Here is a 72,089-nt window from a genome sequence, read left to right as displayed (position 1 = left end):
CACAGCTACTCATTGATGGAGTAAGTAGATAAGTCTCTTCAAAAAGGAGCTACTCAATCTAGACTTATCTGGCTCCTTTAAAGTAAACGTTGCAGTCATTATCTGAATATTCCCAAATGATGTATAACACTAGAAATGCAGAATAAGGACAAAGATATTTTCAAAGTGCCATGGGAGCTGCCTGCTTTGAGGGCTTGGAGACCTGGTTCCTTTGTATTCATTACAGTATGTAAACTAAAGGCTGTTCTACATTCTATACCATTGAACATTAGGATTATTAACTGAGTATGGAAAACAATCTGCTAAAGCTCATTTCAATGAGCGTCCAGAAGGGGGATCATAGGCCACAGGGGATGCACTGTAACCAAATAAATTTGAGCTCTGAGAATCCAAAGAGCATTGGATTCCACATAATTTGTTGTGGAGGCATATTGAGTATCCACACATTCTGTGAATCAAACACAAGTGTATGTGCATTTAATTTTTTTTCTTTCTGTAACTCATTTTGCATTTTATCATGACAGAAAAACCTTGACAGCCATCACTAAAATAAATTCTACAAGTTGTGGAAATGATACTACTAATGTGACCAGTTCACTGGTGTCTTTGTAAGGTTTCAGGACAATCTGGTCTACAATATCAAATAGAAAAATATAGTTACTGGGAAAGATTCTAAATGCATACGTAATAGTAATACTTTTCTCAGGAAGCCTAAGGGCATCCAACTCCTTGGGAAAGTTCCTATATGGAGTCAAGTGAAAATATGGATACTCATCTTGACTAAATATCAAAAGAATGGGACCTCCTCTAAACCATGTAAGTTCCACCACATACCTCCCATGTCCTGGGTTTGACTCCTAGTACAGTGGAAGCATGGGGAATAGAAAGGGGGTAAGAAAGAGAAGAGAGATGAGAAGGAAGGAAGGGACTAGAAGAGGGAAACAGGAGGTAGTTAGCACCACTGGTACCTGTGGTACCTGACATTGATCTATAAGAGTAGAATCTAATGCACTAGACTGAGTGTGTGATCAGACTTCCCTTCTCAGCAGAGGGAAAAAAACACCCCCTCCTGAACCTACTAGAGTTACTTTCTAAATGTTTCCCTGACCTTGTCTCCAATTCCTATCTCCTTTGCAGCCACATCTCTTGCCTAGCCATCACTACAGCCTGCACCTAAAGAGTAGGGTGCTCTTGGACCAACCTCTCATGTAAACCCTATCTTGGTCCAGGCAGATCCTCATGGCCTGTTCACCATGTATCTCAGGAAAGTGTACAGCTGCCGAAGACCCCAAGAAACAGGGACTCAAAGAATAAAGCAAGGTAAGATTTCTGACTATGAGCCAGTTCGAGCTCCACTTATAACACATGGGCAGAGTGTGAAATAACTGAACAGGAGCTCTGCAGCCCAGCTGCAATGGTTTGGGTCACAGGTCTACCTACATTCACATTAGTCCTTGGTGATTCTTTTCAGCCTCCTCACCCTTCGCTTTCCTTATGTAAGAATGAGATAACCAGAGTGTCTTTGGATTAAAAATAATGAACTCTTGCTTTTCTGTTTTTTTATTTTTATTTTTTTATTTTTTGTAGAATTGAAACCGAAGCCCCATACACATATATTCAAGGCAAGCGCTCTACCACCGAGCTACATTTCCCAGCCCTCTTTGCTTTCTATTTGAGACTAAGATTTATAAAATCTCCTAAGCTGATCTTCAACTCACTCTATGAGGCATCTTTGAGCTCTTCCTTCCTCAGCTTCCACATCTGAACTACTTAAGGTATACTAAATTGCCTGGCTTACAAGGCACTTAGGTTCACTCTTTTGATTAGGTCATTAGGCTTAGGATGACCTCAAAACCTTTTCAGCAATGATATCCATGTAAGGCATCTCAATGTCAAACATTTGCAAGAACCTCATGGCCAACTCCATTTAGAAACACGAGGATTGTCTGCTGTGCTATAATGTCAGTCCCAGTGGCTGCAGGCAGCATATGCCTAGGGAGTTCTATTTGTATCAACACTCTTTGGTGTTGGTGCTAGGAGAAGTTGGTAACTTGTGAACTAATTTCAAGATGTCTTGTAACATGCCCTTCACTCTTGAGGTACGGAACTAAAATACCTAAGGCTATAACCAAAAGTTGCCAGTTCCCTAAGTGGAAAGATCCCAGGACCAAGGGTGTCAGTTTAGCCTCTAGTGGATGTAGAGGAGATGTGTAACTTGAATGTGTGTTGAACTTAATCTCCTGTGTGATGGTATTGTGAGGTGAGACCTTTGGGGGGAGAAATTAAGTCATGAGGATAGATCCCACATTAATAGATTAAAGTCTTTTTGAGTGGACTTGAAGGGGTGAATGGTTAATGCGTTTTGCTCTTCCACCATTTGAGGACAGAGTATTCACCCCTTTCACTTTGTCTTTCAATCCCTTTCACCAAGCAAAGATACAGCCAAACACTCTCCAGATGTGCACCTTGCTTGGGCCCTTGATCTCTAACTTGCCTGCCTTTATAACTGTGATAAATAGATTCTGTTGTTTATAAATTACTCGCCTGTTTTCTGTTATAGCAGCATGAATGGGCTCAGATAGAAGGTCTATACAAAGAAGCAGGGCCAGAACAGGCACGGGGGGAAAAGACATACCATGTGGCTCCAAAAAGAGACAGAGAGCTAAAAGCAACTCAAAGAGAGTAAAGCAGACAGCAAGACCAGCTGTTGGGCTCCCTGATGGTTTCCTGGTTCCTAGACTTGACCCCCTCTGCCTCGGCAGCCTTCCTTGTGTTATCTTTCTAACCCTTCCATAAACTCAGCCTGATGCACGAGCATGTTTAAGACGGGTGTGCTCTTCCTTCAAACCAGGGATGCTAATAAGATCATATCCCCAGTACCAAGACTTGCCTCAGGACAGACATTCAGGAGTCAAAGCATCTGGGTAAATCATTCTAGACTGAGTGGACACAGCAACTCGTCCATACCTTGAGCTCAATAGGCTGCCTCAGGTTTACATCGCCCTAGATTATTTTCAGTCTTTTTCATTTGTTGACATCACAGTCACACTTCTGTGTGCTAGGATGAGAATGGGGCACTGAAATGTTAAAGGAAGCCACACTGGATCCAAATCCATAACTATGCATTGGGTAGAAGACTGACACACTGAGTTCACAGACCATCTTTATTGTCCTCTTGTTCCATTCTGGTGCAATTTTCTTTTGAGCCAACCTGCCAAATATTTGACTATGGTGCTATAAATAAAAACACATTGGCGATACCTTCAAAGCTAAGGAACTGTACCTCATCTTCCAGAAAATTCTCTTATGTATGATTATTACTTTTAGACCCTTTCAGAAAGCAGAGATTCTGTAAGGGCCTGATAAAAATAGAATCAACAACACAGCCATTTCTGGGAGGAATTTAGGCTATAAAATGGCTGCAAGACACCCGTAAACTCCAGTATGTTCCCTACATTAATGTATGTCCAACTGTGGTTGATAAAACAGGCTGAAAAATCTCATGACCAGGAGCCTGTGGGTTTCAGCTGCTTCCCAAGTTCCCCAGGTGAAAGGACTGGAATCTCAGGATAGATCTGAGAACTCACTGAAGAGCTTCGCTGTTGCCCCTTTGGGTTTTCTGCAAAGACTCTGCTTTCTGGAGGGGGGAAAATCAACCGTGAAAACATTTTAATGTGCATTAGCTATGACGGCAGCTGTGACACTAATAGCATTCTAAAGGTAGGTACAAGCACTTACTCATTAACTGTACCCCAAACTTCTCACATCGGTCTATACAATATCCACTTGACAAGCCACAAAATGATCCTGTTTTGTAAACTGTGAAGAAAGGCCTTGTTCTAAGGAATGGAAGAATCGCTAGGACTGGTTAAAGTTGCAGCTTGATATGCAAGATGGTACTTGTACTTCAAAACCGCTGCTACCAGTTTTAACCACTTCAGTTTTTCACTAACCTACTTCTTTGCTCTTTTCTATTTTTTTTCTCATGCTACCAATAATTAACTTTGCTGGTGTTTTGTTTTCTGATCACATTCCCCATGGAAGGCATCACTCAGGCACAGATTACTAGAGATAACTGGAGGACCCATTGAAGTTCCTAAACTGAACATGTCACAGAATGGATGTAAAGCCTGCTGAGCCTAGAAATACCTCCTTGGTAATTTCAGATCAGTTTTGGTTGAATATCTTCAATTATTGACAGAGGATTATACAATAATGAACCATTTAACCAGTGACCTAATGGTTGGTTGGGAGTAAGCCACCCCCTGGTGAGGAGCCCACTGAAGGCCACTCGAGCTTTCAGCCCAACATCTCAGTACCTGACTCCATTGTGGGTTCTCATCACATCCTACAGATGATTTCACTTTAAGGACCCAAAGATCATGTGCAGAGTGAGCAACAATCCATTGAATAAAGCACCGCAGCACAGACCCTAACTTCCTTGTGGGTCTGGGTCACTCATATTCCTCATCTTGCTTATCCTTGAATTTCTCTTTGTGCTCCCACTTGAACAAATGTGTAAGCTTAAGAAGAAAATCACCAGCACAGCAACATCAGTGAAACAGAGACAGACTGCCGTCACAGGAATCCTCAACACGGCAAGAGGTCAGAGATACAGCTGGTACTTGAGTTTCACTTTGAGCCTTCCAGTTTGAGGATGGATCATAACCAGAACAAGAAGGTACCCAGAACCTCCAAGTGGCTAGAGGTGAAAAGGTCCCCATGTCTGGAGCCATTTCTAGACTAATAAATCCTGGGCCCATAAGGATTTCTCGGTGCTGCTGAGTTCCTGGCTCCCTGTTCTATAATGTCCACTGCAACATCTGGCTCCTATAGTTTTCCTACCTAAAACAGTTGGTGTTCAAGATCCCAGCCAAGGCAGCTTTCTCCCTATTTAATGTTCCCTGTTGCTGCATTCCTTTTTTCTTTCCCAGCCTGTGGTATGCAGGCAGGAGAGGGGGTATTCAGCTTTCAAGAGACCCAAGTTAAGATGTATCCATTGGCCTCCAGTACCGGTAGGCACTGTGTAAGAGACAGGGGCTTTTTCCTCTTTCCAAACCCCTAAGCTAGACCCCAGTGCTCCATGGCACCCATCCGCTTTGTGTTTTCTCCTCCATGCTGCAGCAAGTCCTTTAAAATTCTCTTGTTATATATTCAGTCACTGCAGTTTGGCCCCAAATTCCTGTTGAAATTCTAAGTCCAGAACCTCATAATATAGCTATATTTGGAGATGAGGATCCTTAAAATGAATTAATCCAATGTAAGTGATATCATTTTGAGGAGATTTTAAAACATGCAACACAGAGACACACAAGTACACAGACACACAATCCTAACCTAATAGCTAATGATTTTCAGCTGAAATTCCAGAACTCAAGAAGAATCCTGTGCTCAAGACCAGCCTGCACTACATAATTAGAGCTTTTCTCAAAAACAATTTATTTTTTTAAAAAATATTTTTTGGTTTGGTTTTGTATTTTGAGACTGGGTTTCATGTGTCGCAGCCTGACCTTGAACTTAAGTTAAGGATGAGATTGACCTTGAACTCCTGACCCTCTTGCCTTCCCTCCTACCTCCCAGAAGCTGAGATTATGGTCCTGTGTCACCAGGCCTAGCTTAAATTTTTCATAGTTAAAAAACCAAGAGAGACAAAGCTATTATGTGCAGACATAAAGAGATAACAAGTAAAAATGACGTTTTCGAAGAAACCAATCTTGTCACCTTGATGGTGGACTTGTGATAAATGAACTATATAACTATAAATTTGTTTCCATTATAAACTACATCATCTGTGGTATTTTATCACTGTAGTCCAAGAAAATTAATAACTCAAACTATCACTTGTCAACACGGGAGCAACACAGAAAAAAGGTCATTCATGAAGCCAGCATGCCACAAAGCTGATTCTCAGCACCCTGTCCAAACTTAGAACTACAAACTCAGGGCACTAAACTCTTTAAGTGATGTTAATTTGTTCGTGACACACGCTGAGAGTACTAAGAGTCTAGTTTGGTGTTTCCTGCTGGTTTCATCTCTCTGGATTCAGCAAAAATCTGATTCCCCTAGATAAGCCTCTGTGCCCCAGAGAAAGTAATAGAAACTTGGACCCTGCCTGATTGTTGACTCCAAATAGATAAGAATAAGTAGCAAAATGCTCGCCCAAGTAAAACAGTCCACAAAACTGAAGAAGGAAAAAAACCCTGTTGAATAGGCAAAATGATTTGCATGTCTGTCATTTTCCCCAAAATGCATGGTAACCCTGCCTTCCTGCTGGCTGCCTTCTTTTCCCCATTCAGAGAAGAACCTGGAGTTTCTTGAATGCATCTGTGCCCTTCACCTCAGTCACTTTTCTCAGTAACTCGTTCCACATGGACTGTGCCCCGCGCAAGAAGAGCTCCACTGGAGCACTCTGTTTACTCTGAGCCTCCTAATTTGATGAACAATTTCCTAACAATAAAGCCAATTAGACCACGGCATCCAGCTCCAGGGACCGTGGCAGGGACCCACCGAGAATGCAGTCCAGCCCGGCCCAGACCAAGTGCTGCGGAGTCTAAAAGAAAGACTCGGAACAGGACGGTGGCTATGCAGGCTGCCTGATCTAATTCTGTAGTTGTTTTCCACTCCGGAGTGCTCAGTGGTGCCAAGCACTTTCTGTGACACAGAAGTGACTGCTCTGCCATCTTCAACAAAGGCAAATGAAGCTGCTGGCTTTTCCATCATGAGAACCTTAGGTAGGAACCAGTCAGGCTCATGTTAAGGAGTAGGAAGGCTCTTTTTGCATTACTGGAGTAATAACCTGCCAAGTACTGACTATATGCAACAAACTGATAGATTTTAGGAAAGGCCAGCATGGAGAATAAACCAATGCAATTCTACTGGATCAAATGTCATCTTTGGGAAAAAAAAAAAAAAAAAAAAAAAAAAAAACTCAATTCTCAGAGCCACATTTTTTTATTAAAGTAGGCTTTCATTTGGTGCTGCAGACTTTACCAAACCCCACAGTTTTGTAATCTTGTGACCAGCAAAAAATCCCTACAGATAATTTTCCAATCAGTTCCATTGCAGCAAACCCACACCATTGTGCTTACCTCCAAAATATACAATTACATGAATTAGCAGAGACCAATGAATTCTTAATTTTCTGCCTGTTAGTTCAAACCACATGAAATATTTCTGCAACCGGATATTTTTATTGAGACCAAAGCATACACATTCCAAACAATGCATTTCTGTTCGGTCTTCTAGAGCCTAATCAAGTCCGTACTATCTGTTATCAATATGTTGTTATTCAAACCATTCTTTTGCTTGACTCTGCTCATTCTCCTTTTGTGCATAGTTTTAGAGAACATCTACATTATAATGTGTACTTTTCTCTGCTGGGAACACAGAGAACAGCAAACACATACTATTGACATTGCTGTTTTATAGCTTGCAAAATGTGGAAATCACACAATTTTGAAGCTTTTGAAAAAACTCATTTATAAACTTTTATTTATTATGAGTTCTTAAATGTAAAATGTAACCATCTAGAGTGAGAGGACATTTCAGCATGTGAGGAGGTAGAAGAGCAATGGCCAGATCACTCTCTGAACCAGCTTCACTGATGGTTCAACTTTAACGGTCTCTCAGCTCTCCCTCAAACTAAAGCTCACTAGCACTGGTCTCAGGCGGGTGTGGTAGCATGAGCAAGTAGTCCCAGGAAGGTCAAGGAATTCTGTACTGGAGAGAAAGAGAGAGACCCTGTCTCAAAACAAGAAAAAGAGAAGAAGAAAGAGAAAAGGAGAAGAGGGTAAAGAAAAGAAGGAGAGAGAAAAGAGGGAGGGAGGGAAGAAAAGGAAGAAAGGAAGGAAGGGAGGGAGGAAGGGAAAGAGAGAGAGAGGGAAAAAGAAAAGAAGAGGAGGGAAGGAGGAAGAAAGGAAGAAGGAAAGAAAAAAGAAAAAAGGAAGAAAAGAGGAAAGAAAAAAAAGAAAAAGAAAAAAAGGAAGGAAGAAAGGAAGAAAGAAAGAAAAGAAAAGAAAGAAAGAAATCCTAGTTTTATTCTTCACCACCCCCCAAAAAAAGCATTCTTTTCAAATTCCCTGGATATGGGTAGATAAAGCCAAGGATTGATCTAATTCGAATTGATTTTTTTCTTTTCTTTTCTTTTCTTTTCTTTTTACTAAGAAACTTTGGAGATATTTTATTAAATCTTTAAGTGATTTTTTTAATTGAACAGCTTTATTTTAAAAAACAAAGATAAATTTACAGATTTTAAAAGCAATTTTGCATAAAAGTATATAAATACATTTTTGTCAGTTCTTGAGTTTTTTTAAAGATTTGATAGTATGCCTTAAAATCTTACAAGTTACAATGAGCATAAAGTACATGTAAAACAAGATGTAACCTGGAAATAGTCAAAGTTTTCTTGGTGTGTAAAGATTAAGCATAATGATTTTTCTTTTCTTTTTTCTTTTTTCTTTTTTTCTTTTTTTTTTTTTTTTTTTTTTTTTTTTGGCCTTTGTTTTTCTTGAACTTCACGCAGTCTGTAAATTGTTTCTGGGATGTTCGGAGCTTTCTGGGGTTAGTATCCAATTATAAGTGACTGCATATTATGTCTGTTCTTTTGTGACTGGGTTACCTCACTCAGAAGGATATTCTCTAGATGCATCCATTTTCTTAAGAATTTCATAAAATCATTGTTTCTGATAGCTGAGTTGTACTCCATTGTATAAATATACCACAATTTTTGTATCCATTCTTCTACTAAAGGACATCTGGGTTCTTTCCAGCTTCTGGCTATTATAAATAGGGCTGCTAAGAACATTGTGGTGCATGTGTCTTTGTTTTATGTTGGAGTGTCTCTGGGGTATATGCCCAGAAGTGGAATAACTGGGTCTTCAGGTAGTACTATGTCCAATTTTTTGAGGAACCACCAGACTGATTTCCAGAGTGGTTGGACCAGTTTACAACCCCACCAACAGTGGAGAAGTGTTCCTCTTTCTCCACACCTTCGCTAGCATGTGCTGTGATCTGAATTTTTTATCTTAGCCATTCTGACTGGTATGGGGTGGGATCTCAGGGTTGTTTTGATTTACATTTCCCTGATGGCAAATGATGTCCAGAATTTCCTTAGATGCTTCTCAGCCATTTGATATTCCTTACTTGAGAACTTTTTGTTTAGCTCTGTACCCCCATTTTTTAATAGGGTGTTTGATTCTCTGGTGTCTAACTTCTTGAGTTCTTTGTATACCTTGGATATTAGGCCTCTATCAGATGTGGGGTTGGTAAAGATCTTTTCCCACTCTGTTGGCTGCCATTTTGTTTTCTTGACAGTGTCCTTAGCCTTAAAAAAACTTTGCAATCTCATTAAGTCTCATTTGTCAATCTTTGACCTTAGAGCACAAGCCATTGGTGTTCTGTTCAGAAAATTTTCTCCTGTGCCTATGTGTTCTAAGGTTTTCCCTACTTTCTCTTCTAATAGTTTCAGTGTACCTGGTTTAATGTGGAGATCTTTGATCTACTTGCACTTGAGCTTTGTACAAGGAGATAAGAAAGGGTCTATTTTCATTTCTCTGCATGCTGAATGCCAGTTGGACCAACACCATTTGTTGAAGAGGCTGTCCTGTTTTTCCATGAATGTTTACAACTCCTTTGTCAAAAATCAAGTGACCATATATTTGAGGGCTCATTTCTGGATCTTTTATTCTATTGCATTGATCCTCGTTCCTATCTTTGTACTAGTACCATGTAGTTTTTAGCACAATTACCTTGTAATATAGCTTGAGGTCAGGGATGGTGATTCCCACAGATGTTTTCTTGTTGTTGAGGATGGATTTCGCTATTCTAGGTCTTTTGTTATTCCAGATGAAATTGCACATTGCTCTTTCCAATTGGGTTAGAATTTTGATGGGGATTGCATTGAATCTGTAGATTGCTTTTGGTAGGATGGCCATTTTTAAAATGTTGATCCTTCCAATCCATGAGCATGGGAAATCTTTCCATTTTCTGAGATCTTCCTCGATTTCCTTCTTTAGAGGTTTGAAGTTCTTGTCATACAGGTCCTTCACTTGCTTATTTAGAGTCACGCCAAGGTATTTTATAGTTTTTGTGACTATTGTGAAAGGTATCTTTTCCCTAATTTCTTTATCCACATGTTTGTGCTGAGAAGAAGGTGTATTCTTTTGTTTTAGAATGAAATGTTCTGTAGATGTCTATTAATTCCAATTGGTTCATAACCTCTGCTAGTTTCACTGCGTTCTTATTCAGTTTCTGTTTCCATGATCTGTCCATTGATGAGAGTGGGGTGTTGAGGTCTTTCACTATTATTGTGTGGGGTGCAATGTATTTTTTGAGCTTCAGTAGGGTTTCTTTTATGAATATAGGTGCTCTTGTGTTTTGGAGCATATAACTTAAGGAATTGAGAGTTCCTCCTGACAAATTTTCTCTGTAATGAGTAAAAAGTGTCCTTCCTTATCTTTTTGGATAACTTTTGGTTGAAAATCTACTTTATTCGATATTGGAATGGCCACTCCAGCTTGCTTCTTGGGGCTGTTTGCTTGGAAAGTTTTTTCCCAAACTTTTACTCTGAGATAGTGTCTGTCTTTGACACTGAGATGAGTTTCCTGTATGCAGCAAAATGCTGGGTTTTGTTTATGTATCCAGTCTGATAGCCTATGTCTTTTTATTGGGGAATTGAGTCCATTTATGTTAACAGATATTAAGAAATAGTGGTTGCTGTTTCCTGCTATTTTTGCTTTTAGAGGTAGAATTGTGCCTGTGTGTCTTTCTCCTTTGGTTTTCTGGTTTAGGTATTTTCTTGTTTTTACTGGGATGTAGTTTCCCTCCTTGTATTGGGTTTTTCACCTATAATTCATTGTAGTGCTGGGTTTGTGGTCAGATATTGTGTAAATTTAGTTTTGTCCTGGAATATCTTAGACTCTCCATCTATGGTGATTGAGAGTTTTGCTGGGTATAGCAGCTTGGGCTGACACTTGTATTCTCTTAGGATCTGCGTGATGTCTGTCCAGGATCTTCTAGCTTTCATAGTCTCTGTTGAGAAGTCGGGTGTGATTCTGATTGGTCTGCCTTTATATGTTACATGACCTTTTTGCCTTACTGCTTTTAGTATTTTTTTTTTTTTTTTTTTTTTTTTTTTTTTTTTGCTTTGGGCACTTGGCGTTTTGGCTATTATGTGTCAGGAGGAATCTCTTTTCTGGTCCAATCTATTTGGAGTTCTGTGGGCTTCTTTTATGCTCATGGTCATCTCATTCTTAAGGGTAGGGAGGTTTGCTTCCACAATTTTTTTGAAGATATTTACTGTGCTTCTTAGTTGATACTCTTCGCCCACTTCTATTCCTATTATCTTTATGTTTGGTCTTCTCATTTTGTCCTGGCTCTCCTGGATATTTTGGGTTAGGAGTTTTTTGGCTTTTGCATCTTCTCTGACTGTTTTGTCTATGTTTTCCATGTTGTCTTCGGCCCCTGAGATTCTCTCTTACATCTTTTTTAGTCTGTTGGAGATGCTTGCATCTGTGACTACTGATTTCTTTTTTAGGTTTTCTACCTCCAGGGTTGTCTCTTTTAGTGTTTTCTTTATTGTTTCCATTTCCATTTTAAATTCCTTCTTCAATTCCTTCATCTCTTTGGTTCTGTTTTCCTCTAGTTCTTTGATTTCTTTGAGTGTTTTTCTTGTTTCCTCTTAAAAGCTTCTATTTATTTATGCTTTTCTCCGTTCTTGTTTAAGAATCTCTATCATTATCTTGAGGTATGATTTTGGATCTGAGTCTTCTTTCTCTGGAGTGTTTGGCATTCTGCTGTTTGCTGTGATGGGAGAGCTGGGTTCTGGTGTTGCCAGGTTGTCTTGGTTTCCATTGGGTAAGTTCTTTCACTTTCATCTTGTCATCTTGTTGTCTGTGATTATAAGTGGTCTTGTCAGTGATTGGTTCCTGTCTTTCCCGTGTACCTTGCCTGTATCTCTGGATCTTCGCTGTTCCTGGTGGAAGATGGCCTGAGAATTTGGTCGGCACACATGGGCCCTCCGGGTAGAAACCGATTCCCTACAGCAGAGTTCCCGCTCCCCTGAACCAATGTGGGGGAGCGCTTTCTGCAAGCTCAGCCCACACCTCTCTGCCCCCCCATCCCCCCCACCCCCCCACCACCACCCCTCACCCCCGCTACTCTCAGTGCAGTCTCACCAGGCCTGCATCCCTGGATCTCCACTGTTCCTGGTCCAATTGATTTCTTGGATGACTAAGGATAATACCTAGAAGAGTCTCCTTTGATCTCCCAACTCTCAACTCTCCTCTACCTCCTGGCTGAGATAAGGGTCCCTGCACCCTTCCAGCAGTCATCCTTTGATCTCAGCTCTCAGTAGTTTCATCAAGAACTCAGCCCAGCTGGGAACATCAGCATTTCATCCAGAGCTATCCCCTTCCAAGTGAGCACCTGCAACCCAGAGCTGCCCTACTCTCTGCTCTCTACCGCCCTCCACAAATGGGACTAGAAAGGACTGTCTGAATTACCTCCTGATTAGTTTGGTGATGTTTGCTTTTCTGGTCCTTTCTGCTTCTTTCTTTAACTTCCTTTTCCTAGTTATCCATTAAGATTTACAGAAGCTAACCATAGATTTATTTTTAATTCTGAATGATTCCTGACCTTGGCCATGGTACTTCAGACAACAGAATCCTGGAGTTCCCAGAACTCCAAGATTTGCCTGGCTCCCTAAGCCTGCTCGTTGAAGGGTCCATTCCTAGGCTCTGCTGGTTCCTTCCCAGCTGACAGTCCTTAACTGTCCAGTCCCTCCCAACACTTCAGGATCCAAGTCACACCGGCAACACCCAGTCTAATTTAGAAGTTCTTTCCATGGCTCCTGCATATTTCCAGTTTACATTCTAAACAATTGTACTTGATATGTTTGATCTTTTCCATGGGTGCAAGATCATGTTCTAAGAGATTCAAACTGCAGTAATGGAGATTTCGGAGTCACTATTCTTACAGTATAGGAGGCAGCAATCCTCATCCATACACGGGCGTACCAGCAGCATCTTCGTTGGTTTCTTTCTAATCAGTCTGCCTTCTGTCGGTCTCCATCCCTTCTGACTGACAACACAATCTAAAGTTGTCTTCAGACGTCTCCAAGACCTACAAAAGGCTTTAGGAATTAAGCAGACCATATTCGGCCATCTTTGGTATTCTTCACAGGCAGCATGTGGCTTAAGCATGCATTGTCCCTGGGTCATGGCTCCTCAGATATGACCACATTGGATCACTCACCTTGGTACTTATTACTCTGATTCCCTGGAGAATTTCTCCTACCAAGAAATACCTTTCTGCAAAAGCATATAAAAATTAAAATATGCAAACAACATTAAATTAAAACTTAGCTAAAATTGGAAACCTCATTGACACTTGTATTTAAGGTACTTATAAATTTCATGCTTGGTTTATCCTATGTTTTGAACTTAACAATTAAAACTTTAAGTAACTCACTTTGTAATCCAAAACTATCTTTAAAAAGGAAAAGAAAAAGCTGCCTTTCTGGAGATGTGCAGACCACTCTCCTCAGACCTTCACATGGTATCACATCTGGATCAGAGATAAAGCCTTTCTCCAGTTAATGTCTTTTCTGAGGCTCTTAAAAACTAAACCAGAAGTCTTCAGATTGCTTCTGGCTTCTGCCCTGTGCTTCCCCCACCTACAGCCAGACCCTAGAGTGACTGCAAGTTTGAAAGACAAGAACAAAAGGCAGTCAGGGATTATTTATCAAGTCAATATACAACCTCTTTTAGCAATGTTCAACTGAATATTAGTGCATTGCAACACTCTGGTGCTTTTATAATAAATTTGGATATTCCTGGATCCATTTGACATATAGCCAAGCATTAAAAGGCAAAATTGGACTCCTTTCACATGAATGGGACACAACACTAGCCACACCCTATGATTGCTACTTTCCAGTCTAGAAATAAGAACAGATCTTCAGCTAAATAGAGCCATGCAGGCAAGAAAATGAACGATAGATTTCATTCTTTTTACCAATTGTCATCTTTTTCTGAAAGGATGAAAATGCTTTGTTCAAGAACCTTCCATATAGCTGGGCAGTGATGGCACATGCCTTTGATCCTAGTGCTTGGGAGGCAGAGGCAGGAGAATCGCTGTGAGTTTAGGGCCAACCTGGTGGTCTACAAAGCAAGCTCCAGGACAGCTAGGACTGTTACACGAAGAAATCCTGTCTTTAAAAAAAACAATGAAACAAAACAAACAAACACAAAAGAACCTTCCATAGTGTCCCAAAAGAACTTCACCTTCACAAAGATTGCTGAAAATCTGTTCTGGTGAGCCTTAATGAGGTAAAAGGGGAGCGTTCTATAGAGATTGTCAAGGATGTAACAAATCACCGGGAAGTGTTGGTAGGTGTTTTTATATATTTTGTTTCATAAAGACATGATGAATATGCAGCAATGATGTATATCTGAAATGCACAACTCACTAAGGCTTTACACTCCTCCACAACCTTCAATTGCCATCATGGTTAGGTGCAGGACTTTGGTCTTTCCTGGGGTCCAGCCAACCCCTTCTCCATTATCCTGCTGCCCATTGAAGCTGTGTAGTTTTGTCTTTAAATAGTTCTTTAATTTCAACTGGGTTGAATCACATTATATGTTCTTTCATTCTGTGGAGTCCTGCTTTGAAATACTGTACTTGGCTCCTTCACTTAATATTTAATCATTCTAAACATCGATTGTTCCCAGGCTTGCGGTTTTCATCATTTGTTAAGTTTGCAATTATTTTTACATGGCTGGCACTCTACTCCATAGTCTCTCACTCCTGTTCACAATGAACATCCAAAGCATCATTTGAAAGAGCTCTGTAAATGGACACTGAGTGTGCACATTTTCTCCCAAAGTAGAAGACTGAAATGAAAATGCTTTCCATGGTAAAACAAGCAGATGTAATTGCTACTTCAAGTCAGACTGGATACATAGTAGTAGACATGAAAAGTCATGCTCTTCATTGCAAGTTAGTATAAATGCACAAGAAATTCAACTTGCTTGTGCAAGGCCACACACACACACACACACACACACACACACACACACACACACATACACACATACACACACACACACACACACACACACACACACACATACACACACACACACACACACACACACACACATACACACATACACACACACACACACACACACACACACATACACACATACACACACACACACACACACACACACACACACACATTCGTGCTCGCACAGTGGACTGGTTAGAAGAGGCTAGGAATCAGCAAGAGAGGGAAAGGAACAAGAGAGGCAATGAAATGTCATCTTGAGCCCATTAGTGTGTGTAACTAGCATGTGTTAAAATGAAATATGTGTTAAAATAACAAGATGTGAAGTAAAATCAACAAAATAGAAGAGATAAACATTTATTTAGTAGGGCAAACAAACCTCCAACACATCAACATGCTTGGGCTGTCATGGACACAATGCTTAGGATAGGAGACACATGAGAAATGTTTGTACAATTAAAGGTGCTAGAGAAAGAACAAACTCAACTCACAGACCGAAATGAAAGATATAAAAGGTTAGAATACAAAAGCAGACAACAGAGACAACCAACAAAAACCTACATATTTAAGAAGGTCAACAAAAAATAATTAAGAATTTCATTTATAATAGGATTAAATAAATAACATATTTAAGAACTGCATGATGAAAAGCCCAAAGTATTATAATAAATTATGAAATAGTACAGAAATATTGTGTGTAAAGATATTCCATACTCTTAGGTTGAAAAGAAAATTCAATACTACCTAAAGTCCTCAAAGGAATTTCTATAACCACTACTACAGTCCTAATGATTATTTTTTCATATATATACATATACATATATATTCATGTATATATATATAAATCTATTCTCCTGGGAAACCACAGAAGCTACAGTAGTTCTGAAAAAGAACAAAACTAAGAGGCTCACACTTCCTGGAGCTGAAAACCTACTAGAAAAGCTATAGCAACTGAAGTGGTGTGGTGCTGGAAAACAAACACAAAAACAAACCAGGACCAGTGGGAAATAAAGGCAGCATTAGTTCTCTTGATTCATTGCTTTTGTGTCTTTGTATTTCTTAAAGGGAAAAATCAAACCAAGTTTCTTGAAAGTAGAAAAAGCAGACACCTAAAATAAAGCTAAGTTCCCAGCTCTTCTGTCCTGTGTCGTCCACAGCTGAGATTATCAGTGTCTCTGTGCCTGATCTCAGACTTATTACTATTGGTAGGCACTGATACTTGCAAACTTGCTGGAGAAATTTGATGATCAACCCACAGGTCTAGTTGTATTTTATTTAAATGATATTGCTCACAACTTCCATGTCATTTCATTTGCCTTTTGGTAGCCCTTTCCAGGAATATAGCCTGCAAGAGGACATGACTGGTGGAGCAGGAGAGACACTTAGACTTACCTGGAGTTGCCTGCACATAATGTAGACACCTACTGCTGAGGAGTTTCCCACTTTTGTTGACCTATGATGCAAACACTCGGTATTTATAATTGTTAAACCTTCTTGATGTCTCAAGCTCGTTATTAATATGCAGTACTGCTCACCCCCTTATCCCCGTTTCTTTCAGCCCTTTTAACTTAAAAGGCTATGCTGTTTGCTTTTCATGATCCCTGCTCTCTCTTGCTTACAATTTTCCTTTTCACAAAAAAAGACTTTATGCCCCCCTTTCCCCCTCTTGTTTACTCTATTTGTCTTTAGATCTAAAGCAAGACTCTTGAGGATAGCGTGAAGTTGCAGAGTGCTGTTTCAGCCATTTTACCAAACTCTGTTTTCTTACTAGATGGTTTAATTTAATTGAAATACTTAACATTTACAGTGAACAATAACAATGACGCATGTATGTAATGTGACAATGATTTCTAAAATTCTCACAGCTTTTATCTCACATTGTGTTTAAACTTATTTCTTAAGTGAAACATACTCCCCCCCTTTTTTTTTAGACCGAGTCTCACTAGATTACCTTAGCTGGCCAAGGACTCACTTTTTAGACCATACTGGCCTTGAACTCATAGAAATCCACCTGCATTTTCCTCCTAAATGCTGATATTTTAAACACATGCACTGTCATGCCTGGCTTAAAGCACACATTTTGAAAACACATGTGCACACACACACAGACACACACACATACACAGACACACACACACACACACACACACACACACTCATACTCACACACACAAAGATCCTGAGGAAGATTCGAGCTAGGATTACATGTGCCAAAGTTTTCAAGACATGAGCAAACCAAAGGTGGTCAAGTTCAGATCTCCGGGTGTGCCAAGTCATAAGCTTCATCAACTGAATCCAAACTCCAAACTGAAGAAATGAACCCCTGCCCATATTGCCAGGGGCTTCAGACTCAGCTAAAGGCCAAGGCTCAGGCTATAGCTTAGAATCCTGATATGCCCAGGTAGGCACCCATTAGGATCTAGTAGAGGGCTCTGCCTCAGCCTTATGAACAGTGCTGCTTGGATCACTAGGCTACCATGTGCTCGCTGTCCTCCTGTGATGTGTATATGATAAACCAGAAGAAGATTGATTCAGTCCTTGGTGAGTGTAGCACCACCTACAAACATTCCGTTCTGTGCAGTCCTGTGATCTTTGAAAGAAAATCCACCAAAGCAATGTGCAAACCAAAGAAGCTACCCTACCAGTTCACATTATTTGCTGGACTTTGTAACACAGTGAAGGGTAATATTTCTATGAAATTATCCGAAACCATCTAGAATAAAACGTTATGTCAATGGCCTTTCTGACTCTGTTTGGCCCTCTCATTCACCCTGGATCTTCATTCTGCAGAGTCGGTGACTGGTGTCTAACACTTGACTACGTGATCTATCTGGAAAGGGCTGGCCAAGCCCCAGCCTGCATTTCCTCTGATGCTCTACTGGATCCTGGATTAGAGAGAGCCTTAGCTCATCCACTTAGGTAAGGAATATTTTTTTAAAAATGCCCTGGCCTCGAACGCATGTGCTTTGAAGAATTTTTCACCCGGAAAAGCTGCTAGACTAGGGATGACAGCTCCAACAATGTGAATCTGCTGCCCAATTCCAGATGATAGCACTTCCTACATGTTTCTGCCAGCTGCTGATTGGCCAGTAGTTCTGAGTAACCCTGAAAGGCATCTCTCCACATGGTCTAAGAAATGTGTGCTGGGTTTTCCTAGGAAATATATGTCATACAGATGGGAAACACTCTTAAAAATATTGAAAATGGCTTCCAAACATCCGGAGCCAATTCCAAAGGCAAAAGTCCTGGTTCTGTGAAATAAAATTAGGAGGCACAATAAACCAACATGGGTGGTAAATTCAATACAATTCCCCTTGATATTTATAGGAACGGGAGGAAACAGCCTAGATAAATGGATGTTTCCCCTCATTTCTGGTTACATGGAAGGACTCAAGTCTAGAGGGATAGCGGTTTAGAAAGCACAGAGGAGAGCCCCCATCATTTCCCATGTTGCTTGTGAGATGAAATGAGTCTTCACTGCCATCTCTGGCCTCTTCCTGGCTGTGTTCCCTGACCTCAGCGCTAGTTCAACTTCATTGTTATTATTGGTTACATTTGTCTTTATTCCAATATGTTGTAAGGTGCATGAAAAAGAAGACTGACTTTGTTCCACACACTTCTTAATGCCAGGAGAAAAGTAGCTGACGTTCTCCCAAAACAGAGCTTGGAACAAGAACATGAATGTGACATGAATGTGAGGATTTGTTTAGGAGGTGGCCACACAGAACCCCAGGGTAAAAGAGGGAAGACAGACAAGAAGGGGAGGTTAGTGATCCAGGGTGAGGAAAAGCAGGTTATGACCCAGGACACTGGGATCTCAGCCCTCTGTATAGCTCCTTTTCCCTGGGCAACTCTTACACCCATCCAGACTGCCCTGCCAGAAGCAGGAGACAACACCTTGTGGCTCACCTCAGAAGGATGAGCCAGAGGAGGAGTGCGTAGCCCCACTACACACATGCTGAGAGAAGAAATGAATGAATGGTAGTGACTATTATCTCTGCTGCATTCCTCTTTATAGTGCCATCATTTGTTAGGTGCGTGGCTTTGATTGCTCTTCATTTTCTTTTTTTGAAGAGTATTAAATGCCTGGTCTCAAACATACTTCTGTGTAGCTCCATGCATTCCCAGAACCCAGGAAGGGTGTCATGTAGCCTTTCCTAGCCATGAAATAACCTACCAAATCTGTTTTGACTATTCAAAACATCCTTTTTCAATATTTATTTTTTAAAACAATTATGTGTCTATGCAATCTGTGGGGATGGTTATGTGCATGTGAGTGCGCATGCCTGCTGTGTCCAGAAGAGGGTGGTAGAACCCGTGAAGCAAGTTATGGGTGACTGTGAACAGCCTGACATAGGTATTGGACCAGCACTCATGTATGTGCAATAACAGCACATGCCATTACCTGATGAGTCATCCTCCATCCTTCCCTGTTCTAGACCTTTCTATAGAGGCCTTTACATGATAGTCTCATTCCTATTGGATTTCTGTCAGCAGCTCTGTCTTTAGCAACATCCACACTTCTGTAAATGTGTATCAGCATTTTTAAATTGCTATGCAGTGCTCCAATCTTGATTTTGCAGTCCACCTCTTCAGGACTGGCAGGTGTGACCTTGTTGGAGTATATGTGTCACTGAGGGGGGAGGGTGTTTTTTGAAGTTTCAAAAGCCCACGCCAGTCCCACCCCACCCCACCCCTGCATGCAGATCAGGATATAGCCCTCAGCTACTTCTCCAGCGCCTCCATGTTCTCTGCCATGATGAAAATGGACTAAGCCTCTGAAATTGTAGGCAAGCCCCAGTTAAATGCTTTCTTTCGTAAGTGTTGCCTCAGTCATGGTGTCTCCTCACAGCAACACAGCAGTGACTAAGGCAGCAGTCAAACTCTGATGAGCGAGTCTGGGGTTATCTCTCCCTCTCCTTTCGCAGTGTGGTATGGAGGAATCATCCTTTCCTTCTGGTCAAAGGCATCTTCTTCCTTCTCATAACCATGAATAAATGTTTTACATGGTCTCTCTGTGGGACCACTATGGAAGAACAAATAAATTTAAAACTAAACTCTCCCAAAGCTTGCCCTGAGTTACCACACCAGCCCACCATGCCTTTCCTCTCCAGGCACAGACATGGTCTGCTGTACTCTTCCGCATGCAGTGTCTGCCCCAAGCACAGAGACACTGCTTCCCACTTGACAGTTTGGCTCAGTAGGCTGTCTTTAGAGAGACCAGTGTTCTGTTCTCTCACCTGCAGTCAAGATCAGCCAAAGGTGTGACTCACAGTAGCAGAAGGCTAGACTGCACTCCTGCTTGCTGGACCCAACACAGAGGGCACAGGGAAGCGGGTCCTCTGGGAGCTAGTTGCCAACACACTGTCTATAGGTTTCTCGTGCTTTTTCTTTGACTCTTTCTTCTGTGTATGTGCATGCATGCATGCATGTATGTTTGGTACCATTCTGGGTTTTTTTGGGGGGGTTGCTTTATCTTATTTGATTTTATTATCATTCTGTAAACAAACATTCTTTTTGTTTTCTAACTAGTGATTTCAAAAAGGTTTGGATTCAGGTAGGACAGTTAATGGGGAAGATCTTAGAGGAGTTAGGATTTTTTAAAAAGAAAAGGAAAATGTTCTTATCATGTAAAATAGAATGGCTGGAACTGGGAGACTTTAAGAAAAACAAGTCAGACTCTGTAAAACAAATAGTACAAGGTTTCCTTCATATATGTGGTCATTTTAAAAAGTCAACTGGAATATACAGTATTCACTGCTGTGAATAAGATGGGGATTGGAGGAAGGAGAAGCTGAAATTTGAGACCTCAATCATAGTTTAAAAAAAGCAAATAAGTGTGGTGTTTCTCAGAATGAGGTGACTATAATTTACAATAAACTATATTTTTATGAAGATTCCAAAAGTGTGGCACTTGGAACTCAAACACAAAAACAATGTCAAGAAAACAGAAACACAATTTGCTTTTATTTGATCAGTTCATATTATGTCATGTCTTGAAATACCATCCTGTGTCCCCTACAAACATGTATGGCTATTACATTTATCCAAAAATATATTTAAAAAGAAAGAATGTTAGTCAATCTAATCAATGTATACTGGATACATGTTTCAAATTATCACATCCCAAAAGAGCAAGGGAATGCACACTTTTAATCCCAGAACTCAGTAGGCAGAAGCAAGTGGGTCTCTGTGAGTTCAAGGCCAGGCTAGTCTACCTAATTATTTCTTGGCCAGCAAAAGGCTATATGGTAAGACCCCGTCTAAAGGAAGAAGGGGTTACAGGTCAGTAGGGCACTCGCATAGCACATGCAAGATCCTGAGTTCAATCTTCAGCACTGTAGAAAGAAAGAAAGGAAAAAAGCAAGGAAGAGAGGGAAGAAGAGAGGGACGAAGGGATAGAGGGTTGGAGGGAAAGAAGGGAAGAAAGAAAAGAGGTCACAAAAAGAGAAAGAAATGGAGAGAGGGGATTTCATGTAAGACGTGTATGGGGTTGACCAGCAAGCAGTGCTGTTCCTGCTTCCCTGCTTAGCCAAAAGCCCCTACAGTTCCTCTCACTAGAAGGCAGGCAGGTTTGTCCCCACAGATGACACCACTTTTATCAGGAAGATATCCTTGTTGCTTTGTCCCTTCAGAGTAGGTAAACTGCCACTGTTTCCCAAGGCTTACCCCAGAAATAGCTGCAGACACTCACAGAGGTGTTGACAGCCACACATACCCAGAATCGGCTGCCTTCCCTTCCCAGCCCTACTCTACCCATCTTCTCCTCCACCACCACCCCCGGCATATTACCTTACACCTTGATGTCAGCTAAGGTAGTGTTTTCATACTAACAGGGCATACACCAACAGCTTTAGTGCATATTGGTGCATGCTCTGGAGATGTTCTGCCTCTAAAAATAAGGCATTCATGAGCAAGGAGTTCCAGAATTTTATTTTATAAAAGAAAAAAAAACCTAAACACTTCTCCCAGGGAGCTCCCACTTAGGTGCCAGTAGATAGGAAGCAACCTACCTTTCAAAGGCTACACTCATCAGCTCCTATTTGGGAGAGCGATCCAGTGACTTCTCTCAGCATTCCTGTCCTCAGCCTATGTCCAAGAGATGAGCCTCAAGTGCACACCGCTCAGGCCCCTCCTCAGAGTACTCAGTCTGGTGATCTTGTCCAGTAATGTGAGCCATGGTAGGGCTATCAAGACAGACGCGTCCCTGCACCTTCTAAGCTGCTACCCACTTACCTTGGTTCTTCATAAATTCTTTCTGGTGCAGGTTCTTTCTGTATAAGTGATACAGGGCACAACAGGATTGGGGGTAGGAAGATTGAGCTCATGAAGCGTGAGGTGATACACAGGACCACTACTAACCCACTTGTGCTTACAAAACCCTATGGGTATTTCAGACTTGTGTCCTTAGCTGTTTTACACAGTGAGAGGCATCGTGGGTAAGAAATGTTAGAACAGATTAGCCATCAGACTAAAAACCAGAGTTGTAAGGGAACAATGTAATCCAGTATCTTTTCCCCTTCTATCTCTCCTTTTCCAACCGAGCTGCACCTTGCTTGATCACCATTGTGGAGATGTGGGCAAGCCCCATCCTTCTGCAGAGCCAAATGCTCCAGCTTCACTGAGCCAGGCAGGCACTGATCATCTGGACTCAGTCACTTCGTGGTTTATTGTTTCCTTATGATGATTCCTCATTTCATTGTCCTTGAAAATATTAATGTTTTCTATTTTGCATGTATATTTTAATTCTTGTCTTTCATCTCTATATTTGGGTTTGTCTTAAAAGTGCAGTTTAAAAAAAAAATAAATCAACCAAAAATTTGCCAGACCTTTTAAATGTGGTCCCCACTACAGTTTTGAAGTTGCGACTCTAAGGCTGGGATTTTTTTTTCTAGGGAATGAGAGTTCATCTTGAAAGGGAGCAAGGTGAGGCTCCATATGGCAAGACTCCAGGCAGGGGGTGGGTGGAAGAATCCCCCATCTCCCTTTCAGAACAAGCTGCTCCCAGTTAACCCCTTAGACCCCAAGAGTACTTTGCAAGGTGCAATGTGGTCATGCTTGCATTTGTTTCTGTGTAGACAATCCCTGCAACCTGATGCCATGATCAGGAAGCTCTAGTTACCCATGTTTCACTGGACACAGCACCAAGACTAAGTAAGACGAGGTGTTTGAAGTCACACAGCAGAAAAATAAAGAGGAAAGGGCACATAACCAGGTCTCGAATCCAACAGCTTCTAACTCGATGAGTTGTGTGAGCTTTTCATGATGGGCTAGTCTGCTGGTCCCAAACAGTATTCATTCAGGGAAGTGGTTGTCTGTTCTTAGGACCTATATCACTAAATATGGACCACGTGGGAAGAAACCTGACACATACACTGGTGATGCTCCTTATACACAAATACCATGGTCAGTTTGTAGTGACCAACTCCTTGGAAGAACACCTACACGCTAGCTTCCTCAGCCACCTGGTGAACTTACTGTCCCTGGTGCTCAGTACTGAAAATACTCTTCATGCTAAAGCTGCACCCTCTTCTTTCAGAGTCCCTGTGCAATCCCTTCTGAGGAGCTCCAAACAGTCAGAATTCTTTACTTCCGTTTTTATCAAGACTGAACTTCTCTGTGCAGCCCTGGTTGGCCTGGAACTCACCCTATAAGCCAGGCTGACCACAAACTCAGAGATCCACCTGCTGTTGCTTCCCAAGTGCTGGGATTAAAGGCCACCAATGCAAATGGAATTTTTGTGACTTTCAACCACTGTAACTTTTATGTATTTACTTATTTATTTGGTAATGGTGGCAATGCTGAGGAGCAAACCCAGACTTCTCACATGTTAAGCACATGCAGGAATCACCCAGGGGGGAAAAACTGAGTTCTGGAGACAGAATGTGGGAGAGCAAGATTATAAACAGCAGGTGAACCAACCTGATCTCTGCTCAGTGTGACTGACTGTCATCACCCCCCATTCCACTCCCAGCCTTCACTTCACTCCAGCCAACTTCTCTGCCGATGCTCAAACAAATTTCCTTCCATTCCTGACAAAAACTGTGTAGAGACTCAACATACTGACCATCACAGCATGACAGGAAGATCTAGGCTCCTTTCTCTGTTAGCACTTCATGTTTCACTTTTAAAAAATCTATAACATATTTTAAGGTAGAAACCCGATATTGTCCACATTTCTTGTTTTTACATTACTAATATTTATATTGATACTTTCAAATTTGTAATCCTACTAGCTTTTAAGCTTAGATGTGCCCTACTTTCTGGATTGGTTTTAGCATCAAGTTGATTTTGGACACACAATGTGAATCAGTAAGAGAGTTTTCCTGGCTGCTCTGAAACGTGCAATATTCCATTTTCTCACTCTCTACATGACTCCTCAAAACTATCCAGAAATAAAAACACTGGACTTAATCTCAAAATTGGCAGCTCTCTGCATCCTGGCTTGGCTCCATGACAATGAGGTGAGAAAAGACCATTACTTCGGAGCCGTAAACTGATCCTGTATCACCCGCTCAGATGATAGACTGCTTAGGCAGCCAGCCCTACCAGTCATTTAGTGGATACTGTGTCTAGACATCCTCCAGTGCCTGAAACACATACAGCCATGAGCACACAGTGCTTTGAAACTCTGCCGTTTTCAGATAGCACAGTAGAAGGTGTCACCGTAAACAAGTACCTCTGGTTTGCATAAGAGAAGGTGTCAAGGTGAATAAACACTGCTGGTTTGCACTGATGTTCTCACTGCTGTCTTTATGGTGGTTGACGCCGTTTTCTCTACAGCTTTTTAGAAGATGCATCTCTCTACATGAACTTACTTTGATTTGAAATTGACTTCGACAGTCTGTTCTTTCTCTGGAACTTTCTGTTCCTGGGGACACCAGGAAAAACAGTTCCAGCAAGTGCTTGGGTGGCCTGCCACATCCCCCTGGGAACCTGCCAACACTGAGCATGCCACTTGGATATCTGTGGCAGCTTCTATGACCCTCTGCCTGAGGCTTTCTCAGGCCATCAGAGTTCTAGGGTAGACTGGGTATTTCAGGAACATGATGCACCCTGAGGACCCCCAAGGGATGGTAAATACACCCCATTTATCTTGTCCCTCAGTTGGTGATATTTTTGAGGTGTGTATATTACATGGAGTCTCACAATCCCTAGAATTGCAGCTCATGAAAGCCCCATGGTGTGGCCCTTCTTTACTGTTTTCTTAACCCCACCATGCATAGAAGTGGAAATTTCCGGTTGTACTGAAAACCCAGTTGTGTCATGTGATGTTTTTCTGAAAACTGTCTTATGAGATGATGCTTTGTTGAGGCAGACACATGAGAAGATGTTTTGCTGAGAACAGACACATAGTGTTTTTCTGGAAGCTGCCTGGTAAAAGGACATGTGATATTTTGCTGGAGCAGACACAGGACATGTGACATATGGAAAGAGTATAAGTATAACCCAACAGACGGTGGGCAATGCTCTGGCTTGGTTCGCCTTGCTTTCTCTGATCTTCGATTGTCAGTACTTCATAGAGAGAAACGCACCAAAGAACTTCTGGTGGTGTTCTGGCTGCTTCTTGCCCCTTGGCGGACTTATGCAGATCGGTGGAGCCTGTCTGTTTCTTCTGGATTGTGTTTGGTGTTTAGCTAGTGGACTGGACTACAGACAACAAAGATTGGAACTGCCCCAAAGAACTACTTCCAAACAGGTCCATGTCCCCCTTGTCCTAAGGAAGGTTAAAGGATTTAAGATCCCTTATTAAAGTAGGTTTTGGAAAGTATAAGCCTATAATGCTCTGAGATAACATTCTGGATAAATAATGTGCACTTTTCTCGAGATCTGGAAAGTGAAGATTAAGACTGAGGCTTCTACAAGCTTTGAAGGTGGTATTAAAGAGAAGGTTTGTAGGAGCAACCAGCAAATGAGTTAAAGAGAAGCAGACAGCTGCTTAGCAGAGTAGAAGCCGGCCAGAGCACCTACCTCCATAGACTTCATATTAAAGGGTTAGTTGCTGTTTGACAATGCAACTGTTACAGAGGTAATACGATCCTTAAGGTAAGATTTGTTCTTGTAGAATCCAGGACTACCTGAACTGGGAGGAAGTCCAAGTAGCCATCCAATTAAACTTAGTATGAGAGAGAAGAGCCAGCTTCAGCCCAGCTCTAGCTCATGGTATGAACTAGAGAACCTGCTCATACTCCAGTGCCAGCTTTGGCTCACATTTGTTGTGAGAGGGCACCTGTCCTTTAGCCCCAACTCTTGAACACCTTTGAAGTAAGGAGCATGCTCATAGTTAGTCTCAACTTTGATTCATCCTTTCAGGTTGATATCCCACCCACATTTGGGTCCCAACTCCAGCTCAATACTTGAGGTTAGGGAATAGTCCAATTCTTCAGCCCCGTTCCTGGTTGCCATTTGAAAGTGTACCTAGACATCAGTTCCCAGGTTATCTTACAAAGTGAAAGAGTTCACAAAGAATCCAGCCTTACACCCTAGTCTCCAGCCCTCCATAGTACATCCACGTTTATATCACACACAAGTTCAACCTATTAGACTACCTGGTCCCGCACACTTTGCCCTTCCTTTTCTTTTGGCTCCCTGCTCTATCATCTTTTCTTTTACCTCTCTCAAAGAACAAGAGTTCCCTGGTTTATACAGTATGACTCAACCTCCCAAGAGACGCTGCTGTTCTACGTTCTATGGTCAAATGTCTACCCTTCTCTCTTCAGGATAATTTTAACCAAAAGCCCCACACCTCACGCCATACAACCTTTTCTCTGATTCTGGCTCCTTCTATGTACTTTCCCCGCCTATACTTCTATCTAAGAGCCTAATACTAACCACTAATCCCATTATAGTTTCTTTTTATTAATCTTTATTTTCTCTACTCAGACCCACCATAACTGATATACCAATACACATAGTCCTTTTGGTTTTCCTTTACCCTCCACAATTGTGTACTTAACAAATGCCCGTTTCGTAGACATTTGACACTGTTTCCACAGTGGGTTTACTGAAGGACAGAAACTATAGGTGCAGGCAGTACTCAACTTGCAGTGGATGTCTGGAGATAGAGCCTGGAGCCTTGAATACAAATCTAGATGAGAAAAACATCTTCAGGACCCTATTACAACTTACTTTCTACAGAATGCTGCCCACAGCATCATCGGAATAATGTGTATAACTTTGCATACCAGTAGAGGTCAGAAAGATAGAAACAATTAGAAGAATGGAAGATTGGTGAGCTTTAAAAAAGTCAATATATAAAAAAAATACACTGGACAGGAAAGTGGTGGGGATATTGGGAGAAGAAAGTTCTAAACTAGGAAAGGGTAAGAATGTAGGGAAGAGGAGAGGGCCCAAAACTGTAAATATGTGAAAACTACACAGAAATATATTTCATAAGCTTACTGGGAAGTGTAACTGAAAAGTCAAGAGTTTGAACAGAGATGCTCTCTATAGAAATATTTCTTCTAAGAGACATAGGCTATTAAATGAAACACCCAGTACAAAGTATATGATAATTCCCTTCAAGTTGTTAGTCATGAAGACTCCCAAAACAATACAGGCTACTGTCATTGCTCTTAGTTGCTCACCATACAAATCAACTGGATTTCTTGGTCACAGGACATAAATAAAACATGCTAACTATAACATAATTTGTGCCAGTCAGTCTTCATAGTGCCAGAAAGTGCTATGCAGTCAGGGAGGAGAGTCACCAGCAGTCAGCTGTGACTATTGCCAAGTAAGATGGTCCCTCTAACACAATAGTGGTATAACTATTATAGGAGTAACCATTCACTTTCAGGTTGGATTTGTGTCTCACTCCACATAAAAGAATGTATGCCTGGATCAATATATCTCATATAGAACCCATGGCTAGAGACATAAGGGGTCCTTTGGGTAACCCACCACCACATTTTTGCTAAACAGTAATGTTGTCAAATTCTCTCTAAATATTCATATTTAGACCTATTGATCAGTGCTACACCCAGCCTTCTTCTCAGTTATTTCTAACTGCAATGAGCAGCAGTTAATGTGGAAACCCACGACTGGTAGAAGTGCTGAGAATGCATGATGATGGAGTGCTCTGCCCTAAATTGCACAGCTGTATCACTCCCTCTAGCAGGCAGGAAATATTATGCAATAGAAGGTAAAGACAGTGTCAGAGCTGGAAGCTGTGGAGTATACAGCAGAAAGATATCTTATGAACATGACACAGTGCGTGAACTCATGAGCTCACCACAAGCTGTTGTCATCTACACAATATCTGCATAAAACTAGACCCATCAATATTTCATCAGACATTAGGGAGGGACCATTGAGATTCTACTTACATTCAAACAAGAGACTCTAAGCTCAAAGATTCACAGATCAAAAGAAGACACAAAAATGTGAAGGGGACTTGTTGGGAATAAGGGTTAAAGTAAGAGAGGGGAGGGCTTGAAAGGGGAAAATATGGATAAGATGACAAATTTTACCATGGAAAAGTGTGAAAGTACCAAACTAATGATTAAAAAGGGCTGGTAAAATGCTCACTGAGTAGAGATGTCTGCCACCAAGCCTGACAATATTAGCTCAATCTCCAAACAGGTGTGATAGAAGGAGGACAAAAAAAATATATAAAGTCAAAAGCCTGAATAAAGGAAAATTTTCTGAGATAACAAATTACTAAAACTTCTTACTCACTTTGAAATCACTTTAAAGCTCAGATGTTTTTTTGTTTGTATGGTTTTTTTTTGGTTTTTTTGTTTTGTTTTGTTTTGTTTTGTTTTGTTTTGTTTTGCTTCATTCCTGATAACTGAGTGAAAAAGGAAAAAACCCTGGCTAATGCTATCTCATCAAAGTGGTCCAGGCCAGCATCATCAGAGCCAAACTATTGACATCATGTGTCTAAGATGTCATTTGATGAGAGTAGGAACTCAGCATATCATTCTTCTTCCTAAAAACAAAAAGAGGATGGGATGAAGAAGAGCTGGAAAAAGAAGGGGAATAATGGGGAAGTAAAAGTAGAAGAGAAGAGGAAAAGAATTCAGGGATAATTCAGGAAGAGAGAGGAGTAGGAGAGAGGCGAGAAAGTAGAGAGATGGGGAGATGGATCAAATAAAATAGTATTCAAGAAAGTCTTCTTGGGTCTGATGGCCAGGACCAGGTACCACAAGTGTGGACAATCCAGGAGAATTCTAACAGAAGATTCAGGATGCCAACAAAAGCCATCTTTGTATCCTGAGATGCCTGCCATGGGATATATTTTACCTTGCTCCCTTTTTCTAATTTCTGTCATGAGAAACACTAAAAATCTTTCATGTTTTACTTCGGTAAACACAGACTGATTGTCAAGTCTATTGCCAGGAACTGGAGCTGAGCAAGAATGTTTCCCTGAAGCTGAGAGGAACAGAAACCCACAAACAAGCAACACCACAGATAGTAATCTGCACTTAGCAGAAAGCAGTTTTTGGAAGCAAGACACGGATGGTGAGGAGAGGGAAAAAACACTATGAAGGAAAGAGATGAGGGCAAGGTGGAGTTTGTGCAGACTGAAGAAAGATGGGAATCAACATTCTGTGGTGGTTTGGGTTCTATGCCACTGCTAACAGCCTAGAAGAAAAGGCCAACATTATCAGATTCACCCAGCTTAAGAACATCACAGCACATCACTATGGACCGCAGAACCATAAGCATGTTTCTCCATTTGCTCTCCAACACCCCAAGGTCTGAAAGCCAGCATGAGTGACAGGTAAGCACATCAGTTGAGTGTGACTTCTTTTAGTTCCCACTAAACTGAAAACATAGGTGAAAAGAAGAATCATTTCAAAAGGCAGCACTAGTGTCCTGGAGCAGAGGGATGTGGGCTCCAATGCCTCTAGGCTTTGATTCAGCTCAGCAGACATCTCATGAGAGCTGACAGGAAAAAAAAATATTGTCTAACCCTCCTGTTGAGTCACCTTTTTCATAGAATCCCTGCTGTTACCTGAGTTCCTTCAAAGGAAAATAAAATTCTTATGTGTCTGTCATCACAGCTTCTTGTAGTGAGAAATGTGGGGTGGGGCTTTGTTGAAAGATAAAAAGGAAAACAGCTGGGCAGGTAGAGTATTGGGTCACAGCAAAGTACTGGCATGCAGGAGCTGGATTCATTTGTCTGCCCTTCTGACTTTTTATAACACATTTTAGACATCATTGGTGCTTCCAGGATGTGGTAACTGTCATGAAAACCTGAAGGTGTCCCTTCACATCCCATGATCCCATGAAGTTGCCAGGATCCTGTGTAAACAGTGATACAAAGACATTCCACAGGACTCCAGCAAGTCATCTGTTTGCAGGGGTGAAGAGTGGGGCTGGTTCTCTTCTGCCTGGAGTGGAATCAAGGTGACTAGCAGAGGATATGTGGGCTTGTTTGTAGAACCTGCCTAGGAAACTGATACCCTCTAAGTGTCCCTTCATTCCAGGGTCACCTCAGCGGGTCAGGTAAAAGGATTATGGAGGGCCCCTTGGCTTCCACCCATTGTCTGCACAAGCCAACACAGAATGTGGTAACTTAACCCCCCTAGAGATAACCCACTTCTGTGTGTTCACATTCATAGCTGGAAGTTCCCATGAAGAAGCCCAGCTTTTTTCCGGAGCCTCTCAAGCCATTAGCAAGGTGGTTAGCAGAGCTGGAGATGGTCCTCGACCAATACGATGAGATTGCCTAAGAAACAAGGCCCTGTTCTCAGTGCCCTGCTTAGGATGTCTGCCCTGGTGTGCAAAGTGGAGAGACTTAGGTTAAAACAACATACATGACATAAGATGTTATTTTTATTTGTGACTTGACTTGAAATTTTTAAATTAAAAAACAAAGATGTGAATTTTTTAACTCCAAACAAAAAGAAAGGGAAAAGACATTTGTATCTTCTGTCTTCACAAGGCAGATGAGAGAGCCCCAAGTGTGACCTATGTCTTTGCATTAGAATCTATTCTCCAGTTCAGTAGTCAGCCCAAATTCACCTCAACTGTCCCCAAAGGAGAGTACTTTCCTTTTGTTGATGGAAATTTTTTTTAATTAATAAACATTATTATGTTTCTGAAACAAAGTCATAGGGGGAAAAAAGCCAACAGCCTTCATAATCTCACCCTCCACATAATCCTTGTTGACAACAAAAAGATTGTTGAGTCCCACACAGGATGAAGAAGAAGCCAGCCGTGATAGATAGTGAAAATACTTTTAAATGGAAAAAATATTTTCTCTAAACATAACCACTACTAACAATTGCCTTTTGTTTCCGGTCAAGCAGGAAAAACACTTGTAGGTAGTACAAACCCCTTTCATCCAGTAGGTGATTGATGGAGGGAGACCCGAGGACATGCCTGTCCCCACCCTGTTGTACGCTTCTAGGAGAGTCCCTGGGCTACACTGAGTATGTGTTGGCCTGAGCCTGTTTCAGTGGCTCTATGGATGAATGCAGTATAGAAAATCTGCCTGATGTCCTCGGATGCAAAAGCAAAGAGACACAGCAACAATGTGAACACAGGGCGCATTCTCAAAACAGCAGCAATAGAATGTGATTGTTATTTGAATGTTCCTTAGTATTGGCATGGTTTTCTACTGCAGACTCCTTACATTGTCAGTGTACATCTCAATTAAATGCCTCCTTTAAATAGCATAGAATCCAGAATGAAACGCAGCCAAGTATGATAGTGACTTTCAGATTCTAAGCAAAATGGTTCAGAATGCCTATGGGGAAGGAAATACGTAGAAGACAATATATAATATGATATGATATGATATAATATAATATAATATAATATAATATAATATAATATATCACATATGCTCTGAGAAGGTACAGACACCATTTACCCTGGCACAGTAGTACATGCCCCCCAAACTGACTCTCAAAAAACATCTAAGTAAGGGGGTACACTGATGAAGCATGTGAAGAGAATCCATGGGGAGTCCCATACCAAATGGGAACTCCCCAAGGGTCTGCCTGCTCAAAAAAGAGAAAAAAGACCACACTTAGGGAAAGACTTCCTTTCGACCAACATTTTCCAAGATGTTTCTCTCATACTAAGGCTGTTGTACCCTGGCTTAAGCAGAGCCACATCAGGTTAGGGCTTGAGGAATCATTCCACAAGGAAACAAAGTCAGTCCTGGGAGGGCTCAGACCCTTTGGCACCCAAACTGGCTGCTTTATTTGTACAAAGCCCTTAGATACTCATCAGCACTCAACACTAAGGCATGACAAGGGTAACTTGGGAAATAATTTAATTAAGATTAATTCTTCCTAAGTAATGTCATACAAGTATCTTAAGGACTTCAGAGGTGGAGACATCTTTATAAGTGAGAACTTAGACCACTTTACAGTATCTAATCTGACCCCCTAAAAGGGGAATGAACTAACAGGGTATCACCTGTGCAGATCCCTCTAATTAAGTAGGACTGTCTTGACAACATTTAAATAAATTAGACACTTTTTAATCAAATATTCCAAGAAGAAGAGGAAGAGGAGGAAGAGGAGGAGGAGGAGGAGAATTTCCACTACTAAGGTAAACACCACCACTGATATGTCTTTCTCAGAAAAAGCCTAATGCAAAGTAATTTTTAAATTTTTATTGATGAAGATCCTGGGGTATTTAGAAGACCAAACAAATATGCAGATTAACTGGGCTTTGAGACTGTGGCTTCCCTGTTCCTCAGCTAGTACCAACAAGAACCTAGGTATTTTGCCTGCATAATTTATTCAGAACCAAATAACACCAAAAAAGAAGCTCCAGGGTGGAAGAACTTTTTTCTGTAAACATACAAGTCTTAGCTCCACAATGACACTGGTACATGCAGCTATGCAGGGAAGGATTGTAGGAAGTGGTGATGGGGAAGGAGGCAGGAAGGGGGATGAAAAGTAAATACGTAAAATAATTAATTAATTAACTTTAAAAACTGGGCCTTGGTGTATCTTTTTAACAATTATTTTGTAAATGTCAAAGAAGATGACAGAGAAGCTCGGAGCACTTGTGGCACTGTTGTATTTCATGTTATGAAACCCCGCATTCAAAAATGGCAATGCTGTCTGTTCATCTCACTAACCCATGGTTTATGCCATCATTTCTTTTTATTTAAACGGGAAGTGGCAGAGTTCTTGGGTTCCTTCTCCTCTTTGGCTGAATGCAGAGGAAATGATGGCTGTACATGCAGCCACCTCAGACCGAAGACTGGAAACAACATAGCAAGTCAGTGCCTTAGTAAGTTGTGTAAGGAGCAGGCAGGGGAGGGGGGACCTGTGTAAAGGACACTGCAGGCACCTGACAGCATGCATGACTGTGTGACTATGCCGGGGATATTTTTATTGGGAGAGAAATACATTTCTATAACAACCCATTATTAATAAAGACTGTCAAGGGAATGAGAGCCTAGTTCCAAACTAGTATTTCCTGTTCATGCCGTCCGGGTGTCCTAAACTGTGTAGACTATCTATAAACTGTGAGCTAGTACAGGAGTGGGTGGCACTGAGGAAGACCCAGCCTCTTCCTTATCTCTACCCCACTGCTGGTTTAGAAAACTGTCCATCAACCTATCTTTTTATCAATTTCCTTTTTCCTATTCTCTTTTCAAATAGAGGGAACATGAGTTTATGGACAGCACCCTGAGCAAGACTTCCATCTCTGCTTTGTCATCTTGCCCCAGAACTATGACCATGTGACCTTCAACCACTTCCCAATTGCCCTAAGCTCAATATGCTTCTTTGTAAAATTACATGAATAAGGTTAGCTAGTCTCACCCTTGAGTGTACCACAGAGCTTGCTGGAAGATTAGATCCCATGGCTGAGCCAGTTTCAGACAGGAGGGATCTGGTGAGTCCTGACTTTTCCTTGTCTATGGAGCCACTATGGGGCTGCTGTGGTAGGAATCACACTGATGCCACGCCTCAGCTGAGAGGATTGGTCACCTCTCCTATACAGACGTGGCCAGTGTGCAAGCTGCGTGTACATCTGTACATTTGAAGAAGAGGTGATAAATAACTTAGACTCATTCAATTCAGAAATATCAAAATTAATAAAAGAAACAGACAACTTGACTAGCAGGTTGTCCCTCTCTACTGAAGGCTGCAGCTACACTGCTGTTCTCTACCTTCCTAAGGATTAAAGGCAGATCTCTTGAGCACAAACTGAATCTACAGTGTAAAATAAAGAAAAAAAAAAAAAACTTCTTCTTGCTTCTGCTGTTTGCTCTTTTATTTTTTAAGACATAGTCTCACTATAAGGTTCAATCTGGGCTTGAACTAGGTAGCCCAGACTGACCTGAAACTGAAGATCCTCCTGCCTCTGACTTCTAAGTGCTAGGTGCAAGCATATGGCACCATACCCACCAGAAATATGTTTGCGTCCAAACTACCCTCTTGATTGCTTTCTAGAGAGAGAAACCTGAGCCTGTACACTCTCAACACAGCCGTGAAGATACCCTGCAGTGTCAGGTGACTCTGGAAATCATCCAGTTTCTGCGCGCAGGCCAGCTGAAACACCTGGATACACACTCATATGTGTTTTGATGAAGCTTAAAATTATCAAAGAGCTTCTTCTGGGCCCTGCTGCATCTCACACAGTGGACTCATCTCAAATGACGAATTTCTCTAATCAGCCGCCTATTGCTTTCCTCATCCCACAAAGCAAGCGTGCATTAGTAACTTGAGAAGGCACTAAAAGATGCTGCTGGAGAGGCCACTTTTCCAGCCCAAACAAGACTGATTGATCCCACCACACTGCTCCCACACTTCATCACTTGACACCAGGTACCAGCCAAGATGCACAATCACAGAGCTTCTATTACTGGACCCAGAGCCTTCCCATCTCAGTACACTATACACTGCTATGCAAGATAATCTGACACAAGTTTAATGTTATACATATTGATTATGGTAAATACATATAAGATTCTACTATTCTTAGCCAGAAACAAATCCATTTGTTTTAAATTTAAATAGTTGCTTTTACTTGTTTGTTTCTCAAGGTTTTGAAACAAAGTCTCGCTATGCAGACTTACTGGCCTTGAAGGCATTATGTAGTCCAGGCTGGCCTCAAATTTGAAATCCACCCTCAGCTTCCTTGTCTCTGGAATTACAAGCATGTGTCACCACATCTTGTTTAAATTATAGTTATTTTTCAACTGATACATCAAAACACAAAAATAGGACAGGCATGGTGGCACATCTTGGTTATACAAGTTTCTACCAGGCAGAGGCAGAAGGATTGCAAGCTAGAGAGTAACTCAGGTGTCTACTGTATCACTGTCAGAGAGTGTTGGGGAAGGTGAAGTGGGCTGGCAGAATGCTGCCCTAGGTTTTAACACACATACACATACATATTTGAATCAGATTAAACATTTCTGCCTTATCAAGCATTCGCCCTTTTCTTTTGGTGAAAACTTCTGTTTATTTTTTCTAAATGTACATCTTTCCTGAAATGTACAGTTTGTGGCTGTGACCTATAATTTCCCTCTGTGCAGGGGAAGCAGAACTTCTTGCAGTACTCAGACCAAGTGCATCTCTCCCTGAAACAACAGAGACTAATTTGACAGGATTGACCTACATCACTTTTCTCCATCCAAATAAAAGAGTGATTTCCCACATGGAGATGTTTTATATACCTTAAACCAAAGCTGTTCCTTTAGGAGAACACAGGAGTCTCTTTTTATTAGATAAACACAATACTCTTGTCTATTACAGGTGTCTAACAGTCCTGAGACAGGACTGTTATCTGAATTAAAACACACTCCCCAAAATCTGTAGGTTCCCTAAAGTCCTTCTTGCTTTAGAGTGCATATGCTATTTGAAGACAATCAATCCACAGTAGGTTCCCTAAAGTCCTTCTTGCTTTAGCATGCATATGCTATTTGAAGACAATCTATCCACATAGCTATGTGAATGGAAGCAGCTCTTGATCTGATGAAACTATTACCAGCTGTGGTTGAAATTTAATTGTGGTTATTAAAGGTCTTCTCCAAAAATCTATCCTCAAAAACTGCACAAGCACACGTGCTCACATACACAGGGGCTAGACCTGGTGGCAACAGGCCTATAGTCCTGGTTACTGGGAAGGGTGAGGCGGGAAGACCACAAGTTCAAAGCCTATAGAGTTATTTTGAGACCAATCTTGACAATTTAGTAAGATTTTATCTCAAAAAAATTTTAAATGGCTTGGAAATGATACAGTGACAGACCACTTGCCTCACAAAAATAGCAAGTCATAAGAAATTAGAGAGCTGTTGAATGGGTGTTTACTTATGATAAGTGTGACACATGCAAGAAGATAATAAGGGAGCTGAAGGAGGATGGAGGAAGACAAAGGTCACAAATGACATGAAGTGGAAAGGGAGCTGGGGGGGAGTGAGAGAGCACAAAGGAGGAGGGACATAAGGAAGAAGTGATGAGAAAAACAACAAAACAATTTTGTTAAAAATGAATGAAAGTTTATTACCTATATATTGATTAAAAAACAAAAATGAATATATTTATTTTCAAAAGAACTGAGTATTTGGGAACTATTGTGAGCCAGATCAGAAGTGTTTGCCATGCATAAGTGAGAACATGAGTCCCCAGAACCTATGGGAAAATGCGGAGCACAGGGCCACATGCTTGTAATCCCAACACTGGGGAGACAGAGATAAACTGATCCCTGGGGCTCACTGGCCATCCGGCTTAAGCAGCAAGGCCTAGTAGTCCATTGAGAGACTCTGTTTTCAAAAACAAGGGGAATCACACCTGAATAAAGACACCCGTAGTTAACCTCTAGCCTCCACACAAATATGCAGAACACACACACACTCCAAGTAATTATTGGAATTATATTGGAAATATAAACATAGGCCTTTTATTACCTAGATCTGAAACAGCAAGAAGAAAACTGTAAGAAATTTTGGTATCTTTTGATAGAACACATAGATGCCAAAAGGAATAATGACTACACTAGTGGAAATTATACTAAACACATTAAAATCAGTGAATTCATAATAATGTTAAAAATGAACATTATTTTTTAAGTACATGGGTTGTTATCAGTAGCTGCCAGGACAAGTCATTCTTCTGAAAATCAGTAAGGCAAAGAAATAATTAGGCTATCCTTTCTGCAGGTAATCATGTGGCTAATGAAAAAAAAATATTCATTGAAAAACTCGAACAAGTTAATTAGCCATTTTTATTTCCCTTTACTGCTTTTGTGTGGGTGTAACACTTGCTGGGGTAGGAAGGGGGCTATTTGATAGCATTGACCTGTTCCTGTGCTGTAAATGCTACCCTGTGACTGATTTCAAACTAATGGTATCTCTAAACAGTGGTACAGCATATAATAAAATAAACATGTTGTCAAAGTAAAATATGTATTAACATGTTGATATTTTGAGTTAGCAGAAAATCATAGAAATCTGTCCTCTTCAAAGGCATTTTATCATAAGGAAATTGATACTTCCATAGTTGTCTTAGTTATTTTCAAAGTGTGTGCCAAGACAGACTTTGAAAGAAAACATTTAATTCTGTGCTCTCAGTTCCAGAGGGTTAGAGTTCATGACTCTCGTGGCAAAGAGCATTGCAGCTAGCTCACATGAATAGTGCTGGAACAGTAGCTGAGAACCTCAAGCATAGGGCACAGAAAGATAAGAATGATGTGAGCTTTTGAAATCCCAAAGCTAGTCCACAGTGACACACATTCTCCAACAAGGCCATACTGCCTAATGATTCCAAACCAGTTCCACCATTTGTCAACCAAGTGACCAAGTACTCTAGCATGTGAGTCTTTGGGGTCACTCTCATTCAAACACCAGAGTAACTTTACAGCACTGTAGAAATAAGGCCTGATTTGTTGTTTACTAGAAATTTTCAGAAGTTTCCTGCTTTCAGGACCAACATAGCTCCATACAGTCAAAGTCATCAAGTATGAAAGACAAGCACCTCTTACTTGTTTTTTGGTGGCATTGTCCCCTCTGTTCTCTCTGTCTCTGCCTCTGTCTCTGCCTCTGTCTCTGTCTCTCTGTCTCTCTCTCTCTATCTCTCTCTCTCTCTCTCTCTCCCCCCCCCACCATGTGTGTGTGTGTGTGTGTGTGTGTGTGTGTGTGTGTGTGTGTGTATCTTTTTCCTCCCTTTCTACCTCATGGTTCTACTTCTAATCTAACTTTGAACCTGAGGAATCATTTAAATTAAATTAGAACATAGAATTTGAGTCCTACTTTGGCTGTTACTGAAACCTGGGCCACCATAGAACAAGAGCATTGAACTCTAAGGCATTCTTCTATTAGCTTATGCCAAGGTTCAAAAATGCTAAGACTGAGTCTTTTACATTGTATGGAGAAATGAGATTAGGGCCCTCCAAGATGCAAAAGTACAGTTATTAAATGTAAAGGGATGGGCTCAGATGATACCATGCATGTTGAGTAAATACTTGTACTCTAGGGAGCCATTTAATAATTTATAAGCCATGTAAATTATGTCATACATGAATTATAAAATTGTGTAATAGTTTCCTGTTACAAGAAGATTTGGCATTGCTGCCATAAAACCCTATTTTCATTTCTAGGAATAATCTCCTCAATGCAGATAGTGGCTAATGAACGATCATCTTGTACCCCACCTGCACATCACTGGATGTCTATTTCTAACTTTGGTACTGATTCTGCAAACATCCCCTGCACTCAGCAAGAAATGCAAAATGAATTAGCTAACAGTGGCTGGTTTGTGGCATGGCTAAGAGAAATTAAAACTTTTTAAGTATGCTGAAGCCAACTTATTTTCCTAAATGAATACAGAACAGTTACCTTTGTAGTGGTTAAAATAGCGCAGAATAAATTAAAACAGTCCTCATAAATCCCAAAAGATGCTTGGAGACCCAATTGAGACTCAGCAATGATGTTTAGTAAGCAGAATTACATTTGATTTAACTTAGCCACCTGTCAAGATGAGGCATGGGTAGTGGGTATAAATCTTCATCCACAAGCTTGATGTGCAAAAACACATGCATCTTGTGGCCCAAGAGGTGAGAAAAACTCTGGCTTCATTTGTGAAACAGGAAAAAGGAAAGTCAAATTAATATCTATGACAATGTTTCTTCTCCACATGGATTCCCAACAGTTGTGCTATACAGAATTTTGGACAGTAGCATTTTACACAAAAATGTTTGATTTAACAGCACTTAGGGGTATCTACATATGCTGTGCTCCAAGTTAAAGAGAACACCAGTAAAGAAACAGACCTGTTCCCACTCTTATGGAGTACAGACAGAAAACAGACCAGTGGGCTTGTCAATACTTAACTGGATTGTGTCTAATGATGATGGAGTCTCCATAGGGCACTGATGGTGATTACATAATCTAGGATGTCACTTTTGAAGAGATGCTCAAGGAAAACCATCCTGAGGTCTAGGCAATCAAGGCAAGGCATGAATAATTAAGTGGACCCAGCCAAGCTGTGGAACAGCATCAGTACAGAGGTAACATGCATGCTGTTGCTGAGTTGGATGATCTCTGAACACTCTCTGCTCTTCCAGAGGCCCTGAGTTCAAATCCCAGCAACCACATGGTAGCTCACAAGCATCTACACTGGGATTTGATGTCATTTCCTGGCATGCAGGTGTACATACAAAAAGAACAATCATATACATAAAATTAATAAATAATTCTTAAAAAAGAAGAATTTTTAACACTATCATTTATAGCAATGTAGAAGGAACTGGATGTCACTATGTGAAACAGTTCAACCAAGTAAAATGCCATTAGATCTCATTCAGACATGGAATCCTAAAAGACTTGACTTTCTGCTAATCATGTTAGCAAGCACATACCTGTAATCTTAGTGTTCTTTGAAACAGGGGGATGGTGAGTTTGAAGCCAGCTTGGGCTACAGAATGAGATCTTAACTCAAAACCAGAAGAAGAATGAAGATCACATTCATAAAAGGTAAGATTGCCACAGTGGTTACAAAGGTCAAGGGACAGAGAAGAGGTCAGTCAACTGATACACTATAATTGCTCCATAGAATAAATGAGTCATAATATTCCATGACACAGCATGGTGATTGTAACTGACAATGATGCATTATTTATACCAATAGCCTGAAGGACAGAACCTTGAAGAAATTATTAGCATCTACCATAAAGAAATTACCAATAGTAAGGTCACATATACTGATTACTCTAAATCAATCACTAACCAACCTGTGCAGGAACCTAAGCACAATCGATGCGCCATGTGTGTGTGTGTGTGTGTGTGTGTGTGTGTGTGTGTGTGTGTGTGTGTGTAGAAAAATAAAATATTGCTTGTAGGTGAGACATTTGGATTATACTTGGAAGGAATAAGCAGCCATTGTGCAGGGACATGGGCTCCTCTGTACTTCTATGCATTCTTGTTGCAAGCTAGACAATAGATTAATGGGGACAAGAGGCCTTGAGGGTACCAGCATGGATTCAGAGTACTAGTTAAGGAATGACTGGAACCTTGCCTGGAGATCTCCAGTTTTCTGGAAGCAAGACCTATCCATCTCTCAGAGGCAATGGGATGGAGGACCAGGACAATGAAATCAAGACTTGTTTCTTATAATGTGCTTTCAAATTATTATGGCCCCCACCAACAAAACCTCAGCTTAATCAGTAAATTAGATTACAAAGGTGTGTGTGTGTGTGTGCTCACACACTCGTGCATAAGCAAAATATAATATTAATAAAAAAGAGAGTGGAATGCATTAGGAATACACCCCACACTATGAATGCATCCTCTAAACCATTTCACTGAACAAAAGAATCCATACATGACTGAGCACTTATTTGAACTTCTGCTAAAAACCAGGGGGTAGTGGCATATCTTTAATCTTAATAGTTGGGAAACAGAGGCAGACAGATCTTTGAGTTTGAGGCCAGCCTGGTCTACAGAGTGAGATTCAGCCAGAGATACATAGAGAAACCTTGTCTTGAAAAAGAAAATAAATTTATGTTAAAAAATTGTAAGGTAAAGGGAATGACTGACCCTCCTGCTGACTTGACATGTGAGAGCCAATCCTGGTGAAGAGAGCTTTGAAGGACATGTAGTGTTGTGCAGTGAAAGACACTTCTTGCAGAAACTTCTTAAGTACTTTTCCTTTTATTCCCAACACTGTTGGAGTATTTCTGAGAAGTAAAACTGTGCACACTGTGTTTATTTCTCCATTATTCCTGAGAAGCTATTTGTCCTAGTCTGTCTTTCTGTTGCTGTGATAAATATCATTACCAAAAGCATGCACTTCTGGGTCTCAGTCAATCACTGATGGTCAGGGCAGGAACTTAGAGCAGAAATCATGGAGAAAAGAGGAAAGCAACCTATTGCCTTGCTCTCTGGCTTACTCACTACCATAGACCAAGCCCACCCACCTACAGATGGTTCTGTCCACAGTGAGCTGGATCCTCACACATCAATTATCAATCTAGGAACCCTCTCACAGACATGTACACAGGCCAGTCTGGTTGGACAAGTATTCAACTGAAAATTTTTTCTTACCAGATGACTGCATTGTGTGAAATTGACAATCAAAACTAACAAGTTGCAATCAGCATTACTGTTTCTTTATTCCAGTTATATGGCTCTGGCTTACAGCTTCCCATGTGGGTTGCTGTTTTCTATTTAAATGCATGTAATCACTAGCCTAAGAGCTTTCTTTGACCATAGTAGCATGGGTGTCCACATGCAGAATATGCCAGAAGTCCTAACCCTGAATAACAGGGGTAGGAGCTAAATGTCCCAAATTTTCTACTGTTTTCCTAGAACTCTCTGACAAGACTTATTCCCATCTGCCCACAGAAGGTCTACCAGCTGTCATAATAACCTTAGCTTCCACTCCTTCCTGCCCCTCTGCTCACTTCCTTGCCTGTGTGCCCAGGAAACACTTCCTAAAGAAAGCATTGTATTCAAGTTCTGCTCCAAATCTTCATCTTCAGAACACGAAGTTTAAAAAACCCTAAATGCTAAAGTTCACTACATCTCAAAAACAACCCTCAATTTTGTAAAAAGCAAGATTTGTACAAATAACTCAATGGACTCGTTGGATAATGTGGGGTGAAATAGTAGCAAGAGAGACTAGTTCATTAAATCCCAGGGTAACATTTACTCCCCCACCCAAAATTTGTTTGTGATGTGTGTGTGTGTATGTGTGTGTGTGTGTGTGTGTGTGTGTGTGTGTGTGTGTGTGTGCATGCTCGAATTCACCTGTACACACATGTACAAGGAGACCAGAGGATAATACCACTTATCTTCTTCATTTACTCTCCATATTATGGTCTGTACTAGGTTAATCACTGACTTTGGATCTTTCCAATTTCAGCTAGACTATCTGGCCAATGAGCTTAGAACTCTGCCTATCACCACCATTCCAGTACAGTACTGGTGCTATAGACAAGTACTACCACCATAACTTTCTTTTTTTACATGGATACTGAAAATCCAAACTCAGGACCTCATGCTTGTATAGCAAGCACTTTACTAACTAGGCAATCTTTCAAGTACTGTTCTCCAAAAGTTTTGCATAAATACCTAGTTGGGTGGATGGCAAGTCTTGGGCCAAGCTTTATAGACAGATTAATGCTATTAGCTAGCATCCTGGTAGTCACAAAATTAACTTTAAAATAAAATCTATCTCAGAAGAAAAACATTCTTTTTTGCCAGAAACTGCTACAAGGATTTTTTTTTCTCTTGAAGTATCCCACAAAAGAATTCTATGAAAAGACCACACAGTGTCTTTACCTGAACACAGGAACATAGAGCATAACAGTACACTCTGTCCCCAACAAACACAGGGCAAAACACGGGCCAGTACACATAGATCTTTTGTGGCTAACACAAGGGGGAGCTCTCATTGTGTGGCTTGCTGGTGATGGTCCAGTTTGGGGTGGGTTGAGATTACCAGAGTGTGGGTTTTTAAATGGTGTCCTATTTAGTTAGTCATTTGGGGAAATAATGACTGATAATTAGTCTAAAACTCAGAATCCTTCCTCCCAGGGGCATTGCCTAAGTCTTGCTCTATGTTAGTACATTAGATACATTTGGGTTGTACCTGATAGAAGCAACTTTTAAAAGGTGGGTTTATTTGGAGACATGTTTTGAGAAGACTTCAACTCTCTGTGGTTGGTAAGATGTGGTCAAGTTGCTTGGTCAATGGTTGTGGGAACAGATGACACAAGTTGCTAACCTAGGAGTAGTTCTAGAAAACAGAGAAAGTGACAGGAACCAGGGATCCACTAAACCAAAGTTGATCAACGGATCACTTCTAGGTGACCTACCTGTAAAGTCCCACCTCCTAGAGATCTACAGCCCCCCAACCCAAAATAGTGCTACCACATTGGGAACAATCATTCAAAACATGAGACAAGAGCCCATAGAAATAGCTTGACAAAGCAATATCAGGATCTGAGGACATGCTAGTAATTGCCCTTAATCCAGAACATTATACCAAGGACACAGAAAAGCTCTGACACACCCTGGACCATGCCACAGAAACCAGAACCATCTAGCTGCCTACAGACTGCTATTTGCAACACATAGTAAAATTCTTTCATTTATCCTGAAAGCCTCTTGAAAACAGTTTGAATATGGTGTTGGAGCAGCCTTCATTAGCCTTATCATTTCTAAAGATAGCTTTGAAACAAGTCTCACAGCCAACAGAAATGCCCCATATCACATCCCGTCTTACCAAATGGGACCTGTGAAGATACCTGGCTACCTCACAGCTTCTCATCACAACACAGAACTTCTCTTTTGCCCATAACCTCCCTTTAACCCTGAAGAACCCTCTTTTTCAAGTGGTCTACACCAATGGGTCCTTAGTGGTTTTAAGTGCTAACAAAAGCTATAAAATGTCCAGAAGCTGGGCCTACTGTGGGGTGTCTGAAAGAAGCACATATAAGGTGCAGTGACAGTCTGTAGCTCCAAGAGTGCCACCTCCTAGCCTAGATGCTGAATTACCAACAAAGTATCATTTCTTCCCCTTCCCTCTGTGAAGCTGTCACAATGTTGCTCACAGTTATAACACATTTTGCTGTTCTCCCATGTGATTTCTTATGGTTTGGTTCACTCAGAGAATCTTCAGTGAAGTCAAAAGAAAGAAGTATACCTGTTGCTATTTTAAGGGGCAGTGCAGCCCTCCTGTATCCACAATATGGTCATATGACTACATAGACATCTACTTCCTTGTTGTTTTTGAAATACAAGATGTGACACATTTATAGCTGTCAGACACACGTAAATTCACATAGACATGAGTTTAACACATTTACCTTCTAGTAACACAAACTATTAACAAAATATGATATAATCATATGGAACCAGAAAACCAAACAAATGTTTCCACCAATATACCACAATAAATATGTACCTTCAGCAAGCCAATGGATGTGTGTGCCAAAATGTCACCTAGCTCTATACAACCAACAACCTGATGACAAATAGGTATAAGTTGGACTCACTGGAATATCGAAAGTATCTATAACCAGGAACGGGAGTGTGAGGATCTTAGTTTTCAGCCATTTTCTCCATAAATAACCAAAATGCTAAAGTCCTTGTACAAAGCTGGGTATTGATTGTTATGAAACTGACCCAATGGTGGTTGACCTTGTTTAACTAAGCCAGGATATCCAGTTGCTTTGTCAAATATCAGTTTAGATGTCTTCATAAAAGTGTGTTTGAAAGAGTCTTGGATATCAATGTTTCTTGCTACATTATTCACAACAACAAGAACATGGAGTCAGCCAAGAAGTCCATCAACAGATGAATGAATAATAAAATGTGACATCTATAGAATAGAATTTTGTTCATCTGTAAAGAAGTATGAAATTTTCAGGAAACTGGATGGATCTGGGTAGTATTATATAAGTGAGTGACCCATACTCAAAAAGAGGAACCATGCTTCCCTCTCACATATGTGGATGCTAATGAATAGCATTTATATGAAAATAAGGGTATGCAAGAGTGGTATAGCCATGGAACAAGAGATACTGAGAATCAGAGTGAGGGCATTGGAAGACATGGAGTTTGGGGCCCAAAGGGAGGAAAGGAAAACAGAGAACAATATGGGAGTGATAGCTACAAATTTCATTTGAAAAATGCAATATGGAAAGCTGAATCTCTGCATTCAGTATCTCTCACCAATCAGTAGGTTTCCCAGCCCTACGGTCCATTTTCATGAACAGAAGCACACTGTGAGCTGAAGGATCAGCTAAGAACACCCTAAGGAAGTTGAAGCAACAAACCAGGTTTCCAGGGAGCACAAAGTGCTGGTCTTACAATGATGATCCTGAGTAAGAGAGTCTGGGAAAAAACAGAGCAATATGTTTTTCTTTTCTTTTTTTTTTTCTTTTTTCTTTTTTCTATTTTTTCTTTATTTTCCTCCAGACTAAATCTGGGACCTTGACATGGTAGACCAGTTACCCTATCACTGAATTATATCCCCACATCCAAAACTTTATGTTAACTAAGACTATCCATGACTTCATACAAAACTAAATCAGTGGCCACCACAGGTTAGGGAGAGAGGGAGAAAGAGAATGGAAAAACAGGTCAGTGGCTATGAAGTTACAGATATAAGAGAGAAACAGTTTCAAGGCATCAGGAGAAACTATAGTCAATCATATCTGTAAAGTATCCAGAGAAGAGAAATGTTTTCTTCACATACATAAACACACACACACACACACACACACACACACACACACATACACACACAAAGCATGTGTCAGTTACCTTCATTTTATCATTAATCTATACAGTGGATAAATGTATTGAAATATTATCCTGCACCCAAAAAGGTTTATAAGTTTATGTCAAGTAAAAGTGAAATTTTAAAATAAACTTTAAAGGGAAAAGCTGTCTGCGGTTAGGAAAAGGGCACAAAGGAAAAGATAACCATCAATGCTGTAATCGAGCACTGGAGACAGGAGTTCTGGCCTACCCAGGACAACATCAGACATTCCCATCTGCCTCCTTTCTTCCTTGTTACCACTGAAGCCATTGCACCACCAAAACCCACTTTTATAGGGGAGATTCCTCACCTTTTCAAGAATTTGGGGGAGGGGGTCTCAGTCTTGCTTTTGCTTTCTTACAGTCTCTTGATAAGCAAACTAGCCAGCAGTGGTTAAACCCTGTCAGTGTATAACTTTACATTACATTATATTGGGATGTTAAATACTATGGGGGTGTTCTGTTTTTCTGTGTTCACAAGAGGATGCACCAAAATACTGTTCCAGACTTTAAGTTTGAAACAGTTGGAAGGAATCAAGTCTGTTCTTTCACAAGCCTGAGAAGTCTACACAGCCTGCTTCTCTCTCAAGACATCCAGAATTAGCCTCCCTTTTCAGCATAGACTGCTGTTCATGCACAGAGACCTGTGCTACTTAGAAGACTACTTCACCCCTTGGCAGCAGTGACTTTGAGTCTACAAGAGGAGGGATCTTGATCTTTGAAGCTCACATGCTCTCACAGTTTCCAGCCTCCGCCTGAACTTAGCTTTCACATTATTCCCAACTTAAGGAAGGTATTAACCAGTTTCTGCTGCCATGGTACATGACAAGAAGTCCTGACTTTTCACTTGTTACAAGAGCAAAAATTTGTAACACACACATACACACGAGACTGAGTCAGCGAAAGCTTGACTTACCTTGCTGCCAAGCTGTGTTTGTTTTGTACTGTTGTGAGTGGATCCATTCTGGGTCACAGACTAATGGAGCAATAGATGGACCTTAAAAAGCAAAGCAAACTAGACAAGCACATTGAAGTCCTGTGGTGAGATGTGGCCTGTGTCACCTCAACTCTCTTTTCATTGGTTAAAGGAAGTTCCATGAGGAAACATATGTCAAAGTAGAGGTGGGTTGTGGATCTCCTCCTGAGCTGCCAGATGATCCTGCTGAGTCTCCAGGCAAGGGTGGTGAGTGACAAGCTTTGCTACCAGAAGGAAGTGACAACTTGCCATCTCTCACTGATAGTTGTTACTAAAACCTGTTCATTTTTCACCCTGAGGTTGTTTTTATTTGTATGAAGAGAAGCATTTAGGGGGATGCATGTGTGAGAACATACATGTGGAGGTCAAAGGACAACCTTGGGTGTCTTCTTAAGGGACTCCATCTACCTTCTCTTAAAAAGTCTTTCACTGGCTGACCAATTAGGCCAAAATGGCTTGCAGAGACTTCCTGAAAGTCTACCATCTCTGTATTCCCAATGCTGACACTATAAACCCACATCTTGTTGCTTTACGTGGGTTCTGGTGATTGAACTCTGGTCTTTATGCTTACAGGACAAGTGCTTTACCGATCTACCTCCAGATCCTGGGAGCATTCTTTACTATTTAGCTCTGCTTATCTCAAATGCTATGTGTCTGGGCATATGTGTGGTTTATTTGCTTTTATGAACACTCTGACATGTCAGTAGCCTCAGTTCCATGATCTAAAGACTTCTAGGGATTTCAGCCTACCTCCTACCAACCATGCAATTGAGAAAATGCACCAACCATATTTGCCTGTAGGCATATCTCTGAAGCATTTTATTGATTAACAAATAATATGGAAGGACCCATTCCCAGGCAGGTGGTCCTGGGTGTATAAGAAAAGCAGGCTGATCAACCTATGAGGAACAAGTAAGTAGCCTTCCATCTCTGCTTTAGTTTCCTGACTCCAGGCTACTGCCTTGAGTTCATGACTTGGTATTCCTAATTCCTGAACCTTCGGGCCAAATAAACCTTTTTCTCCCCATGTTGCTTCTGGTCATGGTGTTTTACAGCAGTAGGAAATGAACTAAATCAATTTCTAACACACAGAACATTATTTCTTAGCTTTACCCACCAAGTGTATTTTACATTAGCCGATTTTGTAAGGAAGTGCTGACTACCACATATAATTTATAGGATGCTGGTACCCAAAACTGCAGGCAACAGAACAGCCCATTCTAAGTTGTGTAACTGAGGGCAGTGGTCCAATGGGAAAGAGAGGTGCATTTTGAGAGCTGGGAAACACTGGAATTCATATTCAAGTACAGTCTCTACTCATGCCCCTTGTTTTCTCACCACTATAAAGTATAAATAAATAAGTAAATAAATATAAAAATGCTACAACCAATCATTCTATACAGTGCCATTTCTAGGAACACAATTCATGTTCAGGACTCAGGAGGTAAGTGTTCTCAGTACCACAATTTTGCAAACAAAGAAACCAGAGTTCAAAGAAGTTAAATATCCTCCATGTATCACACATCAAATATGGCAGGGCTGGAATCTGAACTCTGTGTGTGTGTGTGTGTGTGTGTGTGTGTGTGTGTGTGTGTGTGTGTGTGCGCGTGCGCACGCACACAAGAACAAGAGCATGTTTTCACTGCAATCTGAACTCAGTATGTGTGTGTCTTAGCATCTGAACTGTGTATGTGTGTGTTATGTGTGCTGTAATCTGAACTCATTATGTTTCTGTGGGTGTTTCTCTCTCTCTCTCTCTCTCTCTCTCTCTCTCTCTCTCTCTCTCTCTCTCTCTGTGTGTGTGTGTGTGTGTGTGTGTGTGTGTGTGTGTGTGTGTGTGTATACGTGTCTGTGTCTGTGTATGAGTGTTCCTAGCCACTTCTTTCCACTGTCCTGAAGTGCTTTATAAATCATAACCATATCCCAAAGCTTTGCTGTAGGACCTCAGAACAGAATCTACTTATTTAATGGAAGTTGGAACTGAGAAGCATCAATATGTGGACCCTCATCTGCACCTAAGCCAGGCCTTTCCATTCTCTGCAAGAGCTCCCAAGGAGGCATCTTCTTCTCTGAGTTTCTCTAGACAATTTAGTCCAACAGACAGTCTATGGGTCAGTTCTTCCTGGTAAATTTTAGCTGAGACTCTTTCTGAAAAAATGGCTTCTGGCTGAGTCGAGTCTGGAGAAAGAAGTATTGCTTGCTCCAGTTTCTCACTGGCTCTCCCCAAACTGTATCAGAACTCTACCCACTGTATCAGAACTCTACTATGGTAGAGCTACCATATGGACGGGTCCAGTGGCCAAGCTCAAGTCTGTCTTATGATTCAGCAGCCTTGGACATACACCTCGCCCTTCTTTCCCTTGGATTCCCAAACTCTGCCCTCTACTGGCCTTTGTCAATTGGTGGCTCTGATTCTTCCTTTCTTCTTCCCTCCCCTCCTTTCCTTCCCTCTACACTCCTCTCCTCCTTGATCCTCTCCCCTCCTCTCTTTGTGTAATGCTTTGACTATGAAAGGTCCCCCACAGCTAATATATTGATCCCCAGCTACAAGTACTGTTTAGGGAAGTTGTGGAAACTTTCTGAAGTCACTGAGGGTGGACCCTGGTAGATATATTATCCCTGAACCCTGTCACTCTCTGCCCCCACCTATCAAGAAGTGAGCAGCTTCCACTATACTTTCCTCCAGTCATGATGTTCTACCCAGCACATGCGGCAAAGCATGGGCTAGTCCTGCTAACACCTTGAGCCAAAATAAATCCCTCCTCCCTAAATTTGTTTCTGTCGAGTATCCCATCGAAAAGATGCACATGTGGAGTGCCACAATTTCTTTTACTCATCTCCCCTCTTCTCCTTTACCTCATAAGGAGGTTCTTTAGTGTCCTTACCCACATTCACTCATCTGGATCCAATCACATCAGCTCCAAGGTCTGAGCACCAGCCATGTCTATATTTGATCCCAAGCCTCTCTCTGAATCCATGCTCCCTATCTGCTTACTTCCTGCCTCCACTTGGAGATCCAACAGAGTGAAGTCCCTGTCGGAGCCCCCAAATACATGCTTTACTTCAGTCTTCCCTCTCAACCAAGAGCTCTGCTCTCTTTCATACTTCTCAGTGGAAAATGCTTGGAGACATCCTGGGGACCCTCTCCCCGCACTCACATGCAGTCTGTCAGCAAGAGCTTGCTTCTTTCCAGACCATGAAGGTTTCTCACCATCTCCTAATCCCATCACTCCCTCCAAGCCCCAACATCTTATTTGGTCAGACAGCTTCAGATGGTTCCAGCAAGGGTCCCAGCCTTTGTGCAACGGAGAATGGCCAGAAGGAGCCTTTGAAAACTTGTGTCCTATATAGAAATTGCTAACAGTCATTTTAAGCATTTTCACCACAAAAAAATGATGCTAAACAAACACGGTAATAACTGTGATAGTTAGCTTGATTTAATGGCTCCATGATTTAAATACAGATTAAACATTGCATAAGCCCCATACAAATATAGAGGGCCTTGTCTCCTTGTAATAGCTATGCAGTCCCTAACCTGGATACCTGGGATTGTATATGGCTTTTCAATGCTCAGATGATGGGATGTGATTCACAGTCAGAAAAGTTATACATTAAATCTTCATGTTGTCCTGTCCCAGGCTAGTAAGAGCCCTGGGATGCTCTCCATCAACTCTGGGTGAGAGTAGTGAACCATGCTTTCAGCCAGTGTCAGCAGTGACTTCTGTGTCATCAGCAGGAACAGATAACTATACAGTGTGCCCAGTCACTAAAGTAACGGTTGATAGGCTTGGAGTATAGTCAACCAGTTTACAACTTAAACTATCTCAACATGCGATGACTTCATTGCCAAGTCACTGTACCTTAAAATGAGGCACATTTGAGCTTACTCTGTTGCCTGTTCCCTCTTCTTTGATACAAGTCTCACGCAAATGCCCATTTTTATGTTTTTATTTATTTATTTATTTTTGCTGCTGCATTCTCAGTGTGGAGAACAGTGCCTGGCATGTAGTAGGTAATTGATAATGATTTCTTGGGCATGAATGTTCTATGGGGCATTTCTCTGCCTGAAGCGAAGTCAGTGTCCCAAAGGTGAACAATGCTTCACTGCCTGCTCCACACTCTCAGGCTACTCTCTGTGGTTTCTTTACGACCCATATCCCATGGGTCTTCTCAGAGACTGCCTGCCATTCTGACTTTGTGAAGGCTCCTGATTCAAACAAAAATATTGGGAGTTGAGGAGAAAGTTCAGTGCATAAGAGCACTTGCTATGCAAGCATGGGGATCTGAGTTTGAATCTCTGGCACCCACATAAAAAGCAGGCGTAGCCACAGATGCCAGTGATCATTAGTGAGTAGATCCAGGCAGATCCCAAGAGCCCATTGGAAATCCAGCCTGAACATCAGCATCTGATTCAAAGAAAGATGCTGTCTGTCTTAAGATGAAAAGGTAGAGAGCTGTAGCGACAGATACCATGCGCACAGACACACAGGCTCACAGGACTATAATCACACATGTGTGCATATAGGCATCGTACTATAAATACACACAGAAAGAAAGAATGAAAGAAAGAAAGAAAAAAGGGATGGAGGAAGGAAAGATGAAGTGAAGGAAAGAAGGGAAGAAATAAAGAAAAATGAAGAAATGCACACAGGGAGGCCATAATACACCTGCCCACCCCCCACCCAATAGAAAAAAACAGCAACCTAGAATATTTCACTGAAATTCCAGTTTCAGAATGCTTGTCTGTGGCATCCTTATACACTGCCAGAATCATTTCAGAAGTCCAAAGAGTAATGCTTCTGCTAACAGAAATGAACTGCCTGGAGAGAATTCTTTAGTGACCTGTTATCAATGGGTAGCACAAGCAGCAGTCAGCTTGAGTGGGTTTGCAGTTGCTGGACAGACATCCCCAGACTTCTAATTTATGGGTGCCTATAGAAGTTGGGAGTTTCCCTAGCTAATGGCTTCTTCCTGTGCATAGTGTGCTAGTGACTTCAAAGAGTCCAGGGGAAGTCGGAGAGCTCAGACCTACTGTTAAATTGAAGTTGGAACTTCAGAAAAAGGCCATCGACATGGGGAATGGGGGACAAGGGTAGGTTTTGTAATAAGTGCATATCTGACTTCATACTTGCCTTTCTGCTAATATGGTCCTGACACTAATGTTCTTATTTCAGTGGTTATCCATTGATGGTCACTGTTCTGGAGAGAAAAAACAGTATAGGCTATCAGAGGCCTTCCAAAGCAGGTTATGTTGAGACAGCTCTACTGGGATTTGCAGTGTGCTGTGTGCTTTTTGTTGCCGTGGTAACCTTTTTTCCATTTTCAGTAATAAACTGTTGTTCTTGATGTTCTTAATATCTACAGCCATCTGGTGCCTTGTCAACTGGTTCAGGGAATTAAAAATGCCTCTAAGACACAACTTCATCAAAGAACACATGAAATTTGAAAGGTGTGAGGTAAGGGGAACTGTTAAGGACAAATTGTTGAAGACACTACCTTTCCCTAAGGAAGCAACTCCTTTCCCCTTAACTAATGAGATGGGGAGAATACAGCTTGGAGGTTCAGTTAATCTGAGTTGAAATTCTACTCATTTGTCAGCTTGCTGTGAGCTTCTTAATAAATTGCTGGAACCTCTTGTCTTGTCTAGGTCTCCTCATCTGTAAAACAGGAAGCCACCATTTTAGTCATGGTGGCTAAAATGAAATACCCAAGATGGGTTGTATTTGAAGAAAAGAAAACTTATTAGTCTATAGTTTTAGAGGCAAATGGGCCAAGGCCTGCTGACCTAACCTATTCAGATTCTGATGGGAGCCTAAGGGTTAAAGGCACCACAGAGGAAATAGTTGTGAGATTAGGAGAGCTTCTAGAGCAAAGTGGAGAGGAGAATGAGGTTCCACAATCTCTTCTGAGGACACCCCCAGATGACCTAAAATTCCCCGCACTTACCCTGCTTCTTAAATATTACACCACTTAATAACACCACAGTGAAGACCAAACTCCTATCATGAACCTGTGAGAGACAAGTTTAGGTCATAGCCATAACCTCTGTAAAAGTTGTTTGGAAAAAAAAAAACAATCAAATGATAGCATGCTTTTAAAAAAATAGTTGCAGAGATCTTTTCCCACTCTTTTACAATTATTTCTTTATATCCTGGGTTAGACATAAAGAAATAATTCAGGAACTGTGAGTAGACTGGAGCTTCTTAAGGACAGAGCCTATATTTTTTGTTTGTTTGTCTCCAATGTCTGGCTGAGTCAGTATTCAAAACGTATGTTTGTGTTTACTGGCTTCTCCTCTGAGAAGATGAGTCACTTACCACCATGATAGTCCTGTGGGCTGTGACAGGACCTGGAATTTCCCAGGACATAAACCTCTGAAAATGTCCTAAGGGGGTGTTTAGATTGGGCTAATGAAAATGGAAAGACTTGCCCTCTGTCTGAGGGAAACCACACCATAGTTCGGGTCCACAGTGAATAACGAGAGGGCGTGGACTGAGGAGCATCATTTGCCCCTTGTTTCCAGACTGCAGATGCGATGGACTCCCGTGCCTCACACCCCTGCCACCATAGACTGTCTTCTACCCGGGTTCAAATAGTTTTCCCCTAAAAACAAACAAACTTGACATTTTATTCTCTATCTTTTGAATACATGCACCGTTGCTTCTGAGAATTTAGTCTTTCCTCCACAATGTAGACTGTTCACAAGGCTTACCAGTAACCACCTTTACTGCTGAGCCATCTCCACAGACAACGTATCCAGTAGAGCAATGCTGTAATTTGGACCTGAAGTGTGCTCTAAGGCCTTGGGTTTGTTAAAGGCTTGGTCTCCAGCCTTTGGTTCTATTGACAGGCGGCAGAAGCTTTAGGAGACGGGCCCCGTGGGAAGAAGTAAGGCACTTGGTCCTTGAAGAGGTCACCAAAATAGGGCTCTTCCATTTCTTCCCTCCTTTTTTTCAGCTGTTATGATAGGAGCGACTTTTTCCACCACAAGCTCCTGCCAGTTTTCTACGCTCCACAGGCCCAAATTGTGTGAGCTGAAGTTATGAACCACAAACCTTTGCCCTTACTAAATACCTCCTGTATTTTGTCACAGTGTCAGAAAGCTGATAAACATATTGAGGTCGATAAAGTGATGTTATAAGCTTAAATTTTACTGTGCTTAAGGATCTATAAAGCAAAAATGCTTCTAACCTGTCCTAATACTTGTCCTAAGACAGATAACTTCCTGGAAGGCTAGGGACTTTTCCTGTAAGATAGCAAACAATGTGTTTTTGCTTCTGTAAACGAGCTTGGTTGTGCCAACTGCACAGAATGGGTGGTTGGTCACAAGTAAGCACAAGTTATGTTGGCAGGAAGTCTGTCAGAAAGGATACCTGATGAGAAGAAGGTGAGAACCATGCAGCCTTTGGGGTTTTATCTTTCTAGAGCCCTGACTATACAATTCAGCATCATACTCTGGGAAACCCAGAGAATGGACCCCGCTGTCTATGGTCCTGGCTAGTATTTAATAAAGATTGCTTCAAATCTGGCCCAAAGATTGTAGTAGTAGCCTTCTTTTTGCCTGGTATTATCAACAACACTCATAATCACATACTACAGACCCAATCCCAAGCCTTGGGGTGTTGAATTGAGTCCACACTTGTATAGTCAAGGCAGAAGTTGATTGACAGCTGGTAACAGAAGGTTGATCACTAACTACAGCCTATTTCAGCAGAGTATTACAGGAAGAAATTGCTAAATAATTCAAAGTTTCACAAATTATTTATAATCATATTTATTTGTTATCAAAACCAATTTCATTAATAGCTATACCCAACATATTACAATATATTAGAATACTGAGAAAAACTTCTATCTACCTCTCTCCTCTCCTTCCCTCCTTCTCTCCCTCTCTCCTCTCTTCCTCTCTCCTTCTCTTCCTCTCTCCTTCCGTTCCTCTCTTCTTTCTCTCTCCTTACCCCCCACCCCCTATTAGAAGTAAGTTTCAGGCAAAAAAACAGAGAAATAACAGAGAAAGGAAACTCACTTGGTTTTTATTCTACCTTAGGTGGTGGCTAAGTCTCTTCCTCATTGGCTGGGCTCCAATCTCACAGTCTCATTCAGTTGGATAGTCTGAAAATAATCATCATTCAGGAAATGTAGCAGGAAGGGGAAAGGGTCACTGCTCCAAGGAAAAGGTGGGTCCTGCTCTAGACCATTAAATTCCCAGAGTGCATCAGGGGCCCTTTTGTGCAAGTGAAGATTCTACTGGGTGGGGAATTAAAACATTTACATAAAAGTCTTATGGAGGTATTAAGAAAAATTGAATTCCTTGCCCTAAATTAAAGTTTTATAGTTTGATAGAAAAACTTGAATTTAATGGTTTTACACTCCTTCCTTTTCCTATCTCTAGTTCAAGCTAGACTCAGCTTCAGAACATCAGAATCTTCCTGCCTCTGCCTCTTGAATGCTGACATTATTACATGTCTGTGTTATATGTATTATGTGTTATTACAGACCTGTGTCACCACACATAACTTCTGGCTGAGAAGATTGTTAAGTTGGTAAAATATTTGTCAGGCAAGCACGAACTGATTTTAACCCAAAACACACATTAAAATAATGTTTCATGTTTTAAAATATTCTCTTAACTCCAGTTCTAGGGGGGAAGGCAGGTGAATACCTGGTGCTCAATAGCCAGCCAGTCAAGCCTTACCAGTAAGGTCCAAGAGAAACAGCTCAAAAATTAATTAATGCATCAAACAAAGAAGGTAAACAACAGAGAGGTCTGAGAAAATACACTCAATATTATTCTCTGTCCTACACACACACAATACCCACGTACACATACAAGCACACAGCATGTGCATATGCATGTGCACACACAAACACAAGCCATCTTCCAGTCCATGCCATTTAGAACTCCCTTGGTATTCCATGCACACCTGTAAAGATAATATTTAATTCTCATGTACAATTCAAGTGCAAATCGTGATCACCCAAAGGTCTAAACCAGCCATTCTCAATCTGTGGGCCGCAACCCCCTTGGACCAACCCACCCTTTTCCATAAGGGTTGGCTAAGCATAGATTATGCTTATGACTCATAACAGCAGGAAAGTCACAGTTATGGAGTAGCAATGGAAATAATTTTATAGTTGAGGGTCACCACAACATGAGGAACTGTATTAAAGGGTCACAGCATTAGGAAGACTGAGAATCACTGGTCTAAACAATCCAACAATAATTTGCTCTCATTGTCAGGCTCTAACATTCAGGTACATTACAAAAGCCCAAATTCTCACTCAGAAACTTCTCAATGTACCAACAAAATACAGCAGATCTATATGTAGAAAAAAAAATCAGCTCATTCTTTATACCTTGGGACATGGAGAGGCATCCAGAGCAACTACTTTCCCGAGAATTTAAGTCTACTTTGAGACTGTGTCTCCTAGAAATGGCAGGGAAGCTACACCTGCGACACCTCAACAGTATGGCTACTTAAACAAGACACAAACAATGGCAACACCAGTGAGCACACTTATGAGTGTGTGCTGGGGAGGGATATCATGGGGACAACCTAGACCAAGAACTAGAGGTAACTAAGCAAGGCTGAAAGAGAAAGAACTAATCTTCTCCAAGAGTGAGCCCTCTACTTTGTTTTGCAATTCCAAGTAGTCAACCCTGAAATCATACGCATACAAGCAACACTATGGTCTGGGCAGATTGTATTTTTATACATATGTCTATATGCAATAATAATAGGGTTTTTTAAGAAGCCATGAATTGGAGAGGAAGCAGGTAAAAAGGGAGATGGGAGAAACTGAGGAAGGAGAGGAGAAAGGAAATGGTGTCATCATATTTTAATTTTTTAAAACAGCCAAAAAGCTAAATAAAGCAAGTTTTCCCACTTTAAAAAAAAAAAAAAAAACAGAAAGATACACTGGGGCATTTGAATGGGAGCTTCTAATGGGAGCCTCTAATGAGCAAGCTTAGTCATGGGTCACTGAGCTGGGATGTGTGAGGCCAGCACAGATGCTAAGAAAGCAGGCTGTATCCTCTCCTCCTGCGTGGAAGTTGCCTGCTCTGTTTTCCATTCGCCGTTGCTTTCTCTCCACATTTGCCTTGGATTACTGTGAGTGAATTTTATTTCCTCACCCAATTGGTGTTGGGCTCCTCCATATGAAACGTGTTGGCCAGTGAAATGTGGGCAGAAGTGACAGCAGCCACCTCAGAGCCCAGGTCCACCGAAGCAACACATGTTTCTGCTCAGCCTTCTCACACATCTGCGGCAGCCATGAGCAGACTATGCCCTGGGTCATCCTGAATGGGAGGCAGATGAGAGAAACCTGAGACTGTGGGCGTCCTGAACTCAAGGCACTCTCACTGACCTGCCACCCTGGGATGAAAAGATGATCAATTACCAATGTGTTACTTCACTGATGTGTTGTAGTGTTTACTGCATGGAGTTATTGCAGCCGATATCCATCTTTGAAACTCTGCCCAAGCTAAGAATTGCTCTGAAAATCTTGGTCTCTGCCTTCATGGGTCCTGTTGGACCTTCAACTACATAACCTCCCTCATGATCATTAGTAATGACTACCTACAGAAGAAATTCACAAAGTCACTGCCAAGAGATATTTCCCCCCAAATCTTCATGTCTCAGCATTTACTGATGTGCCATGGACAGTTGAAGCAATGCAATTAAATTGATAGAGGAGAATTGTCCCTTGGTTATCACCTGGACTTGACTGGAAGTCCTAGGCATGCGGACAAGCTGCCTTTCAGCTTCTCTCTTCTTTATGGGAAAGTAAAATGTCAGGCTTACATTGTATTTTTACAACCCTATGTGACACCCAAATCATCTTTAGTTCTGGATAAACTATCTTAAGGTCTGAATGTAAACCTCAGCTGTCACAGTGAGAGAGCAACCTGGAAGATAGTCTGATGCCTCCTGCCCTCCCTCACTGCACTGTGGACTCAAGTGAGGTTTCTGAAGTGCTGCCCTCTCTCAGGCCAGAAATGCCTCCTTTGTAGAGCAGAGGTGCAGGTGAGCCTTGGAAAGTGGGTTGCATGGACAGGAGCTGTGGTGGTTTGTAATTGCATGGCCCAGGAAGTGCACTATTAAAAGGTGTGGCCTGGTTGAAGTAGGTGTACTACTGTGAGAATGGGCTTAAGACCCTGACCCTAGCTGCCTGGAAATGAGTCTTCCACTAGCAGCCTTCAGATGAAGATGTAGAACTCTCAGCTCTGCCTGCGTCATGCCTGCTTAGATGTTGCTCTGCTCCCATCTTAATGATGATGGACTGAACCTCTGAACCTGTAATCCAGCCCCAATGAAATGTTGTCCTTTATAAGACTTGCCTTGGCCATTGTGTCTGTTCACAGCAGTAAAATTCTAAGACAGAAGCCTTGATAGGACCGAATTCAATGGTGATGGGCTTTTGCTTGCAGGTGGTTTTGTAAAAGGCAGCAGTGCTCACCCCTGACCCACACACAGTGCCACAGGCAGACCATGGCTTGGGACAGTAAAGATGGGAGACTGAGAAGATCATCTTTGGGCCTTGAGGGGGTTTGACAAGGCCATATTTCAATTGAAGCCTGTTGCTTCTGTGAAATACTTGAAAAGTATGCAATAGAGTTGACTAACATGAATATCTATATAGTGCTGATTTAAGGCATGAATGTCTTCTCAATTTTCTAAATGGTCCTGTGTAAGTTTAGTAGATTTTAGTTTCCATTTTCAGTCTTCTTCCAATATGGGGGAGGGCTGTGTGGAGAATGGAGGAAGTCCTGATTATGTGAAGTCTTGAGCATATGCGTATCGTTTGACATGGGCCTAGCCTCAGACTCATGGGAACAGTGCAAAGCCTCCCCTATTCATTCACCTACTCATCCCCAGCATGATGAGGCTTAGAGAGACAGCAAAGCCTTCCCTGGGAGTCTGAGTACAAATGTTGATATGTTCACAAAATCTTCAGGGTAGCTTTCTCTTCCCAGTTTGTTTACAGCCTGAAGAGTGCTCCCATAGAAACTGCTCTTTCCTAGATTAGTCAATCCTCTGCCTTTGATCGAGATCAACTGGATACCATATACCTTGCCCCCTTGTTTGTGTGTATGCAATGGCCCAGACTCTTTGTGCAGCTGTAGGTGATAACCCCATCTCTCAGATGAATTCTATACATTAAACACGCTGAGTGAGTTTCCAGCATACTGCAGGATCTCCATCAGACAGCCTGGTCCACATAACTCCATCTTCTCTCTCTCTCTCTCTCTCTCTCTCTCTCTCTCTCTCTCTCTCTCTCTCTCTGTGTGTGTGTGTGTGTGTGTGTGTGTCTGTGTCTGTGTCTCTCTCCCTCTCTGTGTGTCTCTGTCTGTTTCTCTCTCTCTCTCTCTCTCTCTCTCTCTCTCTCTCTCTCTCTTTCTCTCTCTCTCTCTCTCTCTCTCTCTCTCTCTCTCTCTCTCTCTGTGTGTGTGTGTGTGTGTGTGTGTGTGTGTGTGTGTGAGTTTGTTGCGGTAAAATTTTTAATGAGTTCTGTTGCTACCAGTCCTACCATCTCATTCCACAGGATTTGCTCCAGTGTGGAACTAGGCCCCACAAAGTCCTCTAAGTGGTTAGTTATCAAGCCTGGTACTCACACATCTCAATCCATGGCCTTGCGCCCTCTTCTCGTGCCAGCAACAGAGCTGGAACTGCACGCTCCAGCTGCCTCTCAACCATTGCTTTCACATACTATCCTCCACAGCCCGGTAAAAACATAACTCAACAACCAATAAGTTACCAAACAGATGTATATATTAAATTCTCAATCCACAATCCATCCAAACGATAAATTCTCTGCCAATTAATAAAGAGATAAACTGCCTACCTAGACAAGATAAAACTGATCTAGTTCAGCTTGACCTGAACCATCCTCCTCTGCCGCCTCCATCTTGAGTCTCTGCTTCTCCTTCTTTCCACCTTACAAAAACTTTGTTCCCACTCACTCTCTACTGTCCAATCATGTATCACCTTGACATCAACCTACAATGCCCAGTTGAAATCCAATCCCCAGGAACTATGCAAGAACTTGGCAAGGAGAGGATAAAATTAAACTTCCACAGACATGAAAATTGAATATAAGTAACATTTATTGACCACTACTAAGTAGCAACAATGTTTTATGGTTTTCTATTTCATATGAGCCACAAAAATCCCTACGAAATAAGTAATATTAAAACTTCACTTATTTAATAAGGACATTGGATTTGGAGACTAAACAACCTGGCTAAGTCTGAAAGGCTGGAAATAGTATTGGTGTGATAGTTAGGGACCCTTGTCAAGCTGGATGCCAAGTTGGCTCACTTAGCAGCCATGTTGTGCTAGAAAAATGCCCAAGAGATATAGGATGCTGGCATCTTAAACTCATCTATTAAAATAAAATGAGCTCTCAAAGTGAGCTAAGAAGGAATAGGAGAATGAGGTGCCCATAATAACTACAAAGCCGATGAGTCCAATCCTTAGATTAATCAATTGATCAATTGAAAACTGAGCAACTTACAGGATCACTGGCTGTTAGGGTCCCATCTTTCTAGAATTTAACACCTAATAAGTTTATATGGGGCTGAGGATATGGCTTAGTGGTAGAGTGTTTGTCGGAGCATGCACCATCAGAAAAGGAAGTATTTAATGTATTTAAGTATTTAATGTATTTAAGTAACAGGTGGCATTGTAATTATTATACTTTCTCCTCAATTAGAGAGAAACATGTCAAGGTGTGGCCTTAAATGAGAGACACCTGAGATTGCCTTTATCATAATCCACACAACTTGCAAAACTTGCTTGTAGAAATATGGAGCTTCCAGCAGAACCTTTGGAGGTTCTTTGTCTCTTAATGTAATGTCAGGGCCTTTTCTTTTTGTTGTTGTTGTTTCATTTTGTTTTGATTTTTGAGACAGGGTTTCACTATGTAGCAACTAGATCTGCCTCTGCCACCCAAATGCTGGGATGAAAGGTGTACATCACCACCACTCAGCTTATTTTTCTGCCTTATTTTTTATTTTTGTTTTTTTATTTATACCCTTTGCCCTTTGCATATATATCATGCCTTCCAATTTAGTGCCTTTATGGGATTCCTGGGCCTGCAAATGAGTGGGCCTCGGAACGTATATGTTTCCTGCGCCTTTTCTGGGGCTCTTTACCCTCGGCTTGTTTTGTTCTATATTGATGTATTTTTCCTTTTATCTTTTTAGGCTTTATTTTATTGTTATTCCATAGAAGCCTGTTTGTTATCTAATGAGAGACTGAAACAGGGTGAATTCAGATGGGAGGTGGGGAGAAGCTGGAAGGAGTGGAGGGAGGAAAAATCATAATCAGGGTGTGTTATGAGAAAAGAATCTATTTTCAGTAAATAGGGGAGGAGGAAAAATGGAGCTTCTTCAAATATTTACTCAGTAAAAAGTCAGGTTGTTTTTTTTTTTTTTATTCTGGTTTTCTTTGTTTTTCCAAAAACTGTATCAACTGATGGATAGGCAGGCCTAGTTAAATTATGGAAAAAATAAGTCAGCGTTTTTAAAGCAGAGAGCCAGATAGCTGGCTCATTAAGTAAAGGAACTGCTGGCAAGCCTGAGCCTCAGTATGTGATCCCCAGGACCACATGATAGGAGATAATTGACTCCCACAAGCTGTCTTCTGGTCTCCACTCACATGGCATGGTGCACAGGCATACACACACATGTACACACACATACACATGTGCACCCATGTGCACGTGTGTGTGTGTGCACACACACTTAATAAATAAAATACATAAAAATGTTAAGTAGAAACCATTCAAAGAGACAATTTTTGAAAGATAGTTTAAACCAACTAATATCTTTATGGCAAGCTAAAAGTCACCTAGTTCTTTATATAATTTTGATTACAGGGTCACAAAACAATTTGCTTGTACTATAAGAAAACTAAAGCATGGTCAGTGCTAGATCAAGAAAGTCTACTTAGGTATGAATCAAAGTAACCTAAGACCCCATATCTTCTTCATATTAGGTGGACATGGAAATTCCAAAAGGTAAGAACATGTACAAGCCTAATTAGACATCTGTGGAACCACCCCTTAAATGGCAGAGAGCCCCAGTAGAATTTCTAGGCAGCAACAAAGAGGGCACAAAGGAGGGGCTTAGGGAGACATAAGCTGGAGTTTCTGTTGAAATTCCTGAGGCTCAGGACCTCAAGTGGCCCTGCTCCCCTTTGCAGACTGAAGTCCACTTTGCTTCCTCCCCTTTGCCAGCAAGTGATCATGGGCATAAGGAGGGAACCAGAGAAGGATCAAAAATTAAGAAAGACTTTCTCCATCTCAGGCTCATTCTTTATCTCCCCTAATCCAAGAATGGAACTGAAAGCCAAAATATCACCTAACTGAGCACACAGAAAAAGCTACATGGCTACTGAAAAGCAGTGCAGAGGAGAAGAGAAAGGAATAGGAGGGGCCTCCTCCACTCACGAGTTCAAGGAATACTTCTGCCGCAGGAAAACACTAAACAGCCACTGACAATTCCGAGGTCTTGAACAAATAAGAAGGGGGTGGGGAGGAAAGAAAGGAGAGGACTTTTCCAGGCCGAAGAATTGAACCAAAAAAAGGGCCCGAAGTATCAGAATGCTAAATATTTCTCTCAGGAAATAATGATTAAATCTATCCAAGAGGTTAAGGATATCTGACTAAAGAAATCTAGCCAGATACCGAGAAGTTTCATTCTGTTTATAGACAGCAAGAAACCCAGAGTGATGACTGTTCCAGCGGGCAATGCCCATGGCAACAATAAGTGAGGAGGAGAGACTCTAAAGACAAGTAACCTAACTGGATAAGAGATAGAAATCTGAGTCAGTGCACAGAAGGTAAAGGGGAAACCAAAGATAACATGGGTACCTCTGAGACTCCATAGTAATAAGCCAGTCAGTTGGATGAGTCCAGAGTGTTGAATAGTACAGGTGTACTTCATCTTGCACTGTGGTTGTATTGCCCATGGTAAGTTGAAAAAAATCATAAATCAGTAACACATTTAACACTCCCAACTTATCAAACACCTTAGCTTTGCCCAGAGTGCTTCAGATTTGCTTAGAACACTTACATGTGTGGAGAGTTGGAAAACTTCCTCTAACACAATGTTTTGTTTATGCCTAGTAATGACATGGTCACAAGCTGACTGGGAGCTGTGCTACACAATACTAGAGACTGACAGCTCATGCTGAACTTACATTGCTTTCAACCATAAACTCATTAGTCAGGCCATCACAAGCCAAAGGTCGTCTGCATTCCAAAGTAGCAGCAAATGGTTTGATCCAAAAAGTCACTAGCAGGCAGGAGAGATGACTCAGCAGTTAAGAACACTGCTGCCCTCGCAGAGGACCTGAGTTCAGATCCACGGTGCCATGCAGGGCAACACACATCTGCCTGCGACTTCAACTCTGGGATCCACACACACGCACACACACACGAAATATTAAAATAAATAATTTTTAAAGTCATTGGCATTTTCTAAGCAGGGAAGAACATTTAAATAAAGCACATCTATAAGCCTTGTTTCAACTTTTTCTTACTATTATTCATGCTTTTATCCACTGAGTATTGCATGGGGGGTCTCTGCACCTGTTCTGAGATGCCACCAATGTTTATATTAGATTACAGGTGGTAAATTATACAAAGAAAATAAATAGCATCTTCCCAGTTCTGGTAGGTAGACCAGCCAGGAAAGACGACCACCACCAGAGGAATCTTCTCAGATCACGTTTTATTGTAGGAGCCTCTTGATTGAAGGGGAGAGCAGGAAGCGAGAGGCCCCAACTACCCTAGCTGTCCACTTATATAGGGAGAAGCGCATACGGGGCTTGCCATGATTGGTTGTTACCAGACTGCTGACACCAGAGGCCTCGGGATTGGCCAGAGATAGGTTATGTACTGTGCATGTGCAGGGTGCAGCACCTTAGCTGACAGGAACATTACTATATATGGAGTTGTTTACCTCAAACCGTGAGGGAGCCAGCGCCATCTTGTAATGGCGTCCGCATTCAGCTCCCCACAGTTACTATCAAAATATTTCATAAGTCTGGCCCATGCACCTACCCTAACCTCCCTCTTCAAAATGTAGATTGAGGTAGGAAACAGAGCAAGAAAGAAGCTCTGCTCTCACTGCAAACCTGCATCCCATTTGCAGCTGGAAGGAGATGTGCTGAGATCTTGGTGCTAATTGCAAACAAAACTACAGTTTAGAAGGAAGAAAACCAATATTTGAAAATTATATTCATTAACTGTATTTTATAGGTCAGCTAGCTCGAAAAAGTTCCAAAGCCCAAACTGAGGGAGACGAAGGTTGGACATGTGGGTGTTTGATTTCACTGTATCTGTTTTTCATAAACTGGCATGTCGCTCTTTTCTCATCATGCAATGAGAGGATATTCTATTTTGATTCTCCTTTTCTGTACCATGTGGACTATCATTTATGAACTAAAGAAATCTGTTTGTGATTTTACTAGGGTATAGATTACACAAAAATGGTACCTGAAACTTCTTTAGTGACTATTGTCAACAAATTGATTCCTGTACCCCTGCCTCGTGTGCTAAGCAGAATAGCAATGTCTCCAGATGAGCATTAGAAACAGCAGCACACAGTCTTTTGTTGTGAGAGAGGAAAGATGTGGGGGCTTCACCTGTCTGGCCTATCTTGGCCTCATGCTGATCAGTCTACTGTTGTCTGGTCCAGTTCATTCAGCTTCTCCTCATTTACAGATCTCCTGAAGAGGAACCCACAATTCAGAGCCTGGCTTTAACATGTCCTGTTAAAGCCCTGTGTTGGGAAGGGCTTTTGTTTATATGCCTCACACTCCTTTCTTCCCTTCCAGGTTTCTCTGTCTCCATTCTACAAACCATGTAAATGGGCCCTTGCTTGCTCTTGGATACCTTTTCTTAAGGCTTTGCTACTTTCTGTCTCTCCCTGTCCTTATACACAAAGATATCCACACAAGGGCCCATGGATGAGCTCACACTGTCAAGTGTGCGAACAGTCTCCATTTGAGCTGTGCCTCTGAGGCATACAAGCTTCTCCTCTGCTTTGCAGAGATTTTTGCCTGTCTTAGCATCCTCTTCTTACACCTCCTTCACCCACAACCATTGTGAAAATGCTCTCACTTTCCTGCTGCTTAAAGCCCAGCCAGGGATTCCTATGAATCATAGAGACTGGGTTCTCCTGCATCCATCCACCACCTGCACCCCACAGAGAGTGACTTGAAACTTTAGGCAGCATTATGTTCTATACATATGATTAAATAATATATGGGAGCCACTAAAATACCATAAACAAATGCACACTATAAAACAGAAATAAAAGATGTGAGTTATACACACACTGAGGCGAAGATTACCCAGAGTGACAGTGTGAGTGGGAGGGCTCCACATCCCTCTTTAGAATTGAGCAGCCAAGCCCCATCCTCAAAACATGGCACCCACAGCTGCTGCAGAAATAGAAGCATGCAGATCAAGCTCCAAAGCCACAAGTATCATGCCAACTCACACTCCTTTACAAGAATCTTGCCCATGACCACATTTAACCCCAAAAGAGGCTGTGAAATCATGTCTAGCTGGAAAAGGAGTATGTGAGTCTGGTGGTTCACTAATAGATTAGCTGTACTACAAAAATTCAATAATCATAGTGATGAATACAGAGAGAAATTAAACAGGTTGTGTGATATCAAAGTGGACTAGGTGTTGCAGAAGCAGGTATCTGGAGGGAGTAAATGTGCCCATGAACTGCATCCTTGACCTGAAGCAAAGATATGTCCAAAAGGTCACCAGGCTAAGAGAATAGCAGGGCCTCCCCCACAGCTGAGAGTGAACTTCCTACTCAAACAGGATACTTGTGTAACAGCTGGCCTTCAGCAGGCAAGCAGCACTTACAGAAGGCTCTCACTGCACTTTTCTCCCTTCCAAAGACTACATGGCCATGAGGCTATCCTGCTGAGATCCCCTCTACAATTAGCTAGGTGCTCCCTTGTTTTCCTGGAACATAATAAATGCTGCAGTTGCTGATGAACCTCCCTCTGAGCTCACAGCCCATCAGATTCCAGCTTGATGTTACCTGTGTCTGTTCTTACAATCGTCCATTGCCTCCAGGACTCAGCATGCAGGTAAGAGTGTATCTGTTTAGATACTGCCAAATATAGGCCTGGCTTGTTCTGATGTAAATCTTATGGCACAATTTTCTATAGATTAGATAAAGGTTCTCCCAAAGGCTTGCTCCTGGCCTGGAGCACTATTAGAAAGTGTTGAAATGTTTAAGGCAAACAGAACCTAGAGGAAGGAAATTGTCTGTGGAGGGCATGCTCTGGGTGGATTACTGAGATCCAGGACCCTTCCCCTCACCCCTCTCTGCCCAGATGGCAGGAGGTGAGTAGTTCCCATTATGACCGTTGGCTAGAAAGCAACAGAGCTAATTGATCATAGACTAAAAGGTCTTAAACCCTGAGCCAAAACAAACCTTTCCTGCTTGTCATGGTTAACCCTGGTTGCCAACTTGATTGCAACAAGAATCAACTAAAACGCAAACAGCTGGGCTCTTCTGTGAGGACTTGTCTGCACCAGATAATCTGGAGAAGAAAATGAGCCATAAATGTGGATGGCATCTTCTAGGAGCATCCAGATAAAGTGATATGAAAGAAAGAAATTTTACTGTTTGCCTGACTGTCCTCACTCTTGCTGTAAAGGTATCTATCCTGATGTTGGGACATTCCTAAACCACTATTAAAATCAGTGTCTTTAGGATTGCAACCTAGACTGAAAACCAGCAGTTTCTCAGGAATCCTCCAGGCCTTCAGTGCTAGATTAGGGCTGCTGAGACATTCATCCCTGTCTACTAAGAAACTTGATTCCAGGTCTTTCCAGTGTGATCTAGCCATTGTTAGACTACCCAGACAGCATCCTATAAACCAACCTAATGAATTCTCTTTTAATATATATTCATTCTACCAGTTCTATTACTTTAGAGAACCTCAGCTAGTACATTCATTATAAATTCATTATCTCTGGCTGGAGAGATGGCTCAGTAGTTAAGAGCACTGACTGCTCTTCCAGAGTTCCTGAGTTCAAATCCCAGCAACCATCTGTAATGGGATCTAATGCCCTCTTCTGGTATGTGTGAAGACAACTACAGTGTACTTAAATATAATAAGTAAATTTTTTAAAAATAAAATAAATAAATTCATTATTTCAGGCATGTTGTCACAGCCATAGAAAGTTGATGACTCTAAGTTGAAATGAAAGTGTGTCTATAATTGTAGTATCTAATTGTGATATAAATTGGAAAATGGTGGCTAACACAATGAAAAGATGAGGAGGTGACTCAGAGGAACGAGATGGCAGGGAGAAATCTTCCAGATAAAATGTCTCTTTTGTCTTGGTCAATAAGGGAAGACTTTCTACATACATAGAGCATTGCCTGGAAAACACCAAAATGAGTATAAAAGTTGATTAAAGACACACATAATGAAAGGACTATATGAGTAAAGCCAGAAGCCAGAAATCAAAGCTGCAAGAACCCACACAGGTTGACAAGGGATGGGGGAGACCAACAGAAGTGAGGTGGGTAGGCTAGCTAGAGAAGAACATGATAGGCTTTGGTGTCACGCTAATGCACTTTTGGTTCCTGTCTTTCAGGGTTTCTGAAAAGAAGTTGCTGGGCTCTCCGTGACTGTAACTATCTCTTATCAGGGAGGGAAAGAGAGACACTGTGGGATCAGTGGCTGCCATTGTTGGTGGGCTCTGCAGAGATTAAGGAGGCTGGCTGCTAAGTAGGGTACAGTGAAGATAAGCAGGTAGGAACTGTGCCACAGGCAGTTTCGGTGGGTTTCATGTCCAGTTTGACAGGACTTAGTACCCTGTTCTCTGCATCCACAGTAGTCAGTCTGTGACTGCCCATCCTCCTGGACTCTTCCAGACTCAGTGTCTCAGGTCCCTTTTGCTATCAATCCTAGAACTTAAAGGAAGAGAGGCTATTTTAACAGGAAATTTAGATCCAAGTCAGAACTGAGTTCATTCTTTCCCTCCCCCTAGTGACAAGATGAACTAACAGCTTCTATGAGCTGTTCCTAATTTGCATAACCACAAGGTGGCAGTTTTCCTCAGGAGGCCCTGCATCCTCTGGCTTGCTACTGCTCAGGAGATGGTGACAGTAACAAGAACAATAGACACTATTCATCAAACCCAGGAGCTGTCACCACTGGCCTAAGCATGTGGCATAGGCTGCCACACTTTATTCACACGAAGTGAGCAGGCTCATTCTGCAGCATCAGCAACAAAGACTTCTTCAGCCCAGCAGTTCCTGGTCTCCTGGAATCCTTCCTTGTTCAATCAGATATCACATGCAATATCTTTGTGAGCCAACCACTTTATTGGAAGCTAATAAAGTGTTTTCTGCTGCCTTGATTGACAGTGTCCTGTAGCAGTTAAGTGGACCAGAGGGTAAGGAGGGGACTAAGGTTTCATCATGTGTAAAATGAGAATAATAACATATACCTCATCCTACTATCAGGGGGACCAAATTAAATTACACTTGTAATTCACTTACCCCCAGCCTGGCATCTGGGGACCGTTAAATATATGTTGCCCATTATCGCCCCTCAGTCACCACTCCTGCCATCTTTGTTAGTCCTGTGGTTTTGAGATTTACTAGATTCCAGGTGCCCTGCTAACCTCCTCCTTTACCCTCAAGAATTTAATTCTCAAAATAACCCCATAAGAAAAAAAGGCACACAGAATGTTGCAGGTTGCTGAGGTTCCCACCTGCTAAGTGACCTGTGGGGAGCAAAGCCAAGCTGGCAGGACAAACATTCCCCTGGTGCTGGCCCTATGGTATCTCTCTTTCCCACCCTGGTGAGAGCTACCAGCAGGCATCTCCTATTTCATGCATTTACACCCTATGGTAAGTATAATTTATTTTAAAGGGTCATTGTCATCAAAGATTATGAAGTTTCAATCTTCTTATTGAGGGACAAGGACCCTAATGGGTGGTGAGGAAACCATAGGATCATTTTGGTTTGTGAGTGACAACGAAAGAAGGTGGGGTTTTAGAGAAAAGCCTGGATAAGACTTAATGAAGATGAGAATGGCTTAAGAAAGCTGTCCATTAGTAAAACAAACAAACAAACAAAAATTCTGGCCCCTGAGTTTGATGTCAAATATAGCGTGATTAGGAACTTCCCAGGTGCTCTAACCAGTTCTTCACGAGATTAAGCTAACTACCATTCTACAAACGGGAGAAAGAGAATCCACAGTCAAGTAAGTTGAGAAACAATGAATTAAATAGCATTACTTGACTTCATTGTTTGGGTACTTTTGAGAGTCTAAAAATATACTAGTGTACTCTTATAGAGATCTGGGCAGAGTAATGCTTCTGTAGGTAGCCATCTTAATTCCAGTCTGGTACCAGGAACATGGTCAAAATGCATGGGTGGGGGAAGTCTTATTCATGGTGATTTGCTAAACTACTGTACTGTCAGTTCTTTTACAAACATTCATGTTTAATCATTGAGGTTTGTACTGCTTTCAGCCTTAATCAGAAAAGTTTTTTAGTGCAGAGGGTTAATGACAAGATCCCTAAAATGCTGAGAATAAGCCACTGTGATCACTCACCTGTACACAGGACATCAATATCAACCCCACCCCCAGGCCAAGGCTCGGGAAACACTACAGGAAAGGAGAGGGTAGCTTCTGAATATGACATGACTATTACACCCATGAACTCACAGCAACTCATAGCCCACATAAGACCTCCACAAGACCAGTGGAGTTTAAAATCCCTTCTATCCCTATGGTAGTCAATTCTCTACCCCAGCTGAGGCAGAAGCACTTGATGACTACTAAAGGAGGCACCGGTTGACAAGTTACTCATACCACAATGGACAACCCCTTACTAGTTGCACTAACATGAACTTACTGAGTCATGTCAAAAAAAAAAAAAAAAAAAAAAAAAGACATGAACTAAGAAGGGAGATGGAAGATGTTGGAAGATATGTTGGGAGGAAGAGTTTAAGAGGGAAGGGAGAATGGATATGACTGAGATACATAAATGTACGACAACTTTTTTTAAAAGTCAAGAGCTATCCATTGAAGGTGATTTTTTTCACCAATGTTTGTAAAGCAAAATTAGTAACATGTTTAACATCCACATTGCTTGCAATATACTTTTAAAGTGAATGGAAGGAATGATGTAGGGTAGAAAAAAAAAAGCAGTAAGTTGCCAGCTTTGCTCTGTAGACAACAGGTGACCATCAGAGATTTGTGAGTCAGGAACGGTGGCCAGAGTAGTCATCTACACAGACTATGGCTGTACAATCGGGGAAGGTGGGTGGAGAGGGAGAGCAGACAGCATCGGGAAACTGTTGGGATGTGGAAGTGAGAGGAAGTGGGTAGGAAGCAGGCAGCACAGAGAATCCTTGTCCAAGGATGAGTTTAGGTGAGGAGTAAGACATGGGGGGAGCAGCAGACAGCACAGAAGAACAGAGCTGGCTTTGACCTCGGGAAACCATGTTGAAATGGGAAAAGACTACTTACTTTAGAAAGGAGAGCCAGGGAGGACTATGCAGGGGTATTACACTCAGATTCGGGTCAGGCAACACAGGAGATCCTCAAAAACATGGAGGAGCAATGACTATCAGTCACTGAAGAGTTATTGTGTTAATGTCTCTTCAGAGTTTGAGTGGAAGGAACACTAGACATTAACAGTCACCGGCTCGTGACAAGTGGGTGGAGAGGCAGAACAGCGTGAAGTGCTTCAGCAAGCAAGTAGAGAGAAGAAATTCCTAGCTGTCCCATAGGTGTCCCCAGGTGGGCCTGAAAGCATAAACCTTGGTTCTCAGTGATCAAAACCCTACTCTTCCTGATCCGTCCCCTGATGGTCACTGACCCAGCTGGCTGTTCCCTTGTCTACCTCGACTGTTGACACCAGCCTTGGAAGCTCAGTTCTCCCATGCCCTTTGTTTGTTCCTTCTTCGGAGAGAGCCACCACCCAGTGTGCTCATTCAGCTGGCATGATATAGGTAACTTCTAAAGGTTAGTGTTTACAAACAAGCTAGAGAGAAACAGGTGAAACCACTGTCTTGATTTGAAGAGGAGTCAGAGAACGGAGTGAACACATTCCTCCCATGATCATGAAGAAGGAGGGATTGCATAGAGCATGCCACATAGCTATCCATCAAGGGCTACTTCACAATGCATTAACTCTCCAGAATTTGCAACCTATGTGTCTATGCCATAAGACTCCCAAGACCAGGAAAAACTGGAGAAGTATCACAAAGTTCTCAGAAAGAAGATTCCAAAACATTATAGAATGAGTGGTATAAGAGCCTCTAGCAGCCACCTGAACAGAAATAGTCTTTAAGAAGGGAAAAGGAAAGGAAAGATTTCTCCCCTCTAAAACTGGTCAGTACCATCCCAAACATGTTTGATGTTAAGCAGTGTATTTTAATGATCCTGAAAGTTTAGCAGTCACCACCAGCACCACATTTACCTTGCCTCTCCCCTACTTTGCACATTCAGGTACAAGAACCCTCAGCCTCAAATGAAAGCATACTGAGCAAAATTGCTTCAAACATCAAATACATATCCCCAAAATGAAAACCAATCAAACCAAGGCTTAGAGAAAGCATGTGTGTGTTAGACTTACCCTATAAATTACTTTTGGCTATGATTAAATTCTTTCTCTCTAACAAGTTTCTGGACCATCAATTACTATAATAGACAGGGCTTCTGGACTTCTAAAACAAGCTTAGTAATTGCATTCAAATGTATTCGTTCAAAACATATTCAGGATGTGGCATTTGAATGCCAGCCTGGAGTAGCAAGAGACATGAGGGTGCACACACACACACACACACACACACACACACACACACACACACACAAAGGTTGATGGTCAGCCTGCAAGTCTGATCCATTACCAGCTATGTTTAATACTCAAATGTCCAACCTAGGTAAACTTTATCTCCACGGAGCATTGAGCATTGAATTCTTCAAAATTCTTGCAAATAAATATACAGCTATAGAATCATTTTTCTCAAGTATATTTAGGCAGCTTTTGTTTGCAACAAAGTTCATGGCTATATAAAGAATAAGAGGGTGAAGAACAAGAAAATCAGCCCTGTTGGGGATTTTTCCAAGTCACAAATTTAAGTGAAAATAAGTCAATATTGCCCAGTTCCAATCTCAACAGGGTGCTAAAGTTATTTGGCTGAGTTTCTGGTATTTATTGCTCTTAGAAAACTTGTCTCCAGGGTAATATTTTTACAATGACAGATTCTTCATAAAAATTTTTAAGGTTAAAAAAATATATTAGTAGAACAGGCCCCAAG

The sequence above is a fragment of the Micromys minutus genome (assembly GCF_963924665.1).
Source record: "Micromys minutus genome assembly, chromosome: 17".
NCBI classification, from domain to species: Eukaryota; Metazoa; Chordata; class Mammalia; order Rodentia; family Muridae; genus Micromys; species Micromys minutus.
Note: the sequence above shows the minus strand (reverse complement) of the source record.